This window comes from Spinacia oleracea, chromosome 6, assembly GCF_020520425.1.
Source record: "Spinacia oleracea cultivar Varoflay chromosome 6, BTI_SOV_V1, whole genome shotgun sequence".
In the NCBI taxonomy this organism is placed as follows: domain Eukaryota; kingdom Viridiplantae; phylum Streptophyta; class Magnoliopsida; order Caryophyllales; family Amaranthaceae; genus Spinacia; species Spinacia oleracea.
Genome location: NC_079492.1, coordinates 109156129 through 109228217, shown reverse-complemented (window position 1 = coordinate 109228217; position 72089 = coordinate 109156129). Strand labels below are relative to the sequence as shown.

Genomic DNA, 72089 nt, shown 5'->3' with positions numbered 1-72089 from the left:
GATCATTGCCCTATGATATTGAATACCTTCACTACCAATCAGTCAAAGAAACCCTTCAGGTTTTATAACATGTGGACTTCATCTCCTGACTTTCTTCCACTGGTGGAAAGACACTGGCACAGGTTTGTCTATGGATGCCACATGTTTAGAATCACTCAGAAACTCAAATGGATCAAACAGGATCTAAGGGTCCTGAATAAATCTGGTTATAGTAATCTTGAAGCAACCAAAACTCAACTGCAACACCAACTTGCTGCTATTCAAAACAAGCTCCATAATGACCCTACCAATTTCACTCTAGCAACAGAAGAAAAAACAATTGCTGCTGCATACAGAACTGCAAATGAGAACCATCTTTCTTTCCTTCACCAAATTTCTAAAGCTCACTGGCTTCAATAAGGTGATGAGAATAGCAGAGCTTTCCACCAGAGTATCAGACAGAGAAGAAAACACAACAACATCCACTCTATTCAGAATTCCACTGGTGAATGGGTGAATTCAGTGGAAAAAGTTCAGGAAGCCTTTATGGATTTTTACAGAAACTTATTTGAGGCAAGAATGGATACTAGATCTCCTATCAAGAAGGCAATCATGGATAGAGGGCCAAGACTGACTGAGGATCATGTTAATATGTTGATTTGCAATTTCTCCATGGAGGATATTAAAAGAGTGTTAGATGATATCCCAAGCACTAAGGCACCAGGATTGGATGGGTTCAATAGTCACTTTTTTAAATGCACTTGGGATCTCATTAAGAATGATATGCATGCTGCCATTAATGATTTCCTCAGAACTGGAAAAATGTTGAAGGAGATTAATGTGACTTCCATCACTTTGATCCCCAAAGTCAGTGTCCCTTCTTCAGTTGGTGATTTTAGACCCATAGCATGTTGTTCAGTGCTTTACAAATGCATTTCTAAGCTTCTTTGTGGGAAGCTAGGTGGAGTTCTCCCTGACATTATCTCCCATAACCAAGGAGCATTTGTTTCTGGCAGATCCATTCTTCACAATGTTCTTGTGTGTCAAGACATTGTCAAGATCTATAGGAAAGGGCAACAGCAGGCTAACTGTCTTATGAAGCTGGATCTTAAAAAGGCTTATGATACTGTTGAGTGGGATTTCATTGAGGAGATTATGCTTGATCTTGGTTTCCCTAGCCATTTTGTTAAACTCATTATGACTTGCCTCACCACCACTCAGTATTCCATCTTGATTAATGGTACCCCTTCTGCATTGATTCATCCTAGAAGAGGGTTAAGACAAGGGGACCCCTTGTCTCCCTTGCTCTTCACCCTATGCATGGAGTACTTCTCAAGGGCTATGCAAACAGTAGGTGAACACCCCTCTTTCAAGTTTCATTCCAGGTGTAGACCTATGAAACTTAATCATTTATGCTTTGCTGATGACCTCCTCATGTTCTGTAAAGGAGAAAAGGAAACAGTTCAACTCATGATGGATGGGTTTGGTGTGTTTTCTAACACCACTGGACTCATGGTTAACCCTCACAAGTCTTCCCTGTACTGCTGTGGAATTCCAGATCATCAACTCCCCTCTTTTACTGAGTTGACTGGTTTTGGCATGGGTTCTCTCCCATTCAAATATCTGGGTGTTCCTGTCTCCCCTCTGAAGTTGAAAGCTAGTGACTGTGATTCTCTCATTGTTAAAATGACCTCCAAAATAAAAACTTGGAGTTCAAGACATCTTTCCTTTGCTGGGAGAGCTCTATTGGTTAATACTGTGCTTATGAGTGTGACTGTCTATTGGTCACAAATGTTTATTTTCCCCAAAACTGTCCTGAAAAGAATCAACTCCATTTGCAGATCCTTCCTTTGGTATGGGAACTATGATGATTCCAGACCTGGCCCTGTGGCATGGGATAAACTTTGTCTTCCAAAAAATCAGGGTGGTTTGGGATTCAGAAATCTGCTCCTATGGAACCAAGCTGCAGTGGGAAAACTAGCATGGGCTATTTCTAGAAAACAAGACAATTTATGGGTGAAATGGATTCATTCTGTTTATGTGAAAAATAAGAATTGGGATGACTTCATTGCCCCTACTGCAGCAAGCTGGGTGGTGAAGTATGTTTGCTTGGTGAAGAACAGTTGCAACACTCTTTTGCATTCTCACCAGTGGCTGAGAACATCTAAGTACTCTATCAAAGAAACCTACACTACTCTATGTCATCAAACTGATAAGGTTCATTGGCAACAATATGTGTGGAACAGACTTTCTGTGCCAAAACACAGATTCATTCTTTGGCTTACTATGCTTGATAGACTGAAAACAAAAGACAGGTTGTATAAGTTAATGGTAGGGTCTGATGACCTTTGCCCCCTTTGTGGTACACATTCAGAAACAGCAAACCATCTCTTCTTTGATTGCCATTTCAGTGTCAACTGTAAGAACCAGATTATGAGTTGGCTGGGTTTCCAACACAGCAGGAATTCTGTTGCTATCCTCCTCAAACATATTCAAAGATATGCCAAGAGCAAGGTACAGAAGACAGTTATGTACACAGCTGTAGCTGGCCTAGTTTATCACATCTGGAAAGCTAGGAACTCAGCTGTTTGGAGAGCTCAAGTACCAGTGATTAAGAGCACTGTCAAAATCATCCAAACTGAAGTTAAGAGTAGAGTGACAAACTTGCTTAGTCAGAAAACTTGTAATAGAGATAAGGATTGGTTTTTTAGCCTTTGAGGAGCTAGGGTCTTGTTTGGCTTGGTGTTCCTAGCCTTTTGTTGTCCTGTTGCCTGTTTGGTCTGTTGGGACCATTCAGGGGACTGTTTGTAATGGTTGAGTTGGTTGATCAATAAAATTATTACTTGCTTGCCAAAAAAAAAAAAAATTTGATAAATTGGGAAAAGAAAAGAACTTTGCTATGTTATATGAATTAACTTTGATTTCATACACAATTTGCGTAGATTAACGTTTAATTTGGACTCTCACGCATCTTTTTTATTTTTTTAAGTATTGTATGGTGGATATTTTGTCATGTTTTATATTGATAAATTGTTGAATTTGAAATTAGTGTTGGTTGGATTACAGGTTCGCATCAGGTTTAATGGTAGGATAAATATCGATTATCCTTGATTTAAAATGCTTCCAACAACTAATATTAGACTTTACCATGGTGGACAGTTTGTCACAAACAATTAAAAAAAAAAAAAAATACAAAAAACATATGAAAAGAAAACGAGTTATTATAGGGTTGCTTTGCATCCAAATGTTGATGAGTTCTGTTATTTTGAATTTGTACATTGGATTAAGAGTGGATTGGATTATGCAAATTAAATGTTGGACAAATTTGGTTTAGGAAGCGTGGTTGTAGTTTGTTTAGTGGTAGAAAGGAGATCAAAAGTGATATGGGCATTTTTGAGTTTTTGCAAGCTCCGTAGAATGATAGATGGCTTCACTTATATGTCATGCATGAAAATACAAGAGGTTGTGACATGGGCATGAGTAGAGGGGGAGAATCATCAAACACTAGGCAAGGAGGGGGGGTCTCACATGATAATCTAGTCAACAATAGTGATAACCCTGGATCTGGAAAGGATAACAACACAACCACACCCTTTTTATCCTCTTATATTGCAGCTCTCACCCAAAACCACACCCCTTTTTTAACCACATCAGCTCAAAAAAACAGCAATCACTCCAGATCAAGCATATCTGCCATATAAAAAATAAAAATAAAAAAAGCCCGCAAAACACATATACACCATTATTTTGACACAAAACAACACTCAATGGTCTTTTAGCAACACTTTTACACCTACTGGTTATGATAATTCAACATGAGATAAGCTGCCCATCATCTCAAACAAAAAGAAAAGTACATGTAGTAGAAATACACCTAATAGTTTATCAGTTAAGGATGAAGATGTTATGCCTGACTTACATGTAATCCTTGAAGAAGATGAGCTCTTAGGAATTTTAGACAACGACGCTAGGTATGATAACTCTAATTACTCTGATGAATCAAAAAGTGATTATAGTGATGTATGCTTGAGTGAGGGGTACTTTGAAGATAAAAGTAATGATGATTTTTTCCATGAAAATGTGGATCCAAAAATCGGTGAAAGAATGACAAGGAGTTTAGGTGGGGGCAATAGAACTGAATGTTTGGATGAGCTAGAAGAGGAGGATGATGAAGACGAGGAGTGTGCGATTGAGCTTCCTAATGATGTTGACTTGAACGATAGTGATGATGAGGTTGTCAGGTTTCTTGGATCAGATGATGAAGGGCCTGAATATCCTGTATTTAACCCGAGAATTGATTGTAGGAGCAGAATTGATTGTAGGAGCAACATTGTATTAAGCAAAGGTTTGAAGTTTCCATCAAACACGAATTTTAGGAAAGCTCTTAGGAATCATGTTATAGAAAAAGGTTATGATTATTATTACTTGCATAACAGCAACACGAGAGTGAGTGTATATCGTGCCAAAAGGTGTGGCTGCCCATGGAAAAGAGCTAGGATATTACAATGTACCTGTAAGCAAAAGAGAAAATGTAGGTTTAAGATTCATTGCAGAAAACTGAAAAATTAGGAAACCTTCTAAATCAAGAGCTTGAGATTAAATCACATTTGTGGCCACCAACATAAGAACTCGAAGGTTAGTTCTCTATATCTTGCTGAGAGGTATTTGGATGACTGGAGATGTAATACCCCATATTTTAAAACATATTTATTAATAACAATTAGTCTTAATTCGAAATTTTGAAATTCTTTTTAAAACGAGTGAAATAAATTTCGTTTATATTTATTCTTTCGGTTATTATTATATTATTAAAACGTTTTGGATTACGTTATAATTTATCGATTTACTAAGCTATTGTTTTAATCGATTTTAATATTTTATAAATTATATTAATTTATATTCATTATTGATATTATGATTAATTATTTTTATATCTATTTATGAAATTATGATTTTAAAACTTAATTCGTGGTAATTTGATACGAGCAATTATTTTTCTAAAACTTGTTCTAATTAATTGGGTCAATTGTTTCAACATTACATAGTCAAGCCCAAACAAATAAGCCATTCAAGCCCATCAAAATGCCATCCTAAATCAGAATTTTAAACCCAAAAGAAAAAGGGAAACAAAAATCTCAACACCACCATCATCAAACATCACGCATCATCATCTTCTTCACCATCATCACCATATTCATCATCATACATCCATGGAAGCTTCTTGCAAGTTGCAAATCCACTGCTCATCTTCTTCTACGTGTAACCCATCAATCCAAACACCATCACCAACCTTATCCTCCACAAGAATCACCACCCAAATCATCCAATCAAATTTGATTTTCAATCTGATTTCTCACACCATTTCACCTATAAATAGAGCAAGAATTTACTCAATTCAATTCACAAATCGATTGCAAACCCATCCTCAAAATTTCAGCAAGTTTAAATTCAAGAAAATTCATTTAAAAATCAAATTAAAAACTCCCTGCTTTTACAACCACCGACCACCGCCGGCCACCTGAAGGCGGCCTCGCGTCGGCGTCTAGCCACCTCGCCGCCCTCCTGCTCGCCGTCCTCCCTCCTCTTCCCGTCGCCCACTCCTCCCTCTGTCTTCGTTCCTCTTTCGCGGCCCCCTTCTCTCCCCTCCCTTCTCGCTGCAGCCCATCGGAAACCACCACCACCAAAAACCCGCGGCCACCTCCCTCCTTGCCACCTGCAAAACCGACGCCACCCCAGCCCAAGCTGCGCACCAACCTCACGCAACTCCCCCTTCCCCTCCTCCTTTCCTCGTGCCTTTTCTCTGTAAACAAGCCCAACATATGGTCTTTAAAAACAAAATAGTAAATTTAAAGGACCCAAGTTCATATTCCCTTGACCCATTAAAGAGTAAGTTGGCCCATTCTCATTTTCTAAAGCCTTATTTATTTATTGCTATATTTTTGCTATTCTATTTTTATTTTCGTTTTCGTTTCTATTTAGATTATAACGTTTTAATTATTTTTCTGTGTTTTGAAGTTACTTTAATTATTTAATAAAGTCGTTGTTATTGAAATATAAATTTTAACGATATTATTATTATTATTATTATTTATTATTATTATTATTATTATTATTATTATTATTATTATTATTATTATTATTATTATTATTATTGTTATTGTTATTATTATTATTATTATTATTATTATTATTAATAAGAATATAAAAGTACTTCTATTAATTATTTTATAATTAACGTTTTTCGAAAAGTTAAAAAGATAATTTTATTTTATAAGTCGTTTTATTAATTCAATCGAGTTACTAATATTAATTATTTAATAAACAAGAAGAGGTCCTTGGAGCTCAAGAAGAACGGCTCATCGAAAGTAAGGAAAACGAGTGCTAATAGAGGTTGAGGTAACATCTATTGTTAACACCCACAATCCCCTTCATAAATGCGTTTATGGAAATGATTTATGAATTTGAGAAATGATGTATGATTTACAACCATGTTTATAAGATGATTCTTGTTTGGATTGTGGGATTCTCTTTTATTTCAATTATGATTTTTATGAGATTTGCGAAGCATGATTTATAATTATGAAATGTTATTCTGTCAACCCATGAATAAGAAACGAAACATGATAATGAAAAGTGAAAGACAAGGTTCTGGCAGTATTTGATCTGTTATGTTCTGTTCTGATTCTGATTCTGATTATGGTCGTGCACGTACCCTCGTACCTCGCTACCCCATAATGGGTAACGTCTGTTTCTGTCTGATTATGATGGTACGATCTGGTGGGAGACGTCCTACATTCTGTTCATAATCGCCAGTAACCATGAATGAATGTTTTTAATAATATAATGGAAAAGTATTATATTTCATCTTATTGTTTATCTTGAATTGCAAAAGATTTTATGAAATGATTTGCAAAAAGGTTTTACAATATTCTACTCTTCTTCTGTTTGCAAATAAAATGAATTGAAATGAATTTACGTTGTTAGGGTAGTTGTTACTGGGCCTCGGCTCATGATATTGCTTTTGGTTTTAGGTACCGAAGAGGACAACGGGATGGATTAGTGGTGAGGACGTATCCGTTAAAGCAAGGTTATTTAAGTTGAATAAATAAACTTAGTAGTTAATTATGTACTAAAACTCTAGCTTTAATTCTAAGAATTTTTACGGTTTGTATTATGACAATTTAGTTAATATCACGAGTCTTTTGTTTCATTAATATTAGTTTACTTTAATATTGAATTATGCGCCTTGTATCTCTCAATAGAGAGGTACGGCATGTGACGCACCGACTAAATTAGGATTCCGCTGCTAATTATAGATTAATTAACTCAATAAAATTGATTAGAAGTCGGGGCGTTACAGATTGGTATCAAGAGCAAAGGTTCTGAGACCGAAAAATGAAGCCTTGTGGGCTTTATGCTAATAAATGCACTTTAGGAATAAAATGAACTAAAATAGGTGATAGTGAAGAAATTAGAACAATTGAAGAATTTGAGGATTAAGATTGAAGATTGAGTTCTAATTGAAATTAGGATTTTTAACTAAACTTTTAAATGAGCGTGAGTGATAGGAACGGGGAAATGGGAACGTTTTTCTTAAATATTTTGTGATAGATTGCACATGAGGTTGCAAGTAATTATGTATTTATGAATGTCAAGTACGTAATTTCTTATATGAATTACTTACATGTAGAGTATGGCTTTAATCGGAAATGACGCCGATAACAATGAACTCAATGACGGTAATGGAAACCGTGGACCTGAAATGACTCTTGAAGAAATAAGGGCAAGGCTTGATGAACTAAGGAACGATCCCATCTTTGGAGACGCCCAAGTCGAAAATAATAACAATAATCAAATGGAATTGTTAAAATTAATGATGATGGAAATTATACAAGGGAATCGCCAAAAGACAAGAACTGAAGAAGAAGAATGCTCCAACATGTTCAAGAAGTTTTCCTCCCATAAGCCACCTACTTATGATGGAAAACCGGACCCAACGGAGTTTGAGGAACGGCTTAGCGATATGGAGAAGTTGTTCGACGCTACTCAATGTCCGGATAAGAATAAGGTGAACTTTGCCGTCTTTTATCTAAAAGGGCAAGCCGATCTTTGGTGGAAGAGCGCAAAAGGAATGCAAAATGATCCTGAATTTGGTTGGGGTAAGCTCAAGATAGCCATGCGAAACCAATTTTACCCACAATCTCTGCAATTGCAAATGGAATCGGATTTCGTCCATCTTAAGCAACGACAAATGTCAGTCTTGGAGTATGCGGTGAAATTCAACGAGCTTTCCCGTTTTGCCCCAGATATGGTCTCCACCGATAGGCAAAAGATGAACCGCTTTGAAGGTGGATTAAACCTCGATCTCCGCGAGCGCCTATCTTCTTACCTGAGCAACTCTTATCAAGAGTTGTATGATAGAGCTATCAACGTGGAGAGAATGATGAAACTGCGAGAAGAAATAATTGGAAATGCAAAGAGAAAAGGAAACACTCATGGAGGAAATTCAAGCCATGGGTCCTACAAGAAACCAAATGTTGGGAACTATGGAGGAAATAATCAACACTCTAACAGGCCTCAAGTGTGCAACAAATGCGGGAAACGTGGTCATATTGAAAGGAATTGTCGAGTTGGTACTGGACAATGCTACAAATGTGGGAGCAAGGAACACCAAGTTAAGGATTGCCCCCGACCAGCACCCCAATACCCAAACGACAACAAGAATGGACAAAATGGCCCCAATCGCGGAAACGGTGGTAATGGAAACTTCAACCGTTATCCTCCGCGCAAACCTCCGCAAAATGGAAGGGTGTTTGTGATGCAGAAAGATGAAGTTGATGGAAATAATGATGTCATTACTGGTACTTTCCTTATCCATTCTAATCCCGCCTATGTTCTTTTTGATTCGGGAGCTACACATTCATTTATTTCTTCATCATTTGCTAAACGCCTAAAATTGAAACCATGTTCTGAATTTTCTAGCATGTCTGTGACCATACCTTCGGGAAAATCTTTGGCTTGTGATGTCATGTATAAGGATTGTCCAATCACTATAGGAAGATGTGAATTCCCGAGTAACCTAGTCCAATTCGAACTAACTGACTTTGATGTGATTTTGGGAATGGATTGGTTGTCAAAGTATCATGGTGACATAAGTTGCCTTCACCATAGAGTAACCCTTAGAGGGTTAGATGGGAAAAAGGTGTCATACCGAAATAGGGTAGGTAAACCAAAAGTTAAGGTAATCTCTACCATGAAAGCCCTGAAGCTACTTAAAACAGGTTGTTATGGATATCTTTGCAATGTCTTGGAGAGTAAAGAACCGAACTTGTTTGACATACCCGTAGTATGTGATTACCCTGACGTATTCCCAGAAGAAATACCTGGCATGCCCCCACAAAGAGAAATAGATTTTAACATTGACCTAATTCCAGGATCTGCCCCTGTCTCTAAAGCACCTTATAGAATGGCACCCGCAGAATTACAAGAGTTAAAGAAACAATTAGATGAACTGTTGGAAAAAGGGTATATTCGACCTAGTGTTTCACCTTGGGGAGCACCCGTCTTGTTTGTAAGGAAAAAGGATGGAAGTTTGAGGCTATGTATTGACTATCGAGAGTTAAATAAGATCACCATCAAGAATCGATATCCCTTACCTCGTATTGATGATTTGTTCGACCAACTTCGAGGAGCAACCACTTTTTCAAAGATAGATTTGAGATCGGGATATCACCAACTTCGAATAAAACCCGAAGACATTCATATAACCGCCTTTAGAACCCGATATGGACATTATGAGTTTGTAGTCATGCCTTTTGGATTAACTAATGCCCCTGCTGTCTTCATGGACCTAATGAACCGAGTTTTCAAACCTTACCTGGACCAATTTGTCGTAGTCTTCATTGATGACATCTTGATATACTCCAAAAGTCCAAAGGAACACGAAGAACACTTGAGAAAAGTCCTTGAAGTTTTAAGAGAGAATCAATTATATGCCAAGTTACAAAAGTGTGAATTTTGGTTAAAAGAGGTAGCGTTCTTAGGTCATATCATATGTGCTGAAGGAGTTTCGGTGGACCCTCAAAAAGTAAAAGCAATTGTTGAGTGGCCTAGACCTACAAATGTTCCCGAAGTAAGGAGTTTTATGGGTTTAGCTGGTTATTATAGAAGGTTCGTACAAGACTTCTCGAGAATAACTCAACCAATCACCCGACTTGTGAAGAAAACCACTAAGTTTGAGTAGACCGAACAATGCGAGTCAGCCTTTCAAGAACTCAAGAAACGTCTTACTACCGCACCCGTCCTTACTCTTCCTTCAGGCACCGAAGGCCTTGTTGTATATAGTGATGCCTCCAAACTTGGGTTAGGATGTGTTTTGATGCAACATGGGAAGGTCATTGCTTATGCTTCTCACCAACTTAAGGTTCACGAACAAAATTATCCAACCCATGACTTAGAGCTTGCAGCTGTAGTGTTTGCACTCAAAATCTGGAGACATTATTTGTATGGTGTCTCATGCCAAATCTTCACCGACCATAAAAGCCTTAAATATATTTTCACTCAAAAAGAACTCAACCTAAGGCAACGAAGGTGGTTAGAACTTCTCAAAGACTACGATCTTGAAATATTGTATCATCCTGGAAAAGCCAACGTCGTGGCCGATGCCTTAAGTCGAAAACCGCGTGTCAACTCAATTTTAGAGCTTCCCGAAACCATATCTAAAGACTTAAGAAGAATGGAAGTGGAGTTAATCCGAAAGGAAGGAAGTGCATGCTTGAACATGATGGAAGTAAGGCCAACCTTGTTGGACGAGATAAAGGAAGCTCAAATTGGAGACTTGGAGTTGGAGAAAATAAGGAACGATGTAGAGAAAGGAAAGTCACCTGGATTTGTCATCCAAGAAGATGGTACCTTAAGGTTTCAAGGACGACTATGCATTCCAAGGAATGAAGTTTTGAAGCGGAGAGTTTTAGAAGAAGCTCATAACACTCCATATTCTGTTCACCCCGGAGGAAGCAAATTATACAAGGATTTGAAGTCAACATTCTGGTGGAGTAATATGAAGCAAGAAACTGCAGATTTCGTTGCAAAATGTTTAACATGTCAGAGGATCAAAATAGAGCATCAAAGACCAGCAGGATTATTGCAACCCTTGAACGTGCCAGAATGGAAATGGGACGGAATATCAATGGATTTTATCTCAGGATTGCCCCCATCCACAAAAGGAATGAATAGTATTTGGGTCATTGTGGATCGATTAACAAAATCAGCGCATTTCTTAGCCGTTAAGACGAACTGGAAGTTAGATCAACTGGCAGAACTATATGTGAACACTATAGTACGCTTGCATGGTGTGCCTAGCTCGATTGTTTCTGATCGCGATTCAAGATTTCAAGCTAAGTTTTGGAAAGAATTACAACATGCCCTTGGAACAAGGCTTGACTTTAGTACTGCATTCCATCTAACAATTGACGGTCAAACAGAAAGGACCAATCAAATTTTGGAAGACATGCTCAGGGCGTGTGTTTTGGATTTCCAAGGAAGTTGGGAAAAGTTTCTTCCAATGATAGAGTTTTCGTATAACAACAGCTACCAAGCAACTATTGGAATGGCCCCATACGAAGCGCTTTACGGGAGAAAGTGTAGAACACCTTTGTGTTGGAGTGATATTGATGAGGCTCGTATCATAGGACCTGACTTGATTCAAGAAGCGACTGATAAGATTCGATTGATTCAGTCGAGAATGAAAACAGCACAAAGCAGACAAAAGAGTTATGCTGATCGACGAAGAAGACCATTAGAATTTGTTGTTGGTGACCATGTGTTTTTGAAAATATCGCCTACCAAGGGAGTAATGCGGTTTGGTCAGTCAGGAAAGTTATGTCCAAGGTACATTGGGCCATACGAGATATTGGATAGGGTCAACGAGGTAGCTTATCGACTCGCCTTACCGACAGACCTAGATAAAGTACATAATGTATTCCACGTGTCGATGTTACGAAAGTATGTCCCCGACCCAAGTCATGTGATTAGACATGAACCTCTGCGACTGCGAAACGATTTGAGTTATGAGGAGAAACCGATTGAGATACTCGATCATAGGGAAAAACAACTTCGAAACAAAGTAATTCGTATGGTTAAGGTATTATGGGCTAATCATACTTCTTCTGAGGCCACTTGGGAAGTCGAAGACCAAATGAAATCAAAATACCCTCACCTTTTCTCATGAATGATAGGTATAATAAGCATTAATGTATGAACGACCTTGATTGAATATACTAAATTGTTTGTGCTTATATATTGAAAATGAATATTTTGGAAGTATAACTAATCTGGTGCACCGTTATTGATGCAAGTTCTTCTAAGCTCCAAGTTTCGAGGACGAAACTTTTTCTAAGGGGGTAAGGATGTAATACCCCATATTTTAAAACATATTTATTAATAACAATTAGTCTTAATTCGAAATTTTGAAATTCTTTTTAAAACGAGTGAAATAAATTTCGTTTATATTTATTCTTTCGGTTATTATTATATTATTAAAACGTTTTGGATTACGTTATAATTTATCGATTTACTAAGCTATTGTTTTAATCGATTTTAATATTTTATAAATTATATTAATTTATATTCATTATTGATATTATGATTAATTATTTTTATATCTATTTATGAAATTATGATTTTAAAACTTAATTCGTGGTAATTTGATACGAGCAATTATTTTTCTAAAACTTGTTCTAATTAATTGGGTCAATTGTTTCAACATTACATAGTCAAGCCCAAACAAATAAGCCATTCAAGCCCATCAAAATGCCATCCTAAATCAGAATTTTAAACCCAGAAGAAAAAGGGAAACAAAAATCTCAACACCACCATCATCAAACATCACGCATCATCATCTTCTTCACCATCATCACCATGTTCATCATCATACATCCATGGAAGCTTCTTGCAAGTTGCAAATCCACTGCTCATCTTCTTCTATGTGTAACCCATCAATCCAAACACCATCACCAACCTTCTCCTCCACAAGAATCACCACCCAAATCATCCAATCAAATTTGATTTTCAATCTGATTTCTCACACCATTTCACCTATAAATAGAGCAAGAATTTACTCAATTCAATTCACAAATCGATTGCAAACCCATCCTCAAAATTTCAGCAAGTTTAAATTCAAGAAAATTCATTTAAAAATCAAATTAAAAACTCCCTGCTTTTACAACCACCGACCACCGCCGGCCACCTGAAGGCGGCCTCGCACCGGCGTCTAGCCACCTCGCCGCCCTCCTGCTCGGCGTCCTCCCTCCTCTTCCCGTCGCCCACTCCTCCCTCTGTCTTCGTTCCTCTTTTGCGGCCCCCTTCTCTCCCCTCCCTTCTCGCTGCAGCCCACCGGAAACCACCACCACCAAAAACCCGCGGCCACCTCCCTCCTTGCCACCTGCAAAACCGACGCCACCCCAGCCCAAGCTGCGCACCAACCTCACGCAACTCCCCCTTCCCCTCCTCCTTTCCTCGTGCCTTTTCTCTGTAAACAAGACCAACATATGGTCTTTAAAAACAAAATAGTAAATTTAAAGGACCCAAGTTCATATTCCCTTGACCCATTAAAGAGTAAGTTGGCCCATTCTCATTTTCTAAAGCCTTATTTATTTATTGCTATATTTTTGCTATTCTATTTTTATTTTTCGTTTTCGTTTCTATTTAGATTATAACGTTTTAATTATTTTTTTGTGTTTTGAAGTTACTTTAATTATTTAATAAAGTCGTTGTTATTGAAATATAAATTTTAACGATATTATTATTATTATTATTATTATTATTGTTATTATTATTATTATTATTATTATTATTATTATTAAGAATATAAAAGTACTTCTATTAATTATTTTATAATTAACGTTTTTCGAAAAGTTAAAAAGAAAATTTTATTTTATAAGTCGTTTTATTAATTCAATCGAGTTACTAATATTAATTATTTAATAAACAAGAAGAGGTCCTTGGAGCTCAAGAAGAACGGCTCATCGAAAGTAAGGAAAACGAGTGCTAATAGTGGTTGAGGTAACATCTATTGTTAACACCCACAATCCCCTTCATAATGCGTTTATGGAAATGATTTATGAATTTGAGAAATGTTGTATGATTTACAACCATGTTTATAAGATGATTCTTGTTTGGATTGTGGGATTCTCTTTTATTTCAATTATGATTTTTATGAGATTTGCGAAGCATGATTTATGATTATGAAATGTTATTCTGTCAACCCATGAATAAGAAACGAAACATGATAATGAAAAGTAAAAGACAAGGTTCTGGCAGTATTTGATCTGTTCTGTTCTGTTCTGATTCTGATTATGGTCGTGCACGTACCCTCGTACCTCGCTACCCCATAATGGGTAACGTCTGTTTCTGTCTGATTATGATGGTACGATCTGGTGGGAGACGTCCTACATTCTGTTCATACTCGCCAGTAACCATGAATGAATGTTTTAAATAATATAATGCAAAACTATTATATTTCATCTTATTGTTTATCTTGAATTGCAAAAGATTTTATGAAATGATTTGCAAAAAGGTTTTACAATATTCTACTCTTCTTCTGTTTGCAAATAAAATGAATTGAAATGAATTTACGTTGTTAGGGTAGTTGTTACTGGGCCTCGGCTCATGATATTGCTTTTGGTTTTAGGTACCGAAGAGGACAACGGGATGGATTAGTGGTGAGGACGTATCCGTTAAAGCAAGGTTATTTAAGTTGAATAAATAAACTTAGTAGTTAATTATGTACTAAAACTCTAGCTTTAATTCTAAGAATTTTTACGGTTTGTATTATGACAATTTAGTTAATATCACGAGTCTTTTGTTTCATTAATATTAGTTTACTTTAATATTGAATTATGCGCCTTGTATCTCTCAATAGAGAGGTACGGCATGTGACGCACCGACTAAATTAGGATTCCGCTGCTAATTATAGATTAATTAACTCAATAAAATTGATTAGAAGTCGGGGCGTTACAGGAGATACGACCCTTCTTGGAAAATAATGGTTTTCATGAGAATTGCTAGAAGATAGGTAAAGGCTGAAATTAGGTACTATAGAGCATATAATGATAAGAAGATCGCTCATAGAATGATATTTGGGGATGCTTATATGGAATACAAAAGAGTTTGGGATTATGTAGCTGCTATACAGAAGTACAACCCAAGGAGCACGGTTAAGGTGAAGGTTTATGATGCTGATAGTCCACATCCTACATTTCAGAGGATGTACATCTGTGTGTAGGCATGTAAAGAGGGTTTTATGGCTGGTTGTGGGCCTATCTTGGGGGTAGATGGATGTCATTTGAGATGGCCATATCCAAGTGTGTTGTTAACAACAGTCGGGAAGGATGGCAACAACAACATCTTCCCAGTTGCATGGGTTGTTGTGGAGATAGAGAACTCTGGAACTTGGACATGGTTTTTGGATTTGTTAGTGCGAGACATAGCTTATGTGGCATCCTCTGGACATGGGTTCACGAGAAAGAAGATTTTACTTATATGTCTGATAGGCAAAAGGTTTGCATTTCATAAACTTTCACTTCAAAATTTTCCTTATTTATGTTAAACAAGTGATATTCTGTTAAACTACTTGATCTTTTTTTTTGTAGGGGTTACTTGATGTGTTCAACACAGTAGTGCCAAATGCAGACACGAGATATTGTTGTATACATATTTGGGAAATTTTCAAGAAAAAGTTTCCCGGAGTGATTTATAAGGAGCATTTTGGAAGGCCACTAGATCTTCAACCAATGTGTATATAATTTTTTTTTTCATTTTTTTTTTTGTTTAAGCATGTTATATGTGCATAGAATAATTAAAAAAGGCTTAAGTAAACTTGCTTATGTTTGTCATTCAACATCATTTCAACACTCACATGCAAGCAATAAAGAGTTTGAATGTTGAAGCTTTCAAATATTTGGTTGCAATCCCTGCTTGTCATTGGTCAAGGCATGAATTTACTAGTGCATCAAAGTCTGGCATTGAAGGAAATATGTCCTTCACCCAAGGTGCATTAAGTCTAATACCAAGGTTCAGATTAATTGCGAACAATTAATTCAGTGAGATCAAGTGATCGGAACAGCTAGCTGGAGCAATGCTTCCGATCAGTGAGTTCTAATGAATATTAAGCTCACAGCTTACTCTTGACTGAACCTACAAGGTCACACCAATGACACGTAACAGATCACCGGATTAAATGAATCGGAAATTCATTTAATAGCTTTTCGGGAATTAGTTGGAAAACGTATTATACGATACGACCTTGCATCGGAATCGTATATCGTATCGCGAATATTCGTAAGCTAGGCGAAACGAATAAATCATATCGTACGACGGTGATTCGTCGTATACGAAACGATAAATAATATATCGGAAATATATTAATCGCGAATACGAAGAGCGGCCCACGAGCCGAGTGCACGAAGCACTCAAGGCCCATGGGCGCGCTAGGCACGCAAGCAAGGCCACGACACAGCAGTGCTGGCCCATGGCCGAGCAGATGCGTGTGTGTGCGCGCGGGCCAAGGCAACAACACAGTAGCAGCAGCGCGGCCCACGGCCCAGCTCGTTGTGCGTGCTCGTGTGCTCTTGCGCGGGCTTGCTGGCCGGCCTTGCCTTATGGCTTGGTCGGTTAGTAAGGTTATGTTAATAACCTTCTAACCCCTTTTCCAACACAACACAATTCAGTTACACACAAACCCTAGAGTCATAGAGAACCCTAATTCTCTCTATGCCTCCAAAGTGTGTTCATCCCAAAAAGCAAAACTCTTGATCGATTGTCTAAGCTACGATAATCAAGACGGATCTGATCGTGTCGGTAAACCAAGTAGAGGAACAAAAAGTGGAGTTCTAAGTTCGTGTTCGTTGACAATTTGTGGAAAACACGCTTCTAACGTAAGTCTGCTTAATATGTGCTTTATACATGCTTCCTGGCTTTGGGGATTGTTTCCGCACATGTTATTATGTTTAACTGTATTCCCCTACAGGCATGCTTATCAATAATTGTTGTGAAAGTTTTAACAATGTATTGAGAGAAGCAAGGGCCAAACCAATCCTACAATTGATGGAGTGGATTAGAAGATATTTTATACAGAGGTGTGGTGCAAAAAGGGATGTATTAAAAAAAATATGGGGATATCCTGTCGTCTGTAGTAAAAATGATTCACAAGGGTCTTGAACAAGTTACAAACATGCACATTAGACAAGCTGATTTACACGAGTTTGAGGTGGATCATGACAATGATACATTTGTGGTTAATTTGGAGAACAAGGTTCGTGGTGGCTATAAATGGAGTCTAATTGGGATACCATGTTGGCATGCATTGGCATGCATAACCCAAAGACTCAACTATGAAGATTTTGTCCATCAAGCTTACCATGTCAACACATACGCAACAACTTGCACACCTATATTCAAAGTTAATCCCGGAGAAAACCAATGGGAAGTTTCTCCTTATCCACAACCAAGACTTCCTCCGTACAGAAAGATGCCAGGAAGGCCAAGCAAGAAGAATAGGAATCAAGAAAATGGTGAGACTAGTAAAGAGAGAAAATAAGACAAATAAGTGCAGCAGGTGTGGTGGGTTTGGGCATTACAAGACTAGATGTAAACAACCACCCTTGCAACCCTCTTCCCCTAAACCAGGGGGAAGACCTAAGTCTATCCCAAAAACAAGTGTTGTTCTTACTACTGTACAAGCATCACAAGCCTCATCCTCAGCATCATATCCTCAACCACTCTCATAGTCTGATCTTGGTAGTTAAATATAGCTAATGTTGTAGGATTGTAGCTAAGTTAGGAACTCATTAACTTATGAAATTGTTCTAGCCATTTTTGAGATGCATTTTGAAGGTTGTAACTTGAGTTGTCATGTACAACTTGGGTTTTATATGGTGTTCTATAAACCAACTATTTAAATTGGTGGGTTTGGAACCTTTAAATTTTGTCGATGGGTACGTTTCGATCTTTGATAACATTGTTTTTGTTATTTTAGCCTAAGAGTAATATGTAATTTATTATTTTCTGCTTCGATTGAGATGATCCTGGTTTATGTAAGCAGCAGGTTCTGGTTTCCATAAGTATCAGGTTAAGTCTTTTGACTGCTAGTATCAGGTATTGCTAGTCTCCTGGTTTTGTTGGTCTGTTGGCAGCCTATTTGTTGCTCAATAGTTCATTTAACCCCCTGCTAGTTTGATATTTCTCAAAAAAAAATGTCATCCTTTGATAATTTATTCCCCCTGATGTTCCTTAGGTCTATATAGACTATAGATATTGCACACTTACAATGTCTTGTTACCAGTTATGAGCACTCTTTATTTTTTTCAGTGTTTGTTGAGCAAGAAGGGTAGCAAGAGAACACAAGGAATACGAAAAGCTTATATCAAAATATCAAGCCACATCGAGTACTAGTTTCTGTTCTACTCCTTATATCAGATGCTACCCCTCCTTGGATCATTTGCATTATTTGAGTTCTACGCGTAGTAATATGTACTAGTATTAGTTGAGTAATTATTATATGTCATCTCCGGTGTACGGTTCTCTCTGTTTAAGTCAACTAACCAATGTTGACTCTTGAGGGTGTTAGCTTAGTGTTTGTTGTATTGTCTTAATTTGGTTATTTATACATCATAAGCTAGAAAGAAAACGGAATAGAAATTAATGTTTCAAAAAAACTGAACTTCCATTAAAAAACCAATTTCATTACAAATTTTTCAAATGCTTCTCCGTTCTTATTGCAATCTTAACGCAAACAAACATCAAAAGCTTCCTATTGCTCCTATTATTATCAACAACCATGACACTAATAACAACAAAGTCAACAACACTACAACTAAATTCATCCCTAATCAAGCCACATTAAGTGTCATAGCCAGTAATGAGCTTTCTCCCTTGGAAGGAAATATGGTTAGTAAGAAAGTTGCAGCTTCTCATACACCTTCCATTTGATATCATTGACACCATTGGAAGACAGAATATGTAGCGTGATAGTTCTTCCTCACAGTTTTACAAATAATTCGTACTTGATAAGCCAAGTGAACGGGAGCATAGTTTGCAATGTAGTAGTAGATGAATGTCCTCGAGTCGTCGACGTGTTTCCCAACATACATAAAAGCATTGTTACTTGAGTTTTTAAAAGAAGTCCTTCCGATCCAAAAATCCATCATGATCCCAATGACATTCCTGACCGCATGAAGTTCAAAGAAAAACCACACCCATACTTCATATGTTTAATGGAAGCCACGATTCATGCAAATCTGTGTAAAATTTGAGCAAAATTAGGGAAAACATGAAGTTTGGGGGGGAAACCCTAACTTTATCTACAATTGACAATTTCGAAAAAAAAATAGCAGAAATTAAAGAGGGATTCTTACTTTATCTCAGTCGAGTTGTCTTCAATTGATGTGAGAAGTGCTTAAACTGCAAAAATAGGAAGAAATTGCAGGGATTAGGGGTGTTCAATTTCGGATATCGGATCCAATCCGATCCGAAATTTTGGATATCCAAAATTTTCGGATCGGGAAAATGTGATCTGAAAATTTTTCGGATCGGGAAAATGTGATCTGAATCCGATCCAAAAGTTTCGGATATCCGGGTTTTTCGAACGGATATTCGAAAACACGAAAACTAACCGAATTTTAAAAAATAAAGAAAAAAAATCACTTATTAAACTAAATTATTTCGGATATCCGATCCGAAATATCCGAAACCTACAAATCGAATCGGATATCCAAAAGTTTGTATCGGATTATCAGATTTTTCTATTGTTACTTTAAAAATGAAATATTTCGGATATTTTGGATACCCGAAATGAAAAAATATTGATCTGAATGCGACCCGAAACTCCGATTTTTTTTCGGGATATCCGATTCGAAATATGCGAAATCTTAAAACCAGATCGGATATCCGGAATTTCGGATCGGATCATCGGATTTTCGGATCGGATCAAACGGATCGGATATTTTTGCACACCTCTAGCAGGGATTTGAGTGATGTGCAGGCTATCTACAAAGAGAGAGAGAATGAATAAGGTTCAATGAGAAGGAAGAACAATAATTAAGGTTAATTGGGGTGAAAAGAAGAGAAAATATTAAAATAGTCAACGCCGGATTATGACTTCGGTTTTCATTTTGCAAATAATTTTTTTAAAAGTTTATTATATATGCCAGATTTTTTATAAGGTTTTTTCTCACAAAAACTTATATTATAAGGTTTTTTCTGACAATTTTTCCTTTTTTTAATTTTGTGAATAACCTCAATATGAATACGGTCACGGACATGGACAAGGTGTGATTTAGGTACCACCAGGAATTCTAGGCGGTACCACCATGGTACTAGAGAGATTGCTAGGTGGTTTCAAGGTAAAAGATATATACATATAAATATACTCTATGCGACGATGGCGTCATATCGTCCATGGAAGAGATGGAGTTTGCCTTCGATTTTGGAACGATGGTGGCGGTGGTAGTTGAACATCCAAATACGATATGAGTGGTGCTTGTTGTGTGAAAGTAAGGTCTGTGTGGTGTCTTTGTAGATGAAGGAGGGAGGGAGAAGCGGTGGTGGTGTGTATGGGCGGTTGCCTATAGGAATTGAGTATGAAGGTGTTTACCGCTTCTTTGTTGAGCTATGAGCATCTAGCTATAAAAAAATCTACTAAAATATTAGCAGCTGCTAGATATAGAATCTTTTAAGTGTCATAAAGTACTTTATTTGTGTTTTAAAGTATCCATTTTATATAACGCATGTTACTGGTGCGGAATTTATAAATTATCATGATTTACTGCTCAACAACGTATTTTTACAAGTGGTTAACCTGTAATAGATATGTCAAACGCATATATGTAAGTCGTGGGAGCATTTTACTCCATGATATAGCATTTTACTCCTTTAATTTGTTTTGAATAATACATGCATGCTTAAGTTTTTGCCTGGTTCTGAAATGTATTGCCTGAAATATTGGTTGTCATATCTGATTTAAAAGGACCCTCTTTGGGTTGCAGTCAGCATCATGATATAAGCCCTACAATATAATGTTTTCTGGACAATCTAGAATGTAACAATGTCATATTTTAGGTGGCATTATATAGTAAAGTATATGCTTTGGTGGTTAGTCATAGTCGCATGAAAAAAGGTGTGGGGAAATAAGGACTCAGACAACAAACAACAATACCACACTTTTATTTCCGGGTGTAATCTTCCCAGCAATATGCATCATCTCCCCACCACTCCAACTCTCCAAAAGCTATTGGGGATTGCTTAATGTGCATATGTTTTGGAGTGCAATTGTATGTGCATATGGTTAGCAAGGGGTGTTTCTTCGAAGGTTTTTTGTTTGATTGTCTGAGTCTTTGACAAGAAATTTGATGGGAAAAGGTATGCATGTGAATTGATGCAATTTCCTGGTATCTATGAGATGATGGGTACTGGAGCTCGCAGTAATTTTATGGACAGAAGTGTACGGATATTGTAGTGTTTTTGAATATGGACTGAACGTAAATGTAGTGTGTTTTAAAAGTGTAGCCACGGTTTAGTGATTTCACTTTATATGATGGATGCGAGGTTTAGAGGAAATTAGGATAATTATACTCCTTTGTGTCGGTTCCCAACCAAAATATGAAACACAAGATTTTAGAAAATTATTTGCATATACATCAACTTTATAGTTAGAATACTTAAATAATGATTGCATTCTTAGTCTCCCTGATTGTTGATCATTTTTTCAGATTTTTATATGTAGTTTGATTCTAACGTATTCCATAATTACTATGTCTATATATATTTGATTATTTTCCCAAGTTTAGTATACTCTATGAAATGTAGCCTCGTCTACAAAGATTAATGGTCATTAGGGGTGTGCAGAAGTCCAAAACCATATCGGACCGGACAGGACCCGGTTAGATCCCCAAAATTTTCAAAATTCACGGATCGGGGACCGGACCGAAAATAATCCGAAACGGGAAAATTCAAGTCTGGTCCGGTTTTGGACCTGGTTGGACCGTTTTTTTTTTTTAACTTTTGCGATTTACAATCTTAAACTCAACTTGTTTTTACAATTTTATCTTTTAGAACCTATATTACTCTTTAATTATCTCATACATCACATCATAAGCTTGATATAATGGGGATAAAACCAATGACATATAAAAAATATCCAAAGTCTTTTTTTGTGTTGGGGAGATTAATGTACATGGGTTACAAGTTGGACTCCTCCATCTAAAATTTTCATTTTTAAAATTATATTTTAGGTCAGCGGTCCGGACCGGACTGAAAACACGAAATCGCATATTTTAAAGGACCAAGGACTGGACTGAAATTCATTTGTCTGGTCCAGTCCAATTTTCGGTCGGGGCTGGATCGTTGCACACCCCTAATGGTAATTTCCATTCATGATATCCACTATAATGCTTATGAGGTGGCTTGTAACCAATATTAATTCCCAAATGTAGTACGTTATATAAAACTGATGAAATGGATGTCTAGAATGTGATTCACTGAGAAATTAATCTAAAGATATGATAATAAATTAAGTTAAGCTATTACCATTTTGCAAGCTAATAAGAAAATAATGTGAATTATGAATTTTTTGTTGATCGAATAGTACTCTTGAGGCCATTGGTGTTAAAAATCTCGTGAATAACACGTACCAAGTATTTGATATATTTTTGTAACTTTAACTTACTTTTTTGCTTTTTTATATGTATATTATAGAAGTAAATAAATATCGGTTTATGTTCATTAATTTGTTTGATCAGTGTCCCCCACTATTTTTTATTGGTTTGGGATTGTTGGTTGCATAGTATTTTCCTTGATAACTTCACTCTCGGTATATTTATCCATCAATCTTGAAAATAAATTGTGAATGTCGATACCTCCAGATAAAACATTAAAACTAAACGAGTACAAGAGAAAATGGTATGCTGATTTGTCAGGAGGAAGATAATGGAAATTAGGAAAAGACAGAGAGAGTCTTATCATAACAAGAAAAATATGGAAAAAGAAGGAACTATAAATGACAAAGCACAAATGATGTTCAAAAACCAGCACTAGAACAATTGTTTACAGTGGTAATCAATCTTTGGGGGAAAAGCAAAAACAATAAGATGTGAAAATATTGCTGAAATTGAAATAATTAAAGGGAAGAAATGGGTTACACGTTTCAACATTTTTGAGACATGCATGTTAGTTAGTTAGTTGTTGTACTAATATAGGTACTTTTATTTATATATTTACGTAGAAATGAAAATTTAAAATCTTATATGTGGCAGGTTCAACTTCAAACACTTTACCACTTGAAGCTACAAAGTTACTTGATCAAATTCAATGGGAACACGCTTGCAAAGGCATAAAACAACAAGGTCATATATATACTAATGAGTACTTTATTCCCACCGAGGTTTATGTTTTGTATCCGGCAAAACGTTGTAGTCATTGTGGTGCAAAGAAATTTCATCGCGAACCAAAAGGCTTTTGTTGTTCTAATGAAAAAATTGCACTTGCTACAAATGATCCTCCATATGAACTTTATAAATTATACACATCGAAAAGCAAATGAATCCATGTTGTTTCTAAAATATATTCGCACCTTTAGGTCATGTTCTCATCAACTTACAAGACCTTATTTTCAGGTCCTATAAATTAAGATAAGTTCAGATAAGGTCTTATAAGTTTCAATAAGGTCGTATAAGTTTCTATAAGTTCTTAAATAAAATAGGTATATTACGATTATTCGCGTTGTTATATTAAATACATCATATTTATGTTATTATATTAAAATTCTTTGTGATCGTTAATTGAAGTTAATAATTATCAATTATTTGTAAGTATTAATTAATATGTTATTATTAATTATTATCAATATCATTTTAAGGGAAAAACTTACTTTTAAATATTACGTGTACATCACAAATCAATTGACGATCTTTTTGGTGAGACATACAACAAATAACATGTACGTATTAGTAATCACAACGTTTTTCAACACCGCCTATAAATATTTAGAGGTAACACATTTTGTTTCTTAATATTAATGATACATATATATTATCAATTGATTGCTTCAATCATCAAATTATAAATTTTGGATAAATATTTTCAATATTCTAGTGGTTAAAAGTTTAGTAATAATATAATAAACGTTAACTAAAGTCTACTAAGGTTTAATAAGATCTTATAAGGTCCTATAAGGTCCAATAAAGTCATATAATTTCCTATAAGGTCCTATAAGTTCAGATAAGTTCATAGAAGTTCCTATAAGTTCAAATAAGTTCAGGACTTATAAGTTGAAGAGAACACACCCTTAATAACTCATTTGATTTTCATCCTTTGGTATTCGATATGAAAAAAATCTATGCAAAAGAAATAAAGGCATTTACACCTTTAAAGTTCAAGGGCAAACCATTACGAACTACTAATAGGAGATACAAATTCTAAATATTTACACCTTTACTTTTATGATCCTGAACATAAGATCGAGACTCGAATGAATACCTTAAAATAATTTACTCCATAAATGACGAGACTTCTTACTGAAATCTTGAAAATGATCACCCTATGGAAAAAAATTTAGAAGGCTACAAAATGTTCAAGATTTAGAAAGTCACCAACTTTTTTATAAAAAAACATGATGATTTGGACCAACGGGTTTATAATCTACCCACAACATCACAAATTGTTGGAATATGGACTGGAAGTAATGAGCCAGAAGAGGAAATAAGGAGAAACATTTTTGTTTATAGTCATGTTGGGCATAGTTGTAAGGTCCAATATTATTATGGTTGCTATGATCCTTTGCAATATCCCATACTATTTCCTTACGGATAAATGAGATGGCGTCAAGGAATTAGAAAGGATGAAAGAATAAAATGCAAATACATCCCTACATTGATGAATCTATTGATATAAACCAATGTACCACACCATCAAAAAATTTACAAAAAGAAGAGACAAGTAAGTCACTAAAATAATATATCTCTTATATATTTTTTATGCTCCCTTTATTTAATTCAGTAATAAAAATTACATTCCAGTGTCAAAGAAAGGACGTGGTAAAAGAAATATGATGTCTTATAGAGAGTATTGTTGTTTCAAACTACAAATACGAAGCTACTTGATATCTATCTTGTTGCATTCTGGGTGCCTACTCCAACAATATGTCGTTGACATATACATTAACTTGAATCATTAAGATCAGATTTTTTCAGAAATAATCAAAATGAGATACCAGATCTAATTTATCATTTAACTGTTGCAGTGGGAGAAAATAAAGCATCTAAAGTAGGAAAAAGAATAGTTCTACCCTCATCTTTATCGGAGGGCCAAGAGACATGAGAAAATATTATATTAGATTCAATGACTTTGGTCCAACGATTTGGAAGATCAGGTATATTCCTAACCATGACACGTAATCCTAATTGGCAAGAAATCAAACAAGAACTTCAATTCAATGATGAAGTGCTTGCACAAAATTTTTAAAGAAAAATTAAAAATAACTTAAATATGTATTGTTTAAAATTCATTTTTCGGCCCCGTGTCAGCCTAAACATATGTAATTGAATTCCAAAAAATAGTCCTACCACATGCGCATTTTCTTATTATTTTGAAACCAGGCCACAAAATGACTTTGGCTGAATTTTATGACAAATTAGTATGTGTTGAACTTCCATATCAAAATGAATATCCTCACTTATATGTTGTTGTAGTGAAATATATGATGCATGACCCTCGTGGTAAATTGAATCATGCTAATACTTGTATAGATAACCATGAAAAGTGTAAAAATAATTACCCAAAATCCTTTTGCTCATTAACTACACAGTAAAAAAATCATATCCAATATATAGAAGGAGAAATGGCGGAAAAATATTTAAACTAAGAGGTCAAATGCTAAATAATAGATGTGTTGTACCATATAATCCATATTTGCTAGCAAAGTTTGATTACCATATTAATGTTGAAATTTGTTCAACCGTAGAGGCAGTTAAATATTTATACAAATACGTATATATAAAAAGGTCACAACCGCGTTGTTTTTCATGTAAATCCTAATTAAACTAGAAACGAAATTGAAATAATTAAGCAATATCAATCTAGCATATGGGTTTCCTTTCCAAAAACAATGTGGAAGGAAAGTTTACAATTGCACCTGGAAGGAAAACAACTTGTAACATTTTGAAATTTTAACAATCTAAACAACAGAGTAGACAATGATTCATCCAAAAAAACAATGTTTACTCAATACTTCTATATGAACAAAATGAAAAAAAATCCTAGAAAATTACTTTACAAGCAATTTCCAGAAGAATTTGTTTGAAACTCACAATCTAAAACTTGGAACAAAAGAGGTACAAAAAAAGACTAAAAAATGCATTGGTCGTGTAGTTACTGCGAATTCCAATGAAGGAGAGAGATATTATCTACGTATACTACTAAATCGTATTGGAACACCTACATTCTATGATGATCTCGTGACTTTGAATAATGAAAAAGCTACTACACTTCGTGAGGCAGCACTAATGCATAGGTTGCTCAATTCTGATAATAGCTTAGATCTTTGTTTACAAGAAGCCACGATGTACAGAATGCCTTGTATTTAAGGATGCTATTTGCTACTATACTTGTAATTGTAACCCAAAGAACCCAAAAGAATCATGGGAAAGGTATGAAAGTGCAATGAGCGAAGATTATCAACATACAAAAGCCTATACAAAAGATCAAATAAGACACAAAGTGATTAAAAAATATAAGATATATACTCCCTCCATTCTTGTTTACTAGTCCCTTATGGAATTTGAACAATCCACTAAGAGGACACCTTGCATGTGAATCTCTAAATAATCTCACCCATGTGGGTAGTAGAGAGAACAAATTAAGAAAATATGGATAGGTGGAGTGTTAGTGTTGTTAAATTATAAAATAAAGGGACCACTGGCATATTTATTTGGGACGAAAAGGGAATTATAATTGTAATATAAGGATAAAAGGGGAATAATTGTTTAACATATAAGGAAAGATTCTAGAAGAGGCTAATAAAAAAACATCTTAATACGAAAAGGGGACTAATAAATAAGAACAAAGGGAGTATTAGAGTCCATGGAAAAATAATTATCAGATTGTAAATCTGTAGATCATAATATCAACATACATAATGAAGAAGAATTATGTAAAGAAATAGAAGATGAATTACACATAGATGTAGTCGAAGAGGATCTCTTAACAATCACAAAACTAAAAAAGAACAAAGACAAGCATTCGATATCATAACTCATAAGAAACTTTCCAACACACCAGGTGCTTTTTTCATATATGGCCCTAGGTGGAACCAGTAGCGGAGACAGGGGGCTGGTAGGGGCAGCCGCCCCCCCAAACATAAATAAAAATCTGATATATATAATAGAATAGTATTGTTATAACATTAAACTCCACTTGCTTCAGTGGTTTGAGGGATTATCAAGTAGATATGTGGCACTATGACGCGAGTTTGATTCCCTCCTCTAGGTCTTAGTTGCGTCTCTTTTTTTTATTATTATTACTAATTAGTTCAAACACAATATAATGTCAAATGAACTACTTTGGTTTAGTGGTAGTACGACGTGGTATTGGTCGGTAGACCTAGTGATCGATTCCTGTCATTAGCAAAATAGGTTTTTTCATTTCTATTTTTATTTTTTATGTTAAAACGTCTTTAAATAGTGAGCCTTTTTTTATTTTGTTTTCACCCATTTTTCTAGATCATATTGGTTATGTGATTATATTTTTTAACTCTAAAATTGATCTCATATATTTTTGTTATTTCTTTATTATAATTATACCTCGTATTTCATAATATAATTGATTAATTTTTTTTTTTTTCCGACATCACTCGTATGACATCAACCGCCCCCCCAAAGGTAAAATCCTGGCTCCGCCACTGGGTGGAACTAGAAAAACATATCTATACGTAGCAATTCTTGCTGCTGTGAGATCAAAAGGTTTAATATCCCTACCTACTGCAACTTATGGGATGGCGGCATCCAATCTTCCTTTTGCTAGAATATCACATTCAAGATTCAAAATACCTATCAACATCGATGAAGATAGTTCTTGCAACATTAGCAAACAAAAAGGTCTCGAAAAATTATTACGTGTTGCAAAAGTCATTATATGAGATGAAGCTACAATGACAACTAAAAAACAATACAATTTCTAAATCAAGTATTACAAGCATAAATAATTCTAATCTTCCTTTTGGATGGAAAGTCATGTAGAGTTATGAATAATACAAACAACATAATTCATCTGGAAAAACCATAAAGCCAGGAATCCAAATTAATTGCCACATAGTCAATTAGCATAATTTAGGTTACATGCAATGTGATACGTGCCTTCCCTAGCCGCTCCCGAACCGAACAAGAACAAGTCTTTAGAGATCCAAGTGTCGCCCTCCGTACAAAGTCCACAGCACGTTCGGATTCGCCTTAGGTTCAACCAACTAGGATATTACTTAAGGTTTTATGCACTCGGGTTAGGCTATAAACTATGCTCTCCCTTGAACATAATATATGTAAAGAATATGTTTTTGATGTATATAAATTATGAGGGCTAGCCTCATATTTATAGGGTAGGAAATAAGGAATTTGAGTCTTACTAGGAAAACAATTACCAATCCCATTAGGATTGAAATTCTTAACCAATTAGAATTGTAGCAATAATTAAACACTTAATTAATTCAATTCTAGTAGGACTAGGAATACTAATACTTAAGGCCAAAGTTACTTGGCGACTAAGTAAACAAACTTTTCTTGAAGCCCAAGACGAAGCAACCAACGCAACCACAATGGGCCACGCTGGCGCGCGTGCCTTCCTAGGCCCAAAAGCAGCAGCAGCTGTCCCAAGGCCCAGCGCGCTGCAGTTTGGCCTTGGCGGGCTGCTGCTGCCTTGGCTTGCTGCTCGCGCCTTGGTGTGCTCGTGGCCCACAGCGCTCCAAGACCATCGTTGGGCGTTGTTGCTGGCCTTCATGCTCAGTGCTATGCGCTTGACCTCGTGCTTGTCGAGCGATGGACCGACTCGCTTGCCGCCTTGTCACTCGTCGACCTTCCGATTCGTTTTCCGATTCCAGAATCTATTTCCGTTTCGAACAAATATTTATGTTTTCGTTAATATTTATGATTCCGGAAATAATTTCCTATTCCGATAATATTTCCGATTCCGGTAATATTCCCGTTTCCGGCTAGATTTCCGATTCCGAAAATATTTCTATTTCCGATAAAATTTTCCGATACGATCCATGTTTCCGTTTCCGGCAACATCTACGACTTGGATAATATTTATATTCCGTTATGAACCATATTTCCTTTTCCTACAATATGTTCATTTCCGGAGTGTTCTTTACTTTGCCTTTTGACGATTTCAGCTCCCACTGGAACCGAGATCCGTTATTTCCGAATGATCATAAATGGAGTACTTAATGAATAATATGTTCACTTAAATACTTGATCCGTTCACGTACTATTTTTGTAACCCTACAGGTTCAGTCAATAGTAAGTTGTGGATTAATGTTATTAACTCCACTTGAGCTGAAGCGGCCTCTAGCTAAGCATTCAGTTCACTTGATCTCATGGAATTATTAACTTGTTAATTAAACTGAACCGTATTTATTAAACTTAGCATTAAATGCATTAAATGCAAACTTGGACCAACGGCATTATTTCCTTCAAGTCGTAATATTCGGAGGCGGATTTCACCAAGTACTGCCCGTAATCCCTAAAACATCAAAAGAAGAACTAATAGAGGCAAGTTTAGTCAGATCTAGAATATGACACCCTACAAAAACTAAGCCTAACGGAAAATATGAGAGATGTATTAGACCCCTCTTTTAGTGCCTACTTATTAAATATTGGTAATGGTGAAGAAAAACATGTGTATGATGCTATGATCAAACTTCCTCCTTCTGTGGTTGTGCCTTTCGAAGATGAAACAACCTCTTTAAATCATTTGATTATTATGTGTTTCCACATTTAGATATACTTTCCTCATCTCCAGAACTATTAATTAATCGAGCTATACTAACACTAAAAAATAAAAAGGTTGACCACATAAATGATTTGCTCATCAATATATGCCATCGATATCCATTTACATATCATAGTTTTGCCGAAACAATGGATTCAAATCAACAAGTCAACCACGAAGACTTTTTAAATAGTTTAACACCGAATGGCCTTCCCCCTCGTATATTAACCTTGAAAGAAAATTGTCCAATCATGTTGCTAAGAAATATCGATCCTTGAAATGGATTATGTAATGGTACACGCTTGATATGTTGCCAACTCTCGAAAAATATGTTGAGATAGCAATTGGACCTCAACGTGTTTTCTCCCAATAATTCCTCTTAAACCGAGTGAGAGTGACAAATATGTGATTCCTTTTATAAAAAGACAATTTCCTAATAGGTTATTCTTTGCTGACTACAAATAAGACACAAGGACAAACATTAGATTATGCCACCATTTATCTTTCCCGACCAGTTCTTTCGCACGGACACTTATATGTTGCACCATCACGGGTCAAAACCTCCGACAACATCAAAGTTCTTGCAATTCAAAGTCATGACAACTTCTCTAATACTGGTTGCACGAGAAACGTAATGTACAAAGATATATTAATGCTTGCAAAAATTTCTTGGTTTGATATAGTATATGTCTAAATTGTTTTGCTTGATAATTATTTTAGTAGGTGTGTTAGTTCTTCTTCTCTTGACATTAACATTAATTCACTATAACATGACCCCTGACCAATACATCTGCATGCATTCTTACAAGAACAAAAACCATGTCACGTTAATGTAGCTACATCAACAACATTACTCCTCAATCAAGAAATTGGACTGCCAAAGTAAGAGTAATGGAAAAGTCATATGAGCGACCATTTTTCAATGTGACGCGTAATTATCAAAGGCTGGTCATTATTGAAGGGCAGGTGCAAAATTCATTATCTTTATCATTATACATTTCAATTTGAATGTGACAAATACTCCATTAATGCCACAATATCTAAAGGTAACTTTGAATAACATTTACCACCTTACACTTTGCAGGGAACACGAGTTCAAGCAACCATATTTAGCCGCGACATCTCTTCATTTGAAAAAACATTAAACATCCTTGGTCAGTACTACATTTCAAATTCAATGGTTATGCCCATGTTGAGAAAACACCGCATTGTCATTTGTCAACCACATATACTAATGGATAATCAGCATAAGGACTCATGTAAGCGAGGTTCCAGAAAGCGAAACAGATGACAAAACCATCCCAAGCCCTTTTAGCCTTGTGTCTTAAGTGAGCTTGAACAATAAAATGATTTTACTTTGCAAGTTGGTAAGATAAACACATACAATTTCAATCATATTTTTTTAAAACACATTTACATCACTAATTTCCTATTTGTATAAGATGTTGTAGCTGCAGCGATTGTGTTTCTTATCAAAACATTACATTTTGGAACAACATTCCAAGAAGTTCTTCTAATTGATCAAGAATAAGAAACATACACTACGAACACATGTATCTATACATTTGTTGTAATTAAACTAACTAACATTATGTTATTCTCTTTGATTTTTCCCAGATTGAAGTTAATGATCCTGACATCTCGGGATGATTTTTCTTCTAACGAAGGACAGAAAAAATTCTCAGATCATCCAAACAAAGCAAATGATAATTGGGATGCAATTTAAAGTTCTTTCTTATTGTTGTAAACTCATACTATTACTGCACTTATACATATAATATTTTTATCCTTGAATATTATAGTATCCTAACACACGACATCCTGTGTGACATTTATGTATATATGGTGAATACCCTCCGATCAATGGGCTCTAACATGTGAATTCAAGATAGTTTATTCATGTCTTGTAACAAGGTAATAACTCTTTGTCATATTTTTCGAAAAAAACAACTGTAACTAACATGACACTTCTTCATATTTTCAAGGCACGTCTCTGGTGACAAGATCTTCAAGCACTTTCCTTATAAACGTCAACACTCCATAAAGTGAGGCTCTTAGAGAGTGGTAATAACATAACTTCATTTATTATATACATTTATTAAACATTTTCCCCAACAAAAAAATTGACAAAGATTACACAAGATAAAGTTCAAATTATGATTCGCTAGAATTCTGAAGCCCCTCTTGCACCTTCAATGAAACAACCAACTTCAGAAGACTTTATCCTAATCAACTCACTTTTGAAGGTTGAAAAGGTAAAGGAATAACCCAAACTATACAAGTTAGCTACATTCCAAGAAAAAGAATTGAATAGTAACATTTTTAAATGAAATTTGTACAGAATACATAATCATTTTGGATTAAGGCATGTGCTTCAATTGCAAATCCCAGACAAAAGTTTTGGTATACTGGTTGCAATTTATGTTGGAGGGGTATATATGCAAACCACGCCAAACATTTAACTGCAAAAATTGCTCGGGGCAAGAGCGTGTTGTAGAATCAAGGTATACACAAAAATAAACTTTCATAATGTAAATGAGAACATGGCGCAAATGATTTGTTGATATGCTCACAATATGATTCAATAGCTAGGTAGTTTAATTCGTTTTTGTTTAATCATTGATTTGTACTTGGGTACTTTTGCACTATCCCCCTCCTTTTCATCTGGTTTGTTTAGCTTCAAAGAGTGACTGATTATGAATGGAGAACTTATTTGATTTCCCATGAGAGTTATTAGAATTTGTATGCTGATAAATTGGAAAGCTGCATACTTATTTCATGGGAGTGGGAGTGTCTTGAAGTGTGTGTCTTTAAAGAACTTGGTAGGGTGCATGGCTTGTATGCTTTTAGGGTTTGTGTATGGAAGTTTGATTTGGAAAAGAGGTAATTGTTTGTTCACTGTTCTATTATTTATTGCTGAATACAATATTGCTTGTTGATTGAGATGTGTGTGGGACGATATGTTATGAATGCTTAATGATTTTAGAAACCTTGAACTTAACTGCTGGTATTTTCTATATATGACTTACATCCTTAGTTATATCTACATATGCCGCTTCTCCATAAAACTCAAAGACTCAACTGGTAGATATCTCAGCAACCACTTTTGGAAAGGTTGTAGAAGAAATATTCGCAATGGAAGCTCATAAACTCATGCAACTTAGTGATAAGGTATTAGATATCAATTACTTTATTTATATTTACATGACATTTAAACACTAACAAACTCTGTTGCAAACACATGATGGTAACGTTTTTATATCGTTTGTGAGGATTCGCACATCTAAAACAAGAGTACTACTTCCAACTAAAGCCGAACATAAACAAAGAAAATCAATATATCATCATAAAATCTTTGGAAAAAATACCACAGGATCATGGTGATGAAGCATAAAAAACAACCCTCCTCAAACAAGAAGATAATGAAATCAATACTCCAAAAACAACTCCATCCAACAAAAGATGGGAGATGATACTTCTAAAGTAACCGCCACCTAGGTATGTGCTTCTTTACTTGCCACATTATTATAATTTTGCAAAATCGTGAAAAATGAGCATGTCTTTGCATCTTTTGACTTCTCTTCATTTACTCTGTCCTTGTGCTTATCCCTCTATATGATCACTAACTCTCACTTCATGTTGCTCTCTCTCTCTCTCTCTCTCTCTCTCTATCTCTCTCTCTCTCCATGTCCTCTTCTATCCATTATCCTTTCTCTCTCCCCATGTCCTCTTCTATCCATTATCCTTTCCTATTATTTTTCTTAGAGTCTGGATTTCTAATATTACATTTTTTGCGACACCCAATATTTGATTGGAGGTGGTAGAGTCAGACAATGAAAATCTGATGATAATAAGTCTGTCAATTTTGTGCTTGGTTATCATATGTGATACACAATATTATTCTTATAATGATATACAAATATATTTACATTGGTAAAGATGTAAAGGGAAGTGTTCTTCCATACATAATTATTTAGTGTGAAGTAGGCACTCTACGCATAATTTTAAAACGAGGTGTTAAAGTTTTTCCGTTCCATTCTAATAACAATTATGTTGACTTATTTTTACTTCGGACTAATACCATTGAAGAAAATGATGCGTGAAGAGGAATCAAAATGACTCTACATATTTGATTCAATATACCGCTTCAATGCTAATGTACAACTTGAATGAGCTTCACTAAGCTCCTTTTGACTTGTATCCCACATACTATTTTGGATATGTTGCAACTCCAATTTGTGGGTTGTTTTGGATATGCTGGGAAATATTTTGTAGCAAAATGCACAAAGAAACCGCTTAACATGATGAATTAATGTGGCATAGGAGAAAGATGACAAGCTGTTAGTCACTAAGCTTCTTTTAAACATAAACTTCTTTTCACTGTGTAAATATTTTTAGATGTAAGAAAAACAAAGTCTATGTAATCAATAATGATGAACTATATGTAAATATTCAAATTGTATTATATGTACAAATGTTAGTATCCTACTCAACGTGCAATGCACGTACCCTTAACTAGTTAGATAAAAGTTTCCTTAACAAAAATTTTGCCAAAATAATGTATTTTCCATAAGAGTCGTTTTCCCCGGTCATTTTCTCTTATCCAAGAAAAATAACATTTTTTTCCTTTTAAAAAGTAATTAATAAATAGTCATACGGAAAAAGAAATACTTCGTATGGATCTAACAATTAATAACAAGTTTAATCAAATAAAGGTAATATTCATAAAAACTACGACCGTTGACCAAATTTTGTAAGACATCTCTTGCACATGTCGGTGAAAAATACAACATTTTTCAGAAAGATCGATGATCTAACGAGTTGTTACGCGAATATGGTTATCATTTGATCCATCTGATTGCATTCGAAAAATTGACAACTATTGCAATCCCGTATAAATCTTTGCCAACAAACCAATTTCACAGTCCTCTATCAATACTATACTACACTTAGAAAACCCAAGCATGACTAATTTCACCGTTAGTGAATAACTGCATACATAGATGTGGTTTTATTGAAACTAACAAAACAAACATTTAAAAATTAAAGAGAACTGGTCGAACTAGGACACAAAATTTTGTTAACCCTAGAAAGAAAGGGAAGAGAGGAAAGCGGTTAGGATTTTTGTTTCGGGGTTTATGTCGTATTAACTTAAACTAAGAAAATACGAAGTATAATACTTTGAGACTCATGAAAAATAAGTTAGATAATATGAAACCAATTTTTTTGTAAACATGTACAAGGAAAATAATTATTTTGCAAGGTATCGTTATATTAGATTTATGTTGTCTGAATTTATGGCGCGTTCTATTCACATTATTTGTACATATTTTTTATGAACTTATCTCATTTGATCCCTTAACTGAGCTTTCTGAATTATCAAAACTTAGGCCCCGTTCTTCTGAACTTTGTTTAGCTGAACTGAATTGAATTGAATGGAATTGAATGAATAGTAAATAGTAAATAATAAATACTCCCTCCGTCCCATATTAGTTGTCACACTTACATTTAGGTGATAAGTGGTTGTTTGGTTATCAATTGTTATTTTATTGAAAAAGTAGATGTAATATGAGTTAGTGAGGTATCATTTTAATTGAATGAGAGAGGGTGTGGGGACAAAAACATTTAGTGGGAAGAGAGAGACAATATAATAATTATGGGGTCATTCCTAATTTAGAAGTGTAACAACTAATTTGGGACGGACAAAAAAGGAAAGTGTAACAACTAATCTGGGACGGAGGGAGTAATAGATTATAAATTATAGATAATAAATAATAGATAATAAATAATAAATGATAAATGATAAATGATAAACGATGAATGATAAACGATGAATGATAAACGATAAATGATAAATAATAAATAATAAATAATAAACAAAATATAAATTTGTGTTGTACTTATGATGTTTATATAAAAATATTTACATCATTATTTTGCAATTTTAATCGAGCATATGTCAATATTGTAGTAATGATAATTTCAGCAATATCAATAATAATTAAAAGATTAATAGTAATAATTACAATGTTAATATTTATAACAACAATCATAATAATAAATTATAACTACAATAATCATAATTATTTATTAATAACAATAATTACATATATTATTAATATAATAATGGAGTAGTAATATTTAAGTAATAATAACGACAATATATATATATATATTTTTTAAGTAATAATAACGATAATATATATATAATAATAATAATAATAATAATAATAATAATTGTCAATTTTAATTGCAATATCAAGAATAAAAATAACTACAAAGAAAGATGAATCCGTTCTTTTGAACTGAATGAAATTGAACTGAACTGAATGAAACTGCAATAAAGTCCAAAAGAACATGGCCTTAGTGTAGTTATGAATTGTACTTGATCAACCCTTTATTTTTCATGAATGTCTTATCTTATACGGAGTATGAACTTATTTTTGTGAAATAAGTAGAATAAGGTGAATAGTATGAAGATTTATATTAGAATTTATATGTTCAAAGGATAGATAGAAAATTAGGTAAATGTAACTCACCATTAATTGATATAAACAATTTTAAGTACATTGGAGTATAAATATTCGAAATTTGTAAACTTATCGAGGAGTAAGTGTATGGAGTAATTCACCAATTCTTAAATGGTCTTGGTCCACACTAAATTTATAGTGGACCATGTCTTAAAAAAAGGTCAACAATTTCTAATTTATTTTGGCATGTTTATTAGTATTATTATGAAAAAAATTATCAAATTGGTGTCGTTGATACATGTTGTGCTTGAATAATGTGATAATTCACTTTTAAAAATATAGGGTTAGGGTGCGTTCTGTTCAACTTAGTTGACCTGAACTTATCTGAACTTATCTGAATTTATCTGAACTTATCTGAATTTATCTGAACTTATCTGAATTTATCTGAACTTATCTGAAATTATCTGATCTGAATTTATCTGAACTTATTGGAACTTATATGAACTTATTGAAACTTTTAATAGTAGTAATAATAATAAGGAAAAATTGATATTGACAGTCCCAACTATGGTCACTTCACTTTTAAAGGTCCCAACTTTTGATTATTCTAGAGTGGTCTCAACTTTAAGGTGTGTTTTCCCAGAATGGTCCTTTAGTTTATTAAACTGTTAATTAAGTTGATTTAAGCATATCATACTATTCTATTTACTTCATTTAATTAAAAAATATGGTTATTGCACGAGAGATATGAGTCTTAATTAAGTTATTTAGCACTTAATTTTAACTAAGGGACCATTTTTGGAAAGGACTCTCTATAGTTGGGACCACTATGAGATAATCAAAAGTTGAGATCTTTTAAAGTAAATCGGCCATAGTTGGGACTGATAATATCAATTTTTCCTAATAATAATAATAATAATAATAATAATAATAATAAAAAAAAAAAATTAATAAATTAAAATAATAATATTAATTATAATACTAAATAAAAATAATAATTAAAATAAATAAAATAAAATAATAGTAATGATTATTATTAATAAAAATTATTAAAATAAATAATAATATTAATAAAAATAAACAAATAATAAATAATAATAACAATAATAATAAAATAATATAATAATAATAATAAAATAAAAAATTTATTATATATTATTATTATTATAATTATTATTTAATTATTATATATTATTATTATTATTATTATTATTTATTATTATTATTTATTATTATTAATATTATTATTATTATTTTTATTATTATTATTATTATTATTATTATTATTATTATTATTATTATTATTATTATTGAATCTTATTGGAACTTATTGGAACTTATCTGAACTTATTGGAACTGAAACTTAATTTTTTAGGGTGAACAGAACACACCTTTATTGTGATTCAAAAAAACGGTTACTATGTCTAAGAATTTTAATGTTTAACTTAGCACCATATAAACAATAAAGGTAAAGATCTGTGTAAAAAGGTTGCTGGAGACTACGAAGCACGGGTACGGCTCCCAGGTACCGTATCCCGTACCCGATACGGGTACGGTATGGGTACGGCCTAAAAACGTACCCAAAACGAATCTGAATAGTGGGTACGCGGGTTGAATTTGGGTACGGTTTGGATTCGTTTCCGGGGACGGGTGGGTACGTATTTCGGGGATTAATGGCGAATCCTTAGGTTTTATGGTGGCTGTGAAGGCCAAATTCAAAAATTAGGGTTTATTTCCAAAATCACCAAATTGGGGCAAATTCTCTCTCTCACCCGCGTCATTGTTGGCTGCTGGTCGTCGCCCACTGCCGCCGGCTGTTTCTCCTTGCCTCGCCGGTCGCCGGTTCGTTCTTCTCTTAGTCTCTCTGGTTTCTTCGAGGAAGCTTCGAGTCTTCTCTTCTGGTCTCTTCGAGTCTTCTTCGGATCTTTAGGCCGTCGACTCTTCGGATCCGCCGTCGACTCTTCGGATCCCAGTCTCCCTCGCCGGCCGGTGACTCGTGAGCACTCTAAGTTGTTCTCTGTTTTCTTTTTGTTTTTTTTCGATTTGTTTTGCGTTGATTTGTGAATGAACGTCTGAATGTCTTATTTGTATTCTTTATTTTCTGTTTTTTTTGTTTATTTATTTTCTATTTTTTGTTTATTTATTTTTTGTTTATTTATTTTTTGTTTTTTTTATTCTTTATTCTTTATTTTTTGTTTTTTATATTATTTATTTTCTGTTTTTAAGATGTTTTATTTTTTGTTTTTAAATGTTCTTTGGTTTTGTCATTTAGGTGACTTAATGTTTAAACTCTTAATTAATTAGTTAATAGTTAACTTGAGTGTTGAATTGTAATGGTTATGTTGAATGAATTTGTTTATTTTTCATTTGATTAGGACCAATATGGATTCATCCCAAGATGGTTATGTATGGATGTTTAATTTAGCTTTTTTTTTTTTTTTTTTTTTTGCCGAATCCATGCCGTACCCGTTTTTCACAATTTTAATTTTGCCGTTTTCCGTCCCCGTATCCGTTCCCGTATCCGTTTCCGTGCAACATAGGTTAGAGACAACTATTGATTTTGGGTCCACACAAATATTATAGTTGACCAATAATTCGGAGTAATTTTATTTCCATTCAAATATTTCAAAAAACATTTTCAAATTTTTGCTTTCCGCTGTGTTTTTCCAAAGCCCGCCACATCAAAAGTGAAAAAACACACTTCATACTCGTAATCCGCACAACTCCATCCAACACAATATTCACCGTAGATTAAACACGCATCAGCGATCTCCAACAACTCTCACCAAAGCACACGGATCGACCTTCACAACCGTTGGATTAAACACAGATCCTCCACACCAAACAATTTCAACACCTATAATCCCGGCACCTATAAATAAATCCCCACCTCGCTCATATCTCTCACAACAAAATCATCATCCACACATCTGTAATTTCTCCTTCTCTCTCTAGAAACGTCAATTAAACTCATTTTCTCTCTCCTAAAAAGAGCTCAACAAAAATGTCAGGCCGTGGAAAGGGAGGCAAGGGTTTGGGAAAGGGAGGAGCGAAGCGTCACAGGAAAGTTTTGAGGGATAACATCCAGGGAATCACCAAGCCTGCCATTCGTCGTCTTGCTAGAAGAGGTGGTGTGAAGCGTATCAGCGGTCTGATCTACGAAGAGACCCGTGGTGTCCTCAAGATCTTTTTGGAGAACGTCATTCGTGATGCTGTCACCTATACTGAGCACGCCAGGAGGAAGACTGTCACCGCTATGGATGTCGTCTATGCCCTCAAGAGGCAAGGAAGAACTCTCTACGGTTTCGGCGGTTAATTTCGGAATTCTAGGGTTTCTGGTGATGTTTTGGGGGAAATGTGGTTGTTAGTAGGTATGTTTGGGCTGATAATGAAATTAGGGATTAGAATTTGTAGATCTACTTGTCTTTAGTAGTACGAGTTTGGTGGCTTAGGAATCTAGTGGTGGTGTTCTTGTGTAATTGCTGGCTGTGATTTCAATGAAATGAATATCTCGTTCAATCTAATTCGTATTATTTTATTCAGTTTAGTGTTTAATTTCAATTTCTTGAAATTTAATCTACTTTGATTGTATTGCGTTGCTCAACTTGCCTTCTGTAATTACAATCTGGCAATCAGTTGAAGCTCATTTTCCAGATGACTTGGTTTTTGTGCTCCACAATGTCTGCAAATATATTAATTTTCTTGCATGTCAATCAATTTGTAAACAATCAGTCTATTCTTTTTGGAACTTGAATTCTGGTGATAAAAATGGTTTCCCAGAAGGGTATATGGTAATCTTGATTTCGATTCTTAGTTTTCCCGATTTCACAATAACTTGATTTTCTTGGAGTCGCTATTTAGAAGTCTTATTGGATTATGAGCATACGGATTACACTTCTGAAGTACTGTAACAAATAAAAACAGATTCAATGGTTTAGGTAGGAAGCTGTGAATTGTGATCGAATCTAATTTTTGTCATTTTAGTGTTTTTTTTATGGCGATCAACTGGAAGTTTATTTTCCTGATGAATTAGTTGCAAATACGGAGTATCTGATTTTCTGTCTGGTCAATGATTTTTATTTTCGGAACTTGGTAAATTGGGTATTTCAACAATTTAACGGTGTTATGGTAATTTTTGATTTTGTTTCCTGGGTTTACGACCGATCACAGGTGCATACACTTATTAACATTTCTGAATTAACACAATGAAAACAGAAAAATGTACTTGTACTGTAGGATTAGGTGCAAATATGCATAAACTTGTCAACATTTCTGAATTAACAAATGAAAACAGTCTGGAATAGCACTGAGTTTTTTTTTTTTGACAAAAGAATAGCATTGAGTTATTACATAGAGTAGGCGGGAAATCTCGAAAACCAGAGGATTACTAATTGTTGAAGGGAAAACAATCCCTCCAGCAAAAGGTTCTTTGCAAGAAAGAGGTACCTGTGTACTTGTACAAAGTTTGGAAAACGTCTTTTCTTAGGGCATTTCAGCAGAGTGCATTTTAAATTTCAATAACCAGGAACATAAATCCGGGATGATCACGAGCTTAGAAGAATAAGTAATGTCGATAGTACTTTAGAATGAGAAACTTCATATATTGATGATTATAGAAAATGAACGACAGGGGAACAGTCAGAGTTCCCCTAGACTATTTTTTGACACGACAAGGATAGAAGCAAAATGGTAATATCAAGCAATCCTCTACTTTTGAAAAAACACTCACAAAAACGCCCACTTCGCCAACTTTTCTTTTACCGACTCTTCTCGTTGTCTCTCACCACTCGTATAACAAAGACAGACTTAAAAGTCACCGTGTTCAATTCTTGGGAACTCCGAGCCTCAGGCGGAAATCCTCTTCCATAAGAGGGAGTCCTTCCCTCAATTTCACCTTTGGCTCCCAACCAAGCAATTCCATGGCTGTTGTTATATCCGGCTTCCTTTGTCTTGGGTCATCGGGTGTATTTTCCACTGAGATGATCTTCACTTTTGGATTGATCAGCTGCAAATTGTACACAACCAACAAGGATTATAAATATTTGTTTCCCTCAACTAAAGACGGTGCTAACAACATCTTATCCTTACTATATGTCGTGAATATGCACTTTCAGAAAATTGTACAAAGTATATCTTATCCGATGTATATGGCATGAATATGCACAACAACATTCCTATCACTATAACACAATTCTCTATGAACCTCAAGTATACCCCTCTAAGTAGAAAAGTAAGGTCGACTTAGGTATGGAGTAAAACAACGAAGAAAATCAATTATCATTTAAAATAGTACAATAATTTTTGCATGTACAAAACAGCTGGAACAACATGCCACCCACACAATGTTGCACTCATACAGAAACACTAGCCATAGTGGAGACCCATGACCTCATACACTACCAGCCTTCATATTAGTTTGCAATTTTTTTCCACACATACATTAGAGTATGGAGTACAGATCGAGTAGAATACAAATTTTGCATTGAATGCTTCAACAGGTGGTTCAGTGACAACTAAATTAATTTAAGTTTATCCACAAGAAGCAGTGATGTTCAGATAAACAACACAATGAAATTAAAATAGCAGGCCAAGCCACCATAAGTAGCACAATATAATCCAATGTTAGGTACTACTCTCGAGCACATAGGTAAAGACTGAAAGAGTACTAACAGAATTTTGTAACACGTACCTCTTTCACAGTCTCAGCAAGTTCAAGCATGGTGAATTCACCTAAAGGTGAGTAAAAGAGTTAGCAACGGTAAATAAATAAAGATTGAAAGAAGAAAAGAGAACCTAATATTGCATCATTACCAGGATTTCCAATATTGATTGGCCCGGTGTGCTCTCCTTCCATGAGTCTGATTAGACCATCCACCTGAAATAAAGTCGACAGTGTCAAGAAACAATTACCTGTTGCTCTAAAAGCAAAACAAAGAGTATGAAATATTCAAACACAGTAGACTATCACATACCATGTCAGACACAAAGCAGAAACTCCGAGTCTGAGTTCCAGGAGCCTGAACTGTTAATGGTTCATCCCTGCGAGGGAAAGATATAGTAGCATGATCAACGCCAATATTTTGCCAAGTTTCTCTCATAGTCAGCAAAATTTATACCAATAGATGATGCAGCAACATAAAAAAGGATTATGTAGAGCATACGGCATCTATTTTACTACATTATTTACTTAACCTCTCCCTCTCATGTCTCAACAGTGAACACATATTAGGTTTATCCTAATTACTAGGACTCTAGGAGGGCTAATTAGATTACAAACTTATGGGTATCTCCATCAAGCAAGACCTTTTTGAAAAAGAGAACTTGAAATATAACTTCCATTTAGGCCATGCTTGAAATGAGGGAAATCAACCCGGGGTAATATCTACTGTCAAGGCATTACGATTTACAGAAGGTAAACTAAAGGAAATGGGAGTCCCTAACCAACTAGATTAGTAATTAATCCCACCTACCTTGTTTTTATCTCCACCCATCCACCAGGACCACTACCCTCTTATTTGGGCTCCAATTTTGAGTTTTATTACCTCTTAAATCATTCCCCACATTCTAAAACAGGACCAAAATTTAATTTATGGGCTTAAAGATAAACTTGAAACCATTTTACAGGATCTACAGCGACATCAGAGTGCATCAGCTTACCGAAGTGCTTGAGCAATGAAGTTGCTGACAACACGGCCATCATCGATATTCATGCGAGGCCCATAAGTATTGAAAATTCGGGCTACACGGATTTCTGTTTCACAAACAAAGGAAAATCATCTCAAATCTTGGTCTTTCTAAAGAGTGCTAACTCAAGAGAGGTAACAAGCTTACCAATCCCGTGCTGTCTGTGATAGTCAAACATCAAGGTTTCAGCAACACGTTTTCCTTCATCATAACAACTCCGAACTCCTGTTAGCCAGAAAAATAAACAACTTCAGTTCTCCAGCATACCAAATTCTTGCACAAAAAGTGTACCATAATCGAACAAATTAAAACATAATTCAATAACGTTTACCACTGAAGTAAGTGCACTTACCAATTGGGTTAACATTTCCCCAGTAAGTTTCGGGTTGAGGATGCACAAGGGGATCACCATACACCTCTGATGTAGAAGTAAGCAGAATCCTGTGGGGAGTATGGAAGCAAAACAGATAAGGCAACACTACTTGGATGATAAAGAAAATTAACACACAAAAATAATTCCACAAACCTGGCTCCAACACGCTTGGCAAGTCCTAGCATATTCAAAGTACCCATCACATTTGTCTTGATTGTCTGTAAAGTATCAAACGTTCAGATTAGATTACTATTTAAACTCAATAAAAGCGATTTTCTCACAGATGCAAGTATCAAGGTCTTAATGTCTTACGCCATCAAAGCATGTCAATAGTTAAAACTTAGGCATTTTCAGCAAATCTGTATCGATTAATCTTCAGAATTCAAGTAACATACATAAAATGTACGAAGTATGATATCATATGTTTTACTAAGCTCACCTTAACTTAGAATGTAATCAAATCACTCATTCTGCCAGGTATAACTCACGAGCTTCTTGGCAATGCGTTCTGAATATAACAGCCTATAGTTCTTTATGACATAGTTCAGTAAGTAACAACATGCGAAGCTTCCACATATCGAATTCCATGAGGAGCACAGTGCTATACGAGAAAAATCCTTAATCTAGAGGGAGCTGGGAAATACTTTGACCTTCTTTAAAACATGGTATATAAGAAGCTATGGTATCCCATGCATAGAACAACTTGTGGAACCAAGCCTCAGAGCACAGAGAAGGCTGGTATTTTGGCTTTGTGGAAAAATAGAGATACTAATCGTATTATGACCTTGAGAATGTTGAAATTGTAACAAATCCACACTCCCACATCATAAGCGTGGGAGATGAAATGAATTCAACAAGGACAAGAATTTTTGAGGACCAATCAACACCAAATTCATTTACTTGGCAGCATGGTGGATTTCCGGTATGTTATGTCTGAAATTGGATCTGAATCACATGATTTGAACATATGAATAGTAGATGTCACATGATGGAAGCAGAAATTCAAGCCAATTACATAAGAGGTCTTAGAAAAAATGAGAAAGTTATATTTAGCTGTACTTACCTTTACAGGGTTGTGCTTGTAAAAAATTGGTGACGCAGGGCATGCAAGGTGATATATCTGATCAACCTCAACCAGTAATGTCTCTGTGACATCTGCAGATGAGAAAGCAATTATGAAACTTACAGAAACCTAACTAGATAAAACTTTTGCACAGGACAAAGTACAATATGAACTGGTAGAGACAAATGAAGATGTAAAAAGAAAAAGTTTATGCTCATATCATTTTCCTTACTGACAATTGAGAAAGATAACAAAGTTACCTAAGAGGCATAGTTTTAAATGTTAAATAAATCTTCAGACACAGAAAGGCAGCCAAACATGATTTGAGGAGTGCACTCCGTTTACAGAGATGAAAGAGTAAAATAGCTACCTTGCTAGAATTTCCATTATATCTGTAGGCACGTAATTCAAATTCGTATATGTGCCACGAAATTATTCGGGTCAAAGTATTGACTCGGCAATTGTTTGATAGACTTGAAAATTTTGTGTTTACAATGTCCAACATATGTGAAAAAAAACCTATTGATCAGTCTCGATTTTCAATAATAAAAAATGGAATTACCCCTAAAGTTGGACCATGCAAAGAATAGCTCAAGTGTAGCACATAACTAACATTTATGGAGAATAGTACTGTAAGCCAGCGTTTTAAATGTCCACAGAAGTTAAAGTTATTGTTGTGCTTAGATTAAAGGCATGTTTAAGTTATTGATACAACACAAGTGATGACCAAATATAGATTAACAAGATTAATACCATGACGGATAAGCTCAAATCTTGGATGTCCAATCCATTTCTTAAGGTTGTCCTTCGAACCAGTAAAGTAATTATCAACAACAATCACCTGTTAAGACATCAAGAAAATAATTTAGCCACTTCCCCCTCTCCCCCCAGCGGAACAAGAACAGAATAGGAAATGTGCATTATGCAATAAGATTGCCGTATCATCTTCCTTGTTTGATCATTGGTCAATTGAAAAGGAACAATGCTCACCTCATTCTTTTCATTTTCCATCAATCTATCCACCAGGTGGGAGCCAATAAATCCTGCTCCTCCCGTAACCAAAATTCTCATGTTTGACTGCCACCGAGAGACACAAAAAGTAAAGCATTTAGTAAAAATAATGAAAAGATGGCTCAAATACAACATCTTGACAACCATCAAAACCCTTCATTCATGACCGAATTGAATTCTACAAAGTAAGCAACATTGCTTCATCATCAGCATTGCACAATGAAAATTAGGCTCATCAGTCATCATACGGTACAGCAACGAAGTGAGAGCACTATGGACTTACAATAACAACAAATTGATTGATCATTTAGCAAAAACAAAAACATTTCAGCCCCATTTCACATCTACCCTCTCCTAATGGACACAATCAACATAACACATCACAGCACAACCATTTTCCCCTAATGGTCTACATGTTGCATTACTAATCCACATCCTGTTTCACAAATTGGAGATCAATCCACTACAAGATCCATACTTTATCATCCTAATCAAAGATACCCATCACAACGTTTTGCACAAATTGCAAAAATCAACAAAGCATTATAAAATAAAACCCTTTAAATTAAAAAAAAAATCACCTGAAAAAACTTAGAATTTCTCAAAGGAGAAGGGGGAGGGGGTGGCTTGGTTCCTGATTGCTTATCTCCGTTGGATGCCATTTCTCAGATCTCCTACTCAATCAATATACAACCTAAAACACAACAGTTCACAAAATTTAATGACAATTAATTTGATGGGGTCCAGAAAAATACCACCTAAGCAAATAATAATTTATAAAATATTATAAATAAATAAAATTGGAAAAATGGGAATTTCTAGCAGATCAACAGGAAAGAAAAAAGAGGGGAGGGAGCAAGAAAAGTACTTGGGACTGAGAGAAGAATGAAACCCTAATTTGAATTTTTCGATCGATGAAATTAGAGAGATCAAAGAATGAAGTATTTATAATGTCATAAACAAAAATAAATAGTATGATCCATAATTCAGAAACTTCCCCTACCAAACGTCGCCAAACCCACATGCCATAGGAGAGAGAAAGCGCGACATTTACGCAATTTAATTAATTAAAACTCAAAATTGAAGAATAATTTTTTTTAAAAATTAAGGGACTTTTTACAGAGTTAGCTTCGAATTCAAGAAAAGGTCGGGAACAGCAATCAAAATCATGATTATGATTGTTATGCTAACAAATATTAAAGATATTGAAATTACGCCAAACTTAAAAGAGTGACAATTACTTGTTCACAATAATTCTTCAAAAGAAATGGGAAAAAATCATTAGCCTTTGTTGTAAATTTGGGGATTTCTTACCAGATTTTGGCACTTTGATATTCAGGAAAAAAAATGGAGAATTGCTTGGAGAAGATGGTGTGTTTAATTGTTAATTGAGAAATGATGCAAGATTGACAAAATTAAATTAAGAGGTTTATGTAATGGAAGATGTGAAAACGTGAAGAGATATGCTTTCGGAATCCTTAAAACAATGCGATACCAAACTCTTCAGTCTTGAGTCTTGACTGACCGACCCCTTTGTGAAGTTGTGACTTGTGACTTGCTTCTTTCACTTTCATAATAAAAAAAGAAATGGATAAAGAAAAAAAAAAGCCAAATTTATATTTTTCCTCATTTATGGAGTAGTAATTTTTTTTGCTAAATGTTTTGAAAAAAAATCATAAAATATTTTACCCCAATCACAATTTTTTTTTTAACCCTTGTTGTTGTTGTTGGCAATTAATAAACTTTAATAAAAAAACAAAAGTCACCGTTTTCAGGTATCAATTTCTAACTTTACCTTCCAACTACGTGCGTCGTTTCCTCTAATAATTGTCAATAGTGTAATATACGTATACATTTGGATGAAAAAAGTGGAATTCAATGCTCAAAACCTTGATTTTTTTGCCGAAATTCGACATTAAGGTGTGTTTATTAAAAATAACTAGCTTTTGATCCCGTTCAAAGACGGTTGTATAGTGGTTGTTGAGTTATCTTTTAAAGTTTTAATTAGTGAGGACTTGTGATTTTTGGTAATATATGAATTAAATAGAAAGTGTAATTTGAATGTTGAAAAAATATAAAAATTATATGTTGAATTAATATTGAATGTTAAAGGGGTGAAGTGGAAGAGGCTAATGTGTATGTTGGACTATTGGTTATTTGATGTTGAATAAGGAAGATGAAGTGGGAAAAGAGTTAAAGTTGTAAAACATAGAAACAATAAAAGAAAAATTAAAAAAAAAACGAATTGATGAATGAAATGAGAGATGACACATGTCTTCTAATAATATATGATTATCATTTTTAAATAGTAGGTATAGATGAACAAATAAGGTGTTTTTCCGACAAAATTGTGATATAAAAGGTCAAATTCGCTTTATTTTTATTTTGATAGATAAACATTATAAAAAGGTTACATAGTTACCTTTATGTATATCATCAGTGATTTGAAAACATAATTTTTGTTAAAGCGAAAAATTTTGTCACTAGAAATGAGATAACTTTTACATTATATCAGGGTAACTTTTAAACATTTGGACTTTATTGTACACCATCTTTAAATAATAATTTATGATTGACATAAATTTTGCGTATTGGCAGGTTGTTCACTTTCTCCATTAATCGAAATTGTAATTCAAATTTTAGAGAAAAAATATACGAAGTACTCCCTCCGTCCCAAAATTATCTTCCTGCTTTCCTAAACGAGCGTCCCAAAATTATCTTCCTGTTTCTAATTTTGGCTACTAAGGTCCCCACTTTCTCATGTACTATATTAATTAAAATTGAATTGAAAACCCCACACATGTACTATAATCCACTTTTCCCATGTACTATATTCTCTTTCACATGTACTTTATTCCACTTTTCCATACAACTCAATCATCATTTGTACTTTATTTCACTTTTTCAAGTACTATATTCCACTTTTCTTAAAATCCGTGTTTTTGGTCAAACAGGAAGATAATTATGGGACGGAGGGAGTATATATAAAAAGTAAAATAATTCCAATAAATTTCAATTAAACAGGTTAACATAACATAATCTTTCGTCAAATTGCCATTCTTGTGGCATGAGGTCCTCGTGCATGAATTCATTGTCTCGTTTTTGTCCCACATAAGCATGAAAATTGTTGTTTCTCAGAAGAACGGTAAAAGGTAATCAACATATAAGTATAATATAATTTGCCCTTAAACAACAATGTGGCTGTAGTTTAGTGGTAAGAATTCCACGTTGTGGCCGTGGAGACCTGGGCTCGAATCCCAGCAGCCACATATATTTTTTAATTTCATGTTTCCTTCCTTTTTAAATAAAAAATATATTTTTATTTTTGGGGAAGCTAAAAAAATTGTTTTTTATCCCTTAACAAACCAATTTTTAATCAAATTATAGAGCCTTAACTATTTTAAAGCAATAGTACACGTAACACGGAGAATCAAATGTGGCTGAAATGAAAGTAATTAACTAGTTATTCGATAAGCTAGAGTCTCATATGTGAGGGAGTATATGACACGATGAATTGTTGATCTCTTTAGCTCAAGATTTATGCATGTTTGCTTAAATTTAGACAATGCTACGTTGGTTCAAACTCCAATTCCAAGGAAATATTTTGAATGAAGCTAGATCATGTTATTGATCTTGAAAAAAATAATCCAACCTACTTTATCAAAAGGAACCTAAAGAGTTGTTAAAATTAGGTAAATACTACATTCTTTTCAAAAAAATCTTTACACTTACTATTTGCACGGATTCCGATGCAATGTTTGACCGTTAATATATCCAATTCTATATGACAAAAAATTATAAAAATTTGATATTTATAAAATACATTTTGATTTTGAGACGAATCTAACAAGATATCTCATAATAATTTTTGATAAATGTAGTGGTGAGAATTTATGGTCAAAGTTTTGATTTTTGGGCACATTCTTCTAAGCGTAAAGAAATTTATGAAACGGAGGAAGTATACTTTAACATGTGTAGTATATCTAAACTGAATTGCACATACGAAACGATGTTCAAAATTGTATGATATTAGAGTTAGCAAAACGTACTCGATCGAAATTTTACACTCTAATTTCATGGTTTAACAATGATTCTATAGAAAATCATTTTTTATACAAGGAAAAATAAAAATAAAATAAAAAAGGGTTTAGATGATACATTTGAATAATGTACTTGAAATATCAATAACTTGACATGATTATTTCACAATAAGAAGAAGTTTTATTTAAGTAAAATCAATCGTATAATGCATGAATTTTACATGAAATTTCATGCAGATTTATTTGACTTGTGGGGTTTTCCAACTGAACAAGTTCCTTGATTCCTTTCTCAATCTCTTTTGTTTCCTTCATCAAAGAGCTCAAGCAAAATCCAATTGCACTTAGACTCATTACTGTCTGACTCTTGATCTCTTCATCTCCTTGAGGAAACTCGATCTTTTCGAATGCTTCCTTGGAATGATCCAGGTATGACACTATGATTTTCTCCATATCTTTCTCACCCAAGTTCAACAATGGAAAATTAGCCGATTTTCCCAACTCAAGATCACATGTTTTACCACTTTTAGTAAGGTCCTTTTCGAGTACGATCAAGGACTTGATAGAAGCAACCTCTTGGAAAGATTTCATTGAAGTGGCTGTCATTTTAACAACATGCCTAACAACATCATTTATCTTTTCTGATTCCAGTGTTTGGATTTGCTCTTCTAGGAATCCAATAGCATGGGCTGTGAAAAGCAAAAGATCACCCATTTTCGCGAAAGGACCCATCAACTTCCTATAACAAGGAGCTCGAAAAGGTAAAAACCAAAAATTGGGTTCTGTATCAGCTTCACCAACATATTTGTCTAGCTCATTTACTCGAACTTTGATGTTTTTCGCCTTCTCAATTAACTCGGCTTTGGAGGTTGTAAGGAGATCAATGGAGGAGAGGGAATCCTCAAGTGCGCCTAGAGTTTTGGTAAGCTCAACTTTGGCTAGGGTGGCACCTCTTGTTGGGTGTAACAACAAATCAATCACAATAGAACATGACAAACCAATGAAGGTTTCCACAATTCTTGCTATAGCAAAGTCTGATGGTGGGCCGAAATTTCTTCGGCCCAATATCAGAATTGCTCCAATAACTGCAGAAACAGCACCTGCTTGCCCATACATCTTGCTTTGCTGAAGAAAACTGGTAAAAATGAACCAAGGTAGAAGAGATACGAACCTAATCTGTACTAATCGCTCGAAAATGAAACAACCTAACACTCCATATACATTCCCAATCACTGTCCCTTGGAATTTAACATTGGCAACTTTAAATGTAGCTTCCCTAGCTGCTGCAAAACTCACAGCTACAGGTAACCCAGACCAGAACCCACTGGGCTTACTGTAATAAAGCCCAAATAACACTGCAAACCCCAACGAGAGTGAACAATTTATTCCAATAGTAATCCTTTCTTTACTAAGGTAAGTGGGCCAGTTAGCCCAAATCCCTTTCAAAGAAAGCCCATTTTGATTTTCTATGGTCTTGTTTGATTGTTGTTGATTCTCTTTTTGAGGGTTTTTTTTCTCAATTTTTTTTGGATTTTGAGGAATGGTCATAGCTCTTGTTTGAGAGTGTAGGAGTTTCATACAGAAGAAGAAGAAATAAGAGGGTAAATCTGTCTCATTTAATGGAGGTGTTTCGAGTTTTTGAAGGAAGCCCATAACTTGTCCATGAGTAGATTCTGGGACAGTTGGTGTATCACAAGGCATATGACTCCTAAGTTGATGTAAATTTTGGCTTATTTCTCCTTCTACTCTGTCCATACCATCTTTCAATCTTTCATCCATTATCGGAACAGGAACTTGTGAGTTGCCTAACGCGATTTCCATCCCTCTTAATGGCGTCTCTAGTTCCTGAAATCGGTCCCCTGGGTTCTTGCAATAAGATATAAGAAACTGTAAGGGATACCTCTCCCACTGCATGCTTTCCTGCTCAAAACAAAATCAAAGCAAAAGTTAGTCTTTGAGATTTTCTTTCGACTTTCTTTGATTATTTATTTACTAGTATGAAATTAAAAAACAGTCTTACTTGTTTGGATTTGATGCATTGGATAAACTTATTGGCTTTACCAGCCAAGCTTCTGGTTTGAGAGATTAATGCTTGTGTAGATGTAAAGTCTTGAGCACAAAATGCCTTGACAAACAGCTTTAGCCTCTGAGACGCGTTTTCTGCAAATAACTTGCTGTTATTTTTCACCTGTACACAATACATAAACACTCCCCTTAGTACGTATTACCATACAAAATACTTGAACTCAATAATCATATATATATATATATATATATATATATTTACCTGAGAGGAAGCAAGGTGAGGGTAGGGAAAGAGCATAGCCAATACACAAGCAAAGGCACCAACGGCGGTGCTAGCAGCAACATGAAGAGGATGCATGATAGGATCATATTGTTCAGCATTGATAAAACCAACAACATAAATGATAACAAGTTGGCCTAAAGCAATCCTTTTAGCCACAACATGGGTAGATTTAGGTAAGGCAATAAAGAAAGCAGCAATAGCTAAAACCAAGGAGGTAGAAGCCACAGTTAGACTAGTTGGTCCTCCTATCATCCAGAAAACGAGGATAGCAGGACAAACTGTTTGAAGAGTTGCATAAAAAGCAAGCCAAAGACCACGAATAGTGTCCCCTAAGGTTGCATTGGTTATGATAAGTATCATAACAACATAAGAAAATGCAGGAAATGTTACTTGTTTTTGAAGAGAGCTAGGCCCATAAAGGGTTATGCACCCTACTATTATGCAAGCCAAAGCTGTTCTTGAGGCTGCTATTAAGCCTGCTTTCCAAAAATCGCGTGTTCTCTTTGATTGCACGCTGCTAAACATGGTTGTTTCCCTAGATTATTATTATTAACTAATTTGATCAACCAAAACAGAAACTTTCTTCTTGTTGTTTTTGTTTTGGAATCAAATTGATCAGGACAAAGTACTGAACAAGGGAGGGAACTTGAGAGAAATGAGTTAAAGAGAGGGTATTTGTAGGGGAAGAATAACATGTTAGTTGTTTTAGTGGTAAACAATCTTTAGTGACATTTCTTTTGTGGGGCCCATCTTGTTGTTATTTCTTAACAAGACCAGTTTCAACTTTTTTTTTTTTTTTTTTTTTAATACAAAAAATCCACCATAAATAAATAGTAAACAATTAGTACTCGTCCACAAAATGAATACTAACAGAAAGTTATACGGAGTAGCTTTTAGTCAGAAAATGCTGTACTGCGTTTCCATTTGCTAACTGAAGGTTCTGTTTCAAAAGCATCAACTTGGGTAGATAAGTCGAATCACATATATAAATATATAAATAACGGATTTTTCATGAAATACCCCTGAGTTTTCACGAAATTCACCAAATGCCCCTCGACTTTCAGAAATTCACCAAATGCCCCTCACTCTCACTATAATACTCAAACTACCCTTACTACTAACGGGCCGTTAGTCCGCCGTTAGCCTACTTTATAATTCACCAAATGCCCCTATATTTTAATTGAATTCACCAAATACCCCTAAATATAAACTTAATTCTTCAAATACCCAAGACTGAAAAATAGCTATTTAAAGTCCAACGGCTAGTTTTGGGATTTGAAAAGTAGTCGTTGCTTGTTGTTTTGTTATAAATAAGGCTGGTCTGAGTGTTTGTTGTAGTTTCATCCCATTTTAGTCATGAGTTTTCAATCAAAATCTTCATCCACACACAATGAGTCCACATATATTAGAGTTCCTAACCAATTTTGTTATTGTGGGAGGAAATTTGCAATCCGGAGCTCCGATACGACACTCAACCCACAAAGGCTATACTACAAGTGCGATCCATGCAACAATCTTAGATGGTGTAAGGGTAGAGTTGAGCAAGAAAACAGGGGAAACATTGATGAAGGAGAAAGTGTTGAAAATCGGGGGAAAAGTAAGATGCAAGAAGAATTGAAGCAAATGAAGAAGAAGCTTAAACAACAACAGAAAGTAGTGAATCTTGTAATTCAAATGGGAATATTGATGTTTGTAATCTTACTTTTTGTAATAATGAAGTGAAACAATCTAAGAACAACTACTTGTTTTTGCATAATTACATATGCACAAAAAACCCACATTTGGGAAGCATTCCTGTTTTAGCTTACTTTACAAAAAATATGTGCACCATTTACATGTGCTGTTGTTTTCTATGTTAATCCAAATCAAAAAGTCATTCTACCCCCCAAAATTCACACTGCCTCATGCTTGCTTTGACCTTTTCCCCTTGGGTGGTGCCTTGGATGTACTTGCACCATCAGATGATGCCTTCCTCTTCTTTGTAGGAGCTCTCTGCTTTGGGGGAGCCTTGGAACTTCCAGCACCATTCTTACAAGTCCTTGCATTGTGGCCCATTTCCTTGCACTTTCCACACTTGACTGAGCTATGCCTCTTCCTCTTCTTAGCTTCCATGGCATTCCTCTTTCTCTGTTTAGGGGGTCTTCCAGCACTCCTCTTGATCCCAGGGGGATTAATGGTGGGAAGGGAGTACTCTGGCCATTGACTGGGGTCAGGCATTGGGTGCATATGCTCTGCATATGTCTGCTTATAGGCAGCACCCTTGAAATAGCCAGACACAAAATCTTCAGGGCTAAGTCTTTGGTTGTAAATCACCCTCAAACCATGTTTGCAAGGGATTCCAGAGACCTGCCATACCCCACATCCACATCTCCTGGTGTCAATCCTCACTGGGAAGTGCACATTTCCATCCCTCACCTCATACTCCCCACCTCCACAAGGAGTAGAGTAGCAAAACCTGGACTCTGCACCTCTGAGCTCAAGTTCCTGTCTGGCATACTCGGTTAATTGGTGAGGTTCCATAGTGACAGCTTTGTCAAATCTGACCCCAATTCTCTGCATAGCCCATTGTCTTATTGCTGTAAATCAAATAGGAAACAACCAGGGAATCATATTATGCAGAGACCATGTAATAAAAACACAGAATAAGGAGAGTAGAATAGAAACAGAGGCATTACCTTCAAACAGGGTCAAAACTGGTAAATCTCTGTAAGGCTTGGTCAGAGCATTGAATGATTCCACAAAGTTAGTTGTGTTATGATCACAACAAACTTCTGGGTCAAACTGATGTCTGGACCACTGCTCAGTACATGTGTCCAAGTACTTTGTTGCATTGGGATCAAAGTCAGTGATCTTCTCTATTGCCTTGTTGAAAACATAGGGGTTGAAGGCATTTGCAGCTATCCAGAATAACTTGTGGAAAAGTTCTCCACTCCAACCACCATTTTTGCAATTCATGTATAGATGTTGACTGCAACACCTTCTGGTGGCCCTTGGGAAGTTCTCATGCACAGCTAAATCCACCCCCTAATCAGTGAATGAAACAACAAAGTCAGTCAGTGAATTAAAAGGGTATTTGATGAAATTAACATGCTAATTATAGGGGTATTTGGTGAAAATAAATTTTGGTATGAGGGTATTTGGTGAAATTAATTTATGTTATGAGGGTATTTGGTGAAATTTAAATATGCAAGAGGGTATTTGGTGAAATAACTTACCCTCATTCTGTCACTGATGAAGGTCCAGTCATCCCTGTTGCATCCTTCTTGCTGAAACACTGCCCTTAGGTTCCTCATGAAGTAGTTCCAGCTCTCTTGACTTTCAGTGTCCACCACTCCATAAGCTAGCAGGAAAATCTCATTGTTTCCATCAATCCCCAAAGCAGCCAGAAGAATTCCCTTGAAATACCCACTTAGGTGAGAGCCATCAATTCCAATAATGGGCCTACACCCAGTCAGAAATCCCCTGAACTGTGCAGCAAATGAGAAAAAACAGGCCTTGAACTTTGGTTGCACATCCCCAGAAACACTATGCCATGTGACCAGTGCATAACTCCCAGGGTTAGTCTCCTTGATCATCTCTGCATACCTAGGTAGGAGTGCATATGACTCACTAAAACTACCATGGATGATCTCCTTAGCCACTGCTTTCACCTTATAGAATAGCCTTGGCTTCACCTCAATCTGGAACCTCTCCTGAGCATACCTCTGCAGTGTGACCACTGGTATTTCTAAGTTTGCCTCAATGTCTGGCAACAACTTCCTCACCAACCAATTGGTGGTCACTATTGGGTTGACCTCAAGCCTACCACACAGTTTGTGCTCCCCACTCATACACTTTATTGCCCAACTGAACTTGTCTACCATCTTTGAGGCATGAATTCTCCAATCACAGCCCTCAATTGCACAAACAGCAGTGTATCTCTGGTTGTCTGACTTCTCCACACTCAAGCCAAACCCCTCCTGAATGCAGTAGTCCATAAGGACATTCATAAAGGACTCCCTATCTTTAAATATTAGCCAGGGCTCTAGCCTAATAGAACCATATGGTTGCTCAACATAAACCTTCCCATTTTTGTAATTCCTGTCCATCCTAGCACTACCATCAAGACAATCCTCAAATGTTTTCTCAGGGATATCATCCTGCAAGTCCTCTAACCCTTCCTCAGCAATAATGAAATCCCCTATGTCCTCCTCATCCTCACTGTCATCATCACTCACCTCCCCCTCATAATCATCATCCTCACTGTCCTCATCATCCTCATTATCAGATAACACAACAACACCCTTGCCTTTACATGCCCTTCCAGCACCTCTCTTAACCTTACTAGCATTGGTTTTAGCAACATATGTTCCCAGTTTTACCAGTGTTGGTTTTCCCACCCTAAACCCCTTAGGTCTAGCTCTCCCTGTCTTTAATGGTTTAGATGGAACACTAGGTTCAGGTATGTTTGCCTGTGGTTCAGTTGGTGCAGCATTTTCAGTTTGTGTTTGTTGAGGAGGGGGTGAAGGTGTGTGTTGTGTTGACTGAGGAGGGGGTGAAGGTGTTTGTTGTGTTGACTGAGGAGGGGGTGAAGGTGTGTGTTGTCTTGACTGAGGAGGGGGTGGAGGTGTGTGTTGTCTTGACTGAGGAGGGGGTGGAGGTGTTTGTTGTCTTGACTCAGGAGGGGGTGGAGGTGTTTGTGTTGTTGATTCTGGGGTGGTGGTGGTTTTAGTTGGTTTTGGGGGGGCATTTTTTGGTGTCTTCTTCTTTTTAGGAGTCAATTTCTTCCTAGGTTTAGACTTTGTAGGTTTCTTTGGAGGGGGGGAGTCTTGTGTTTGTGGTTGTGGTTGAGATTGGCCAGGAAACACCTCATCAGCATCTTCTGTGGTAATAACCCTCACATACTCAACCCCATCATTCTCAACATCCACCACTGGGACCTCCATAGCCACTGTATACTTCTTTTGTTCCTCAAGTTCCAACCTAACCCTCTCCTTTTCCTCTTCTTTCCTCCTCTGTTCTTCAGCCTCTCTTTGCATCCTCAAGAGCTCTTCCTGTCTCTCCCTTAACTTTTTTTCCAACTCCTTCCTTTGCATATCAAGTAGAGCTACAACAGACCTAAAAGCTAGCCCTGGAGAATCTGAATCCTCTATCCACAATTCTACTGTGTCCTTGCCCATATTCCACCCCCACATTCTAATCATAACACTATCATCAACCAATTCTACCCTCCCAGTGGGTGAGTTAGTGTACAACCTAAACTTCTCAGGCAAAAACACATTTTGCTTCCTTGACTCCTCAAAAATATCCAGAAATATATCAATCAATTGACACTTATCAGTGTCCAACACCCTCACATCAAAGTCATGACTTTTATAATGAAGCAACAACCAGGTAGCAGACATCCTACCACAAGCAAATCATCAAGAAAAAAACTTAAATTTTGATCAAAAAATTGACATGCATAACATCATACAACTAATTCCTACTTATTTTCATCAAAACACAAACATAAAACTCATCTCCAACATCAAATTGTCAGAAACCCTAAACCCTAAAATTGCGCAACAGAACTTTGAAAATTCGAAAAAAATGAGGTGCGATTGTGAATAAATACCTTAAACGATGCGCGAGTTTACTACGAACACGAAATTCAGAATTGGACTTGCACCTCTTCAACTTCCTACTGCAATTCGCAAAACCCCCTTTCTAAGAAATCAGTTGGGGTTGAAAACCCAGGACACAACTTCAGCAACACAACGCGCAGCAAAATTTTGAAGCTTTTTCAGTGATTGATGATGCAGTTATGGTGGTTGAAGGTTGAAGAACAGGGGAGAGAGAGAGGGGCAGTTTGAGAATCGGGTTTTTTTTTTGAACTGTAATGAAGAAGGGAGTGGGGTTAGAGGGGTAATGGCGCCCAAAAGACAAATAAGGGCAAAACAGTAAAGTGCAGCTAACGGCGACTTAACGTCCGTTAAGTGTAAGGGTAGTTTGAGTATTATAGTGAGAGTGAGGGGCATTTGGTGAATTTCTGAAAGTCGAGGGGCATTTGGTGAATTTCGTGAAAACTCAGGGGTATTTCATGAAAAATCCGTATAAATAAATACTCCCTCTGTCTGTTTTTAGGAACGAATGGAGTATATACTATACAATACATGGACGGAGTACTCCGTATTAATCATTTTTTTTTTTGTTGTTGTTGTTGTTACGAGTAATTTATTTTAATCCAAGCCTTTGAAATTGAGGGTTGAAGAACCAGATCCTCTAATCTCCAATAATTTAAATGCATCATCTTAAAAGTTGATCGTTTACCTTATGATTCACCATGTTGTATCAATGGAATTTTCTACTACCTATTGTCTCTATATGCTAGTCCTATATGAGATTGCGTTGTTGGAATTATATTAAGAATCTATCTAATTTTCGAGTGCCTTAGATCGAATATATCCAGCTTTTGGAACATTTTCTACACAAATATTTGGGTGACTAAAGATACCTTAGAAAATATAGTGCAAGATGGGTAAAATTCTAAATGAATATATATGAGAATGACACAAACTTAAAGTCAATCCCAAAATTATAGGTACGTAACTTATTTACTTATATACTACCTCCATTTCAAAATGATATTTACAGTTAATATTTCTTGAAATACATATAATAAAATATGGATAAAGTAAGAACAATGTGCAGAGTGAGTAAGTGTAAGAAAGAAATAATTAAAGTAAGAGAAATTGAATGAAAAATGGTAAATATTGTGGGGTAAGAAGGATGAGATAGTAAAATTTTATGTCCAAAAATAGTGTAAAACACAATGTAAAGAACATTATGAAACATACTAAATGCATGGAAAGTGTAAAGATCATTTTTGAAACGGAGGTAGTAGTAAGCAGACTCCGAACTTTCTCAAATTATTCTTAAATGGTGATACCATTAGTTGTTGCAATGTACAAGTAGCATTTTAGAAGATGAACGGTTATTATGATAATTTAGATGAACCTGAAATATGGTGGGAAGGCTGGAGGTGGCAGAAGGTAAATGATGAAAGGTGGAAGTAAATATAGGAGGGATATACGAGTAAGACCATGTTCTTTTGCGCTGAATTGAAATAAAAATAATAAAAATAATATAATTATAATACTAAATTAATAAATATTAATAATATAATAAAAAAATAATCATAAAAAAATAATTATAAATAATAATATAACAAATAATAATAATAAATAAAAATAAATAATAAAATAAACAAATAATAAATAATACTTCATCTGTTTCAAAGAAATTACAATACTTTGATTAGCACGCTTGTCAAGACACAACTTTGGCCATAATATATCTAATTATACTTTTTTTTAAAATAATAAATTTAATATTATGAAAATATACAATGAAGTCAATCCACCAACATTTTACTTATAACATTCGCTTTTAATATTAGTTCAAAACTTCAAACTTAATTATGGTTAAAATTAGTAAATGAATAATGAAAAAACTTAAAGTGTTTCAATTCTTTTGAAATGTAGCAAATAATTATTAATAATAATTAACATATTATCAAATAAGTATAATAATATAATAATAATAAAAAAACATAAATAATGAATATAAATTATAAATAATAAACTAGTCAATAATCATAAATAAATTATAACTATAATAATAATAATAAAAATAAATAATCATAAATAATTAATATAAATAATAAATATAGTAAAAGACCACCGACCCTCTTATCCGCCAGGATAGCTGTGAGTATGATGTTCTCCTCGGGAGCAACTCCGACTTCTGTAACACCCAACGATAGCTATATGTAGTCTCATCTTTCATAAATGTGTAGGCGATCAGGAAATTTTGATGTGTCGGTGTCACACCAACAATCTCCAAGAAGGGAAACCCATATATGTTTGTCTTGTACATCGAATCCAAGCAAATAACCAGTGGATATGTGCGTAACACCTCCGCCATTACAGCTAAGAATGCACGTGTAATGACTTTACTCGAACGATCATTACATGAGACCCAATTTATGTGGCCGTGTGTTCAGCCATGTTTCTTCATTCTGAACCTTCACTTCTAATCTTATCTTTGGAGTTGTAACCGTGCCTTATATTGGGATTTTCATCTGGATACTTGTTCTTAATGGCCACCAAAATGTTTTTTTGGCATAGCTTGTGCATCGTTCACCTCATGCGAATAACTTCCTTCGCATCGTGATTAAGACCGTTAACACCATGTGACCCTCGGGGTGCATAGTCAATTCGTGGTTATGTGTGCCACGATCATTAAGCAACTCAACATGCCAATTATGTTCTTATATTCGTTGTTGTTCACACTTAATCATAAATCGCAACCACATGTCTTTACTCTTTGTGTTTGGCCGTTTTGCGATCTCCGGATACCAAGAATTATTTTCTCTCCTTCCACGATCACATTTAAGTACCGGTACATTCGACCATATTTTCACGTCTTTTTGTACGAGCTACTTATCAAGATGAATCCTAATCCGATAGCCCAATTCGCCGCGTTCTCAAAACCATCAAATATTTCATTTGTCGCAAATCGATCACTATATATAGTCAACGCCATCTTAACCATAACCCGGAAGTGGAACCTCATAATTAGGAACCTATTATAAAAACATACCATTCTTATATTATATTTTGCTTATTTAACTTAACGCAAATATTCTACAACTTTGTTCTATTTAATTAATTAATTCATACGATAACCCATGCAAATTACAAAACATAAATTAAATTCATTTTTTTTGCTAGGCAAGTAAGGAAATATATTAATGATCAACCAATTTACAACCTACACTAACTCAATGAGAAGCAAACCAACTAGGTTGGAGTCCTTCACCAAAGAGCTAGGAAAAGAACTAAAACAAAGCTTACAAGCTCATAAACCATAAGCTATCTCTTCTACTTACTTTCTTAGGCATTACATACAAAATTCTCTCCTTAACAGATTGAATGATCCTACTCACAACATGTTGCACAGTTGGGACAGAGGCATTCCAGAAGCTACTGTTTCTACTTTGCCAGATGGAGTAAACTGCAACTGCTAAGGCTGCATACACAACTTGCTTCCTGAATTTTGTCAATCTACTATGGCTTGTCACTCTCAGAAGCTGGAACAGATTACAGGATATTGAAGATAACTTCAACCAATCTTTAAGTGCCATAATACATCTTTTGCCGTAAGGACAGTTAAAGAACAGATGAGCATGATCTTCATCAAACTGACCACACAGTAGACAAGTTGCAGAATTAGAAATTCCAATTCTTGCCAATTTTGCAGTGGTTTGGAGCCTTTCCTGTACAGCCAGCCAACATATGAATCTATGCTTGGGAATGTTTAACCTATTCCACACCATACTGTCCCAATGAATCAGAGGTTTTTCACCAATGATCTTCTCATAAACACCTTGCATAGAATAATAAGTCATAGCAGCAAACTCTGCCTAAGTATACACCATTTTGAGCATCTCTTTTGTAGCACAGATCCTTTTCCAGTACCAGCTAGCAGATGTTGTAGGCTAATAAGTCTACCAATCCCCATCCTTTACATACACTGCATTGATCCATTTAATCCACACATTATCTTGTTTAGAGGCAATAACCCAGACATACTTCCCCATACTGGCTATGTTCCATTTGAACACATCTCTGAATCCAAGACCACCATACTTCTTGTCACAACAAGACCTATCCCAAGAGATGTTGCTTGGCTTATTGCTATAAGCCTGACCACTCCAGAGGAAGGCTCTACACACTTTGGTGACATTCATATTTAATAAGTCATCTTTAAGCCATTATTTTAATAAAGAAAATTATTGTTATTACTCGTATTTACTCGTAATAAGTCATATCTAAGCCGACTTTCTTAGCTTTTCTTTATCGGCAGCTGGGATCGTATTTATAAGTTACATATCTATTCATGACATACAATTTATTACTCATATTAATAATGTTAAAAAAAAAGAAAAATATAAATAACGAAATAAAATTAATAAATTTTACAGATAGACATTTTTAAAAAATTACAAATTTCTTAAATAAAGTGATACATCAAAATTAATAACTAACACATTGAAATTAATTTTTTTAAACATAATAATTATGAATCTAATATATATATATATATATATATATATATATATTATATAAAGGAGGCATATTTGCTGAAATATTAGAGCGCCACCTAGGATTACTATTGGTTTCGGCCAATGAAAAATAAGATTTATAACTTATTTTTGAATTAAAAAAATTGAGTGCCATGTAGATACTTAATTAGGTGCCACATAGATATTTTAATTAATTAATTTATTACTAATATATACGAATCCATCCAAAATCAAACACTAATCTAAAATAAAATTCATCCAAAATCATATACTAATCTAAAATAAAATTCATCCAAAATCAAACACTAATCTAAAATAAAATTTAATCCAAAATCAAACACTAATCGAATATTAGAGACACGCATGAAATCTAATGCTTTCGGCCAATGAAAAATAATATTTTAAAATCATTTTTGAATTAAAAAAGTCGAGTGCCATGTAGATAAATAATTTGGCGCCATATAGATATTTTTATTAATTAATTATTAATATTACACATATACAATTTCATCCAAAATCAAACAACCTAATAATAAAAAAATAAATATAAAATGAAACTCAATCCAAAATAAAAAATAATCAAATATAATATATAAATATAGCAGTTGGCATACTTGCTGAAATATTAGAGCGCCACCTAGGATTACTATTGGTTTCGGCCAATGAAAAATAAGATTTCTAATTTATTTTTGAATTAAAAAACCCGAGTGCCATGTAGATAATTAATTAGGTGCCACGTAGATATTTAATTAATTAATTATTAATATATACAACTCCATACAAAATCAAACACTCTAATAATTAAAAATTAAATCTAAAATAAAATTCATCCAAAATAAAACACTAATCTAAAAAATAAAATTCATCCTAAGTTAAACACTAATCTAAAACAAATTCAATCCAAAATCAAACACTAATCCAATATTAGAGAACCACGTAGAAGATCTAATGGTTTCGGCCAATGAAAAATAAGATTTCAAAATATTTTTGAATAAAAAAGTCGAGTGCCACGTAGATAAATAATTATCTGCTATGTATATATTTTTATTAATTAATTACTTATATTACGCATATACAACTTCATCCGAAATCAAACACCCTAATAATTAAAAAATAAATCTAAAATGAAATTTAATCCTTAATTAAATCTAAAATGAAATTTAATCCAAAATAAAAAACGAATCTAATATAATATATAAAATATAACAGTTATTGTATATAAGAGTTTATGTTAACTTAATAATTTAATAGAATCCGTGCATCGCACAAGCTAAAATCTAGTATTGAATAAAGCAAACTTTTTTTTTCTTCTTTTGCAAAATTAATTAATAAAATTATTATTCAAAAATTACATAAAATATAAAATTTATTTGCGAATTTGTTAAGGAAGAAAAATTTATTTATTAATAAAAATCACGCAAGCGCGAAGTCTTTTAACAATTTTTTTATAATTCTTTTTTGAAAAATTAACCAACCTGTCACACACGAATTGCGACCAATACCCTAGTTGGCCGCACAACTAGAACTTGCGGCCGAGACCATGGATGGCCTCACAGGATATGCGACTTGCCATGGTGGGCGACCATGGTCTCAGCCGCAATTCTTATGCGGCTACGACAATAAAAAATATTCACTTCACCTCTGACTAAACGACGTGCATCATTCCCCAACGACCATGACGTTGAAGGAACGTCGTCGTCCATGACGGTGGGCTCAACGCGGTACTGCAGCAAGTTGTTGAGTGTGGTGTACTACTTGATGGTGGTGCTAAATCGCGAGATGGTGATGCGTGGTGGTGAAGCTGTGGTGATGATGGTGAAGGTGGTGCACTGCAGTGGTGGTGATGGCAACCAGATTATTGTCGATGTGGTGGTGTAATGCAGTGAGGTGAAGGCTATGGTGGTGCAGTGCAGCAGTGGTGCAATGCAGTGAGGTGAAGGCTAGCAGAGTATGTTTTCACTATTTTCTCCCCTCCTTATACTCCGTTTGTTTTGACGGAAAACACTTTTCTGGAAAATGATATTCTTAGTTTTCTTTGTTAAGTTTTGTACAAAGGTGGAAAATAATTTTATATGTGGGAAAATCAACTTTTCCTTTGAAAAGAAGGAATGTCATATTTTCCACTCTAATTCCTTACATGTCATTTTCTCTCCTCTCATTCTCACTTCTACATTCACTGCAAAAAGTGTACCATTAACGACGGAAAATCCCGTCGCTAAAGGTCAATAATCGTTGATTAAGGACGGGATTTCTTGTCGCGAACCCGTCATAAAAGGAGGCCGTCGTTAATGGAAAATCCCGTCGTTAACCCGTCGTAAAAGAGATTTATGACGGTTGTTCCCGTCTTTGTTTGGTTGTTAGCCCCGTCGCAAAAGGCTTTTACGAAGGGATATTTGACCTATCGTAATTGGATTGTCGTTAAAGATACAAATTCTTGTAGTGTACATTGTTTTTCTTTATAATTTATCTTGTGAGAAAATAAACAAAAGAAAATAATTTCCTCTTAATGTTTTCCCTTAAAAATATTTTCCGTTAAAACAAACGGAGTCTTAATTAATTTTTTTTGATGCATTCCATTTATTTTTTCCTAGTCTATTTGGATTTGTTAGTTAATTATTGTTAACCATATATTTTCTAACAGTCATTTAGAGTATTAACAACGCATGATATGACTTAGTTGATCATTTTTTTGGTTAATACTATGCAGATTAATACAAGTATTTGTTTGATATTGGCTAACACTACCAGCATTATGATTAATCTCCATTAATTTAAAGCCCATTGTGTAGGATAATACGAGTAAATTAAAGAAAGTAGTGTAAATGTAATCTCCATTAATTTAAAGCCCCTCTTAAATTCTAGGCCTCCAAATTGTTAAAAACGGCCATAACTTATATAACTGCTCGAAATCGGATCGGAACAATCTAAGAGGCTACGAAAATAGAAGTGTGAAACCCTAGCTTAATTAAATGTTTGCTTATATGACTGTTGATCGAATAGCAGTAAAGACGTATAAGTTGAAATAAAAACGCAGCGCACTTCCTGGAAGAAATGTTAAATTAGTAAAAACAAGAGATGGAGTGGGTTCTTCTCATCATCCACTAACATTCTCGAGTGTGTCCTCGATCCTGTACTTCCAGTTTTCATCCTTTCAGGAATAGCAAAGGTCAATATTCAATAACTATCATTACTCATTAGAGGAGCCCATTTTCAGCTCTTTTTTCCCATTTTATATATTACTCTCCTTAGCCTCTGTTCTCTTTGTCTGGTCTGGTTTTTCATTTTGCTGGTCTAGTCTGATTCATGCTGGTCTGGTCTGATCTGATTTATGCTGATCTGTTCTAATCTGGTCTGATCTGGTCTGGTCTGAACTTTTCTAATTATTATTATAATAAATAACAAATGATAAATAATAAATGATAAATAATAATAATAAATAATAAATAATAAATAATAAATACGGAGTAATAAATAATTTGATAATTAAAAATTATTTTTTATTAATTAATGACTAACTTCATAAAAATTAACTAATACCTAAGTTTTAATAATGAATAATTAACAATTGTTGTTTATTAATTATTAATTAATCAATTGGTAACTATTAATTAATAATTAATAATTAATACGTAGTATATATTTATTATTAATTATTAAATTAAAATAATTAATTAATAATAATAATAATAATAATTTTTAATAATAAAAATTCATGGTCTGGTCTGAATGTGTTGGTAGTCTAGTCTGGTCTGGTCTGAATGTTGCTGGTCTGATCTGTTCTGGTCTGGTCTGGTCTGAATGTTGCTGGTCTAGTCTGGTCTGGTCTATATGGTCTGATCTACTAAGGTCTGATCCAATAAGTAACAATGATAAGGTGAAGAAAACATGACCTTAGTCACTTCTTCACATGCATTTCTTTCTAGTCTGATGTATCGTGCTTGTCCGTTCTCTTTTAGTTGTAACATTTCTTTTTAGTTGCAACTTTCCTGATTTTGGTAACTTTATCCACTTTGACTTTACCAAATTAATTACCCCATTGTTATTCAATGACTCACATTTCTCTCTAATTGTATTTGAAAATGGGGGCATAAATGTAATTATCACATATATATTTACATTGTAAAAAAAAAAAGGTTAAATAGTAAAGGTTGCAAAATAAAATAAAATAAGCAGAATAAAAAACAAATAAAAATGTAAGTGTATACTTTATTTATTTCTGTCTAAATATCCGCCTGAGATTGCAAGAGATCGAGTTACTCAGCCGGTATACTGTCACATTTACATGTAATCGTTGTACTTTCATGTTTCTTAAATATTAATCACGTAACAAGAGGTCCTTAACCAAGATCTCGGGTTCGAGTCTTGGGAATAGAAAAAATCTTAACTTGGAGGGATGCTGCCCATCGAGGTACCCATGCAAACTCCCGCAGGAGATTGAAACTCCTCGTAGTAGAACCAAAAAAAAAAAAAAATATTGCATCACGTTGACTTTATGTTGCTCAATATATAACTTTAACTCTTAATTTCTTTAACTATGCGTAAACTAAAATTATACTAAAAATAGATATTTAGAAAGTATAATCAATAATTATCTAACAAGATGCTATATTACTATATGTTTCTTAGATATATATTATAAAAAATGGTGAAAGTTACAATGTGAATAATGTAAAAGTGAAAATAGTGTAATATTCGTGGAACGAAAAAGTATAAGAAATCTATGTGGTTAATTGATGACGTCGTAAAAATTAGTTAAAGTGTCCCTTTAATTTGTTTCTCTCTCCAAACTGTAGAGAAGGTGATGTAATAAATATTTCCATGCACTAAAAGCTTGGACAGTAAACACGCAGTTTCCCACTTTTTTGTGCGCTGACATCAAAAGAAAGGACAAAAAAACAAACATCAGCAGGTTTCTTCCAATATTAGTAGCAGCCCCAGTTACAAATTATTATTAATAAAAGAAAAGGAGAATGCAGAAAATTTAGTATACAACTAGTGCATGTTGCATGAGGTGTCATTCTTAGGTTTGTTGGTGGGATACCATTGTAAATTAATTGGTGGCTCAGCTTCGCTTACCCAAATCTCATGAACTATTTCCGATTACAACTTGAAATTAATTAAGGATTACAAACTATTAGATCGGAAAATCATTTTCATGAGAATAGAGAGGGTTACTATAGTATCATATCATTTTCTTAATTTTTAATCAACACGGACTACTCCTTAATTATTATAAGTTAATTTGGTTGGTTAAAGTATATTCCCTCCTTTCTTAATGTTCTTTCCGATTTGAATTAGGAAGGACATTAAGAAAAATGGAATCTTGGTATAATTGAGGGTAAGAGATTTACTTTTTGAATAAAGGAAAGAGAGAGAAAGTAATAAAAAAAGAAAGGAAAGAGATATATTTTATTTTCTTAAATTTTAATCAAAACGAACTACTCCTTAATTATAAGTTAATTTGGTTGGTTAAAGTATACTCCAATGCAGTACATCTCCTTTGTGTAAGTGATATACTACAATGTAGTACTCTATTTGTTTCTTTTTGTTATTTACGTTTTTCTTTTCGGGTGTCTCAAAATGTTTTTTACATTTTCTTTTATATTATCACATAAATGCTTTAATATTCTATCAAAATTTGTGTCAAATGATTATTTTAACCAATTAAATTTATTGGGTCATCTAATCTCTCACACTTTTCTATTGGGACATTAAATTTTTCTCATTTTTCCAATATCAAAATTTTGATAAGAAAAAAAAAACATTTTAAATAAATGTACTTTCCCTTGTTTAAAAAAAATAGAGGAATTTCAATGCACATTAATTAGTCGTTAACAAACGCGCAAAAGGCCAAACGTAAAGAACAAGAAGAAACGGAGGAAGTATCTTATTAGTGATTGTAGTGTTGATGAAGGATAAGTTTGTTTGATAAATTCAGATATCTTTTAAATATGTTTGTCGTATGACTTTTTGTTAATGAAATAGTTTTACTACTAGGTTAGGTTTCGTTCAATGCACGGATATTAATTAAAATAATCACTTAGTTAAGTTATAAAGTAATTTTTGAAAAAGCTATAAATCTTAGTATTTATACAAAAATATTTAAGTTTAAAATAAAATATGAAAAAAGCTTATTAAATTTTTAGTTGGTACTCGTTGTTTTTATCTGTACTCGTGACCGACATTCAAAATTTGGATAAGCACCCCCTTGGCCGATTTTATCACATGACTATATTAAATGGGAAAAAATAAAAAAGTTCTTATAAATTTGAAGTAAATTTTTTAATTGACATATTGTACTAAAGGAGGAAAAAATAATACTCCGTAATTAATAGCATAAAAATTATTATTTGCTCAACATATATTTTTCAAATCAGTATTTTCATATTATTTCAACACTCAACATATATTTTTCAAATGAGTATTAACAGTACTATCACATCATTTCCATGTTTACCATATATTGTTTATTCAAATCAGTATTATCATATTACTTTAGATTCTTTTTATAATAAATAAAATAATAATAATTTTGTGATACATATAGTTATAATATTATACACAATTAAAAGGGAAAAAAATAGAAAATGTACAGAATCTTTAATAGAAACAATCCCACTTGCATGGACCCGCTCCACGCTATAATTAGCGTCGACCAGGGTGTTTTTTTTTGTAAATTAACGTGAATTGGGTAATCAACGTCTTATATTATAGAAACTATAGGTTATATAAAGTAACTATATCTTCATAATAGTAACTATGAAATATATATATATATATATATATATATATATATATATATATATATATATATATATATATATATATATATATATATATATATATAGAATTAGGATCCAGTGAGAACCACCCCTTAAGATGAGAACTGAGAACTAATCTCAACCGTCAGATCTTCCAATCGAACGGCTCATATCTCGCCCGACCAAATAAAAAAGTAAGGGCAATATAGTAAATTAAGATTGTTGAATGACCTCCCTCACTCAACCCGATTTTCAAGTTTTCTTTCTCTCTCTTCCATTTGTTTTCTCGCTCCTCCTCCGAATCCTCTCTAGTCTCTACTGCTCCTCTCTCTTTGGAACTCTCTTGGAAAATTCGCTCCCCTCAGTCCTCTCACATCTTCAATCGAAGCTCCAGCTCAAATTTTAATTCATCAATGGCGTGTTCGAATAGTTTGTAAGTCTTATCTCTCTCCTTCTACATTTTCTTTTCACAAACCTAAAATTAGGGTTTCAAAATCCCTATTTTTTGCCCTTGACGAAGATGCTTTATGTTGAAGAATAAGGGAATCAGAATTAGAGAAACTATTATGTTGTTAATCTTCGATTAATTTCGTCCTCGAAATGTCTGATAGGTGAATTCGATTCTAACTTTGTTGCTAATTTTCTTTAATTAGGTTTTTAATTGAATATATGCCTTTATTTGATTCTTTTCGTTCTGATTTTACTAGAATTAGGGTTTTGTTTTGTTTTGTTTTGCTGGGCTTGTGTTAGGTGTTTTGGTATGGTCTTTAGGATTCAGTTCTGGTTCTGGTCTTAGTTTAATTTGAAATTAGTCTTTGCTCTTTTGGTTATCTCAGTTCATTGGTGAATTATGGGTTATGTTTTTGTGGTTATGCTACTTGGTCTGGTCTGATAGGTTCAGTCATGGGCATAAGGTTCTGGTTCTGGTCTTAGTTTAATTTGAAATTAGTCTTTGCTCTGTTGTTTATCTCAGTTCATTGGTGAATTATGGGTTATGTTTTTGTGGTTATGCTGCTTGGTCTGGTCTGATAGGTTCAGTCATGGGCATAAGGTTGGGTAAGGGTGATGCTGCAATAGTTGGCTACACAGCCTTGTGTAACAATTGAATTCGGATAAAGATGAGATGAAACTCCCCTAAGGATAGCTGAGACAACCAACCATTTAGGTCTTTTATCTACTTTATGAAGTTATGTGTATCCAAATAAATGCCCTTGATACATATGAAAGACAGACAGAATTCAGTAACTGAAAGATTTCAACATTCAGACGTACTCCTGTAATTGATGCTGCAAGCCAGAGGAACCTTGATTAGTCTAATTAATCACCGATCTTTAATCTAAGTCTCGTATTGCCTGGTTTAGTCATTATGATTACAATGAAGTTATTTTATGTCCTGCAACTGTAGTGTCAGATCTTGTGTAGCCAAATCAACAACCATATCCTAGAATTATTACCATTCTTGTATCTCTAGGCCCTAGGGTCTGACCATCTGAGCATTAAACCCTATGCGTAACTAAAATGGTGTAAAATCAGTACACTAGTACACCTTTAGTATTAATTGATGCCTGCTTTTTCAGCCTCGACAATCAGTATAGTAGGAAACCACCATCTTTAGGGTATTTCTACCAGGTTTCTAGATTCCTGCCACACCTCTTTGTTATAGTGCATATAATAAATTCTCCTTTTCGATGTCCTTACTTTTTAATCATTTCTATTTACTTATACGGGTTCTCTATCTACTTTTAAATTACACAAAAGGAAAAATATGTCAATACATTCTAATTACCCGACTCTGTTTTTACATAGTAGCCTACTAGCTCAATTGGTAGAGCATTGTGCAAATGCACAAAAGATGTGGGTTCGAATCCCACGTAGGTTCATTTACTTTTGAGTTTCCTTTATTTACTTTTGAGTCTATATTGTTTACTTTGAGTATATATTTTCTACTTTTGAGTTTATATATGTCAGGCTTCACGATGCGGGGATCCACAAGGCTTGGGCCCCTAGGCGAGAAGGCAACCACCATCGGAGATCTAGCTCCATATGTCGTACCATAAAATGAAATTAAGGCTGTTAAATTTTTGTCTCGTGTCAAGTAAGCTTTGATGGCCTTGGCAGCTGAAGCTCCCAACAAGGTGGCTAGTAGAACATGACGGTCGGCCACAAGCTCTTCCCCGTATCTGAGAGTGTTAAGTAGTATCATCCCAGCTCCTCCTGCTTATTTTACTACTAAATTTTTTTCGTTACTTAGCTTTACTAGGCCCAGGAAGCCCCAGTCAAGGGAGCTGGCTGCAACAGTCGTTACCCAGGGTGCTACATTTCCAACAGTTGAAGGGAAAGGACCAGAATTTCCAGCAGAAAATGATACAAAGACACCTTTTTGTGTTGCATCCAAAGATGTGACCATTGCGCTATCCTTGTAATAAGGTGTCGTGTCTCCTACTAAGGAGAGGGAAAGAACATAAACCCCATCAGCTACTGCATGATGCAGCCAATATGTCAGAGTTAGAACAATTCTCTTCCCATCAGGCCTTGTATGCTGCTACATATATCTTTGCTAATGTTATTATCAAGCTTATTTCTTTGTCGGGAGTTCGATCTTCTTGGAATTAATAGATGTATACCATGTTTACATGCTCCATCGCTTGTATTCACTTCAGATTCGGGCAGTGGCAGTTTTATGGTGTGTTTTCAGGTAAATAGTTTAATATTACTCAAGTTGTGCGTTTAATTAGTTTTCTACTTTTTCATTTACTTTTTGTACTATTTTATTTACTTTTAATATAAAATCGTTTACTTTGACATATGCACGTATACTTCTATTTTATAATTTATATCATTTTGTAGAGAGATGAAAGTCAATAATCGAGAGTTTTGTATAATTTAGCTCATCACGTAGATCTTTGCTGCTACAAGTTTCATATACTTATTGTGCATATGCTTTGAACATATTTTTATTTACTTTTGAGTTTCTTTTATTTACTTTGGAAATCCTTGTATTCACTTTAGAGATTTTTTTTAAAAAAATAATTACTTTTAGAGACAACCTATGTAGGAATCGAACCTACATCCCCTATGCATCTGCATAGTGCTCTACCATTTGAGCTAAAAGGTTTTCACGAAACATTTAAGAGAAAATTATAATTGATGTTTCATTGTTATTTAATTTACTTTTAGAGAGATTTTGTTTACTTTTGGAGAGATTTAGTTTACTTATGCTCAATGTAGTTACTTTAGTTGTTTGAGTCAACACACCATCGTCATT

The 72089-nt window shown here is 34.6% G+C and overlaps 6 protein-coding genes and 1 non-coding gene across 8 annotated transcripts in view; 4 read left to right on the top strand and 3 right to left on the bottom strand.

Moving 5' to 3' along the window:
- The window catches only part of LOC130463469 (uncharacterized), a 942-nt gene extending 543 nt beyond the window's left edge, over positions 1-399 (top strand). Inside the window, exon 1 of the mRNA XM_056832604.1 lies at positions 1-399. This exon is cut by the window's left edge and continues 543 nt beyond it. Coding sequence (XP_056688582.1) covers positions 1-399 — 399 coding nt within the window.
- A 7273-nt stretch (positions 400-7672) lies between these two features.
- LOC130463468 (uncharacterized) lies at positions 7673-10222 on the top strand. Its single transcript, XM_056832603.1, has one exon. The coding sequence runs from the start codon at positions 7673-7675 to the stop codon at positions 10220-10222; it is 2550 nt and encodes an 849-aa protein (XP_056688581.1).
- A 29149-nt stretch (positions 10223-39371) lies between these two features.
- LOC110788753 (histone H4) lies at positions 39372-40000 on the top strand. Its single transcript, XM_021993396.2, has one exon. It carries the CDS (start codon positions 39481-39483, stop codon positions 39790-39792), a length of 312 nt encoding a protein of 103 aa, XP_021849088.1. The 5' UTR covers positions 39372-39480; the 3' UTR covers positions 39793-40000.
- Positions 40001-41053: 1053 nt separating this feature from the next.
- Positions 41054-47147, bottom strand: LOC110788752 (UDP-glucuronic acid decarboxylase 5). Of its 2 annotated transcripts, none has more exons than XM_021993394.2 (13): positions 46922-47147; positions 46189-46301; positions 45587-45673; positions 45350-45437; positions 44597-44688; positions 43687-43751; positions 43513-43601; positions 43308-43385; positions 43134-43227; positions 42449-42515; positions 42288-42351; positions 42166-42206; positions 41054-41481 (listed from the first exon to the last, which is right to left on the bottom strand). In XM_021993394.2, exons 2-13 carry the CDS (start codon positions 46267-46269, stop codon positions 41299-41301), a joined length of 1029 nt encoding a protein of 342 aa, XP_021849086.1. In that variant the 5' UTR covers positions 46270-46301; positions 46922-47147; the 3' UTR covers positions 41054-41298. The 2 variants fall into 2 exon arrangements, with proteins under 2 accessions (XP_021849086.1, XP_021849087.1); XM_021993395.2 differs by lacking the exon at positions 46922-47147 and adding an exon at positions 46476-46689.
- A 1657-nt stretch (positions 47148-48804) lies between these two features.
- TRNAH-GUG (transfer RNA histidin (anticodon GUG)) lies at positions 48805-48876 on the top strand. The gene has a single exon. It is a non-coding gene; the product is annotated as a tRNA-His (tRNA).
- Positions 48877-49625: 749 nt separating this feature from the next.
- Positions 49626-52607, bottom strand: LOC110788751 (uncharacterized). Its single transcript, XM_021993393.2, has 3 exons — positions 51932-52607; positions 51665-51832; positions 49626-51564 (listed from the first exon to the last, which is right to left on the bottom strand). The coding sequence occupies exons 1-3, from the start codon at positions 52475-52477 to the stop codon at positions 49843-49845; spliced, it is 2436 nt and encodes an 811-aa protein (XP_021849085.1). The 5' UTR covers positions 52478-52607; the 3' UTR covers positions 49626-49842.
- Positions 52608-53368: 761 nt separating this feature from the next.
- Positions 53369-58024, bottom strand: LOC130463467 (uncharacterized). Its single transcript, XM_056832602.1, has 4 exons — positions 57549-58024; positions 55168-57337; positions 54628-54976; positions 53369-54528 (listed from the first exon to the last, which is right to left on the bottom strand). Exons 2-4 carry the CDS (start codon positions 57334-57336, stop codon positions 53855-53857), a joined length of 3192 nt encoding a protein of 1063 aa, XP_056688580.1. The 5' UTR covers position 57337; positions 57549-58024; the 3' UTR covers positions 53369-53854.
- Between the last annotated feature and the right edge of the window lie 14065 nt (positions 58025-72089).

What these genes read in the sequence shown, in the direction of transcription:
- LOC130463468 (XM_056832603.1), top strand. Translation starts at nt 7,673, where the DNA reads ATGGCTTTAATCGGAAATGACGCCGATAACAATGAACTCAATGACGGT.
- LOC110788753 (XM_021993396.2), top strand. Translation starts at nt 39,481, where the DNA reads ATGTCAGGCCGTGGAAAGGGAGGCAAGGGTTTGGGAAAGGGAGGAGCG.
- LOC110788752 (XM_021993394.2), bottom strand. Translation starts at nt 46,269, where the DNA reads ATGGCATCCAACGGAGATAAGCAATCAGGAACCAAGCCACCCCCTCCC. An exon ending in ACAAGCACAACCCTGTAAAG is followed by an intron (nt 43,752 to 44,596) that starts GTAAGTACAGCT and finishes GATACTTTACAG; the next exon opens with ACAATCAAGACAAATGTGAT. An exon ending in AATCAATATTGGAAATCCTG is followed by an intron (nt 42,207 to 42,287) that starts GTAATGATGCAA and finishes ACTCACCTTTAG; the next exon opens with GTGAATTCACCATGCTTGAA.
- LOC110788751 (XM_021993393.2), bottom strand. Translation starts at nt 52,477, where the DNA reads ATGTTTAGCAGCGTGCAATCAAAGAGAACACGCGATTTTTGGAAAGCA. An exon ending in CTCACCTTGCTTCCTCTCAG is followed by an intron (nt 51,833 to 51,931) that starts GTAAATATATAT and finishes TATTGTGTACAG; the next exon opens with GTGAAAAATAACAGCAAGTT. An exon ending in AATGCATCAAATCCAAACAA is followed by an intron (nt 51,565 to 51,664) that starts GTAAGACTGTTT and finishes TGTTTTGAGCAG; the next exon opens with GAAAGCATGCAGTGGGAGAG.
- LOC130463467 (XM_056832602.1), bottom strand. Translation starts at nt 57,336, where the DNA reads ATGTCTGCTACCTGGTTGTTGCTTCATTATAAAAGTCATGACTTTGAT. An exon ending in TCATCAGTGACAGAATGAGG is followed by an intron (nt 54,977 to 55,167) that starts GTAAGTTATTTC and finishes TTCACTGATTAG; the next exon opens with GGGGTGGATTTAGCTGTGCA. An exon ending in AGTTTTGACCCTGTTTGAAG is followed by an intron (nt 54,529 to 54,627) that starts GTAATGCCTCTG and finishes TTTGATTTACAG; the next exon opens with CAATAAGACAATGGGCTATG.